This window comes from Tamandua tetradactyla, chromosome 24, assembly GCF_023851605.1.
Source record: "Tamandua tetradactyla isolate mTamTet1 chromosome 24, mTamTet1.pri, whole genome shotgun sequence".
NCBI lineage: Eukaryota > Metazoa > Chordata > Mammalia > Pilosa > Myrmecophagidae > Tamandua > Tamandua tetradactyla.
In genome coordinates this window covers 41,877,704-41,949,792 of record NC_135350.1, presented here as the reverse complement: position 1 = coordinate 41,949,792, position 72,089 = coordinate 41,877,704, and positions in this window count along the sequence as shown.

Here is a 72,089-nt window from a genome sequence, read left to right as displayed (position 1 = left end):
AAGGGTTTTGTTTAGAACTGTAAACCTTCTAAAGAAACAGTTCTAAAAAATTGTATGTAACTATGTTCATTCATCTGTATTATACTCCTGTGTCCATCTGTTATCCCAGATAAGTATAAAACAATATTTAATAAACCAAGGTGCTTTTTTTCTGGCACAATCTTGATTGTAAGCTTAAATAGTTCTGCTTGGAGAGATTAATGCTAATTATGTTTTTCTTTACAATGATATTATAAATACCTTTTCCTACTTAATAACTTGTAATTGAGCAGTTAGAATTGTGTACATCCATATACTTTGCACAAAAATTGCAAAAAAAAGATTGTTAGGCAGTTCAGTGTCTTGTTTTACACATTGTTTATGGATAATAAATGCAAATCAACTCACTTGTGTATTCAGTTTGCAAAGCATCTGTCAAAATGTCATACTAGGTATACGTCTGACTAGATATGAGTTTTTCTAGTTCCACTGAATTATCTTGTTGAAAGTTTACATGGGATGTAACGAATGCCTGATTTGTTGAACTACCAAAAGGAACAGAAAACTAGGATTATGAGGTAATGAATTTGCTTCTATTGTTCTCTTGCTTTTGAAACACTGAAAATAAATGAGAAGTAATAGAAGCAAAACCCTGCTACTTTGTGAAACTTTGAAGTTACACACTTTTTAAGAAATTATTTCTTGTTCAAGGCAAAACTTATAAAAATAAAAAATGCCAATTTCTTTTGAGGTTATTGGTCTTTTTACTTTAATATATTTGTGCCTTTATATTTATAATGGTTTTTTGTAAGCAACATATATTTGGGTCTCTGACTATTAATTAGAATGTTTAAATCATTTATAAGTAAAGTTTTGATTTAACATCATATTATTTATTTTCTATTTGTCCCATCTCTTTAATATTTCCATTTTCTCTTTTTCTGCCTATTTATGACTCCATCTTATATCTCTCATTAGCTTATTGGCTATAATACTTTTGTATGTTTTTCTTTTTAGTGGTTACTTTAGGGTTTATAATATACGTATTTAACTGGCACCATCTACCTTCAGGTTATATGATTGCACTTTAAGTATATGAAACTAACAATTTTACTTCTACATATCTAATAATCCCTTCCATATGTGCTTACTACTTTTTCTTTCAGTACCTCATAGCTATTCCTCTGTCTCCTAGCTTGTTTGTATTTTTGTTGGGCATTCTGCTTTCATACTCTTCTTTATTCTTTTGTAATATGTTTTTTTTCTCTCTAGCTCCTTTTAAGATTTTTCTGTTCATCACTGGTTTTAAGTGATTTGATTACGATATACCATGTAGTTTCCTTCACATTCTTGTGCTCGGAGTTAGTTGGGTTTGTTAATCTATGGGTTTATAGTTTTCATCAAATTTGGAAACTTTCCAACCAATAATTTTTGTCCCCTCCCTCCTTTTCAGCAATTTCAATTACATGTATTGTAGGCTTCTTGAAATTGTCCCACAACCATTGATACTTTGCTTATATTTTTTCAGTTTTTTTCTCTGTTTTTGATGGTTCCTGTTGCTCTGTCTTCAAGTTTACTACCTTCTTCTTTGCAATGTCTGTTCTATTGATAATCACATTCCATGTAGCTTTCATCACATAGTAATTACAATCTCTAAATGTTTAATTTGAACATTTAGAATTTTAAAAAATAAAAATTTTTTATTTTATATCTTTATGCTTTTAATTAATATGTTCAGCTCTATTTCTTTCTTCTTGAAAATACAGAATGCAGCTATAACCATTTTATTGTCTTTGTCCACTAATTCAATTATCTTTGTTATTTTTAGGTCAATTTCAACTGATTGATTTTTTCCTCTCATGGGTAAAATTTTCTTGCTTCTTTGCATGCCTGATAATTTTTGAATGGATGTCATTATAAGTCTTATCCTGTTGAGTATTGGCAGTTTTGTGTTCCTTAAATTACTGTTGAGTTTTGTTCTGTTAAGTTTTGTACAGTTAGGTTAGTTGGAAACAGTTTGATTCTTTCGAGTCTTGTTCTTAAGCTTTGTAAGGGAGAACTTGAAGAACATTTATTCTAGGACTGATTTTTCCCCACTATTGAGGCAAAACCCTTCTGAGTATTATCTTTTATGTCTAATGAATTATGAGGTTTTTGATTTTGGCTGGTGGGACGAGGAACACGTGGCCCTGTGTGAACTCTGCCAATTTTTGGCCCTCTAATCTTTTTGATAGTTTTGTTCATCTGGCCCTGTGTAGTTTCCTCAGACTCGTACTCTGACCAGTGCTCAGCTTGAAACTCAAGGGAGAGAGAGATCCTCTCCAGATCTTGGAAATCTCTTTCTGGCTCATTATTTGTGAACTAGCCACCTTGCCCCTCTGGATTTCCAGCTTCATCTTATCTTTGAGTCTATGGCTTGGAAAACTCTCCACACACTAAGCTGGGCCAATTGTAGGGCTCACCTTCTTTGTCTTCTGTCTCTTGGGAATCACTGTTTTTCATTGTCTGATGTCCATATCTTGAAATTCATTTCATATATTTTATCTGTTTAAAGTTCTTTTTTCCAGAAGTATGGTAAATTCAGAAAAAAAAAGACTTCTTCCTGGAAGTGGAAGTCTTTTTGATGCAATTGAAAGTACTAGAATGATGGTACTTTGGATAAAGTGATTGGTATAATGAGCTCAAAGTTTGGAAACAGAAGATCTGGCTTTGAGGGCCTGGATTTTCTTGTCCCTGAAATCTTTGGAAAATATGCTTATAGTACAGTGAACATATAGAAGAGTAGTACTTCATTCAGCCTAACTGTAAACAACCTTTTAAAGTGACTTTTTTGAAACACATTTGTTTATATTATTTCTCTGTTTAAACCTCTCAAATGACTCCTATTATAAAAGAATGCAGATATGAGAGGGTGAAGAAAGGTTGAAGGTTTCTAATTCGTCATATATGACTGAGGGTAGATTATATATGTGTGTTGGAGTAATGGTGGATGAGGCTTGGAAGAGGTTAACAAGACATGGGGCAGGAGATATGTGTGAAGGATCCCCAAATTACAAATAAGGTAATTCTCACTTGAAATGGATATTCAAAGATGACTAGATGAAAACATAACTGCTGAAACTCAGAGCTCAGCAGTCAGAAGATCTAAAGCAATTTCAAAGACATTAAAATTGTACTTTAGAAAAATTGTGTATCAACATATCACGGACCTTTGGGATAATTCTCCAATGGCCTAGAACAAGACAGTTAATCCACAGATGTCCCATTCTGATGTTTATTTAATGGAGATATGAATGTCAATATCAAGTTCTGGAAGCAACTAGCTTAACTTCTGAACGACCCTTTGAGAACACTGGATTCCTGCCAAGCGTTTGACACTTCAAGTGGGTAATTATAGGTTTACTTTTAAAGTAGAAAAATTTAACCAACAGACTATTAATAATTATAAATCATTTGCTAATTGAAGAAAATTGTACCAGCTGCTGGGAATCATTATAAAGAAAAGAAAAACCGTGGTCTATTTCAACATACCTTTCTAGGGGCTTGACAAATGCATGTGAAGATATAATGAAGCAAAATAACTACTAATAAATAGCATGGATGGAAATATTTTATCTGGTTCTATCATAATCAGAAGCACAGCTTTTCTTCTCGCATAAGAAGAATTTCATTAACAGTTTGTTCCTAAACACAGAAGGGGCCAAATAATATGGTTTATAGAGACCTTTGGATGGTGAATTGAGTCCTTTTTATAGACTCAAACTAAAGTACACATGCTTATTTCTTCTTCTTTTTTTTTTAATATGTGCATACTTTTAATGTTAAGCTTATAGATAGCAATTTAGTCTGAAGACCGGTTATTTTAATCTGCCTAACCTTTCCGTAGCTTTTTTCATTTATAATATATCCTTCAACTCAGACAATTGTGAACATAAATAATATATTTATAATGCTTTGGTCTTTAATATTAAAGCATGATCTGAGGATAAATTAAGAGCAATATTGTCTTCCATGGTTAATTTTTTGTGCAAAGTGGCAATTAATGAATACTCATATTGAAGGTTAGTATATGAATTTAACATAGCAAAATATGCTCAGAATAAGCATTTTAAATTAAGCAATGCCAATTGATGTATTTATGGAATATTTTTAGGGACCATTCCTATGCTTTTTACCACTTATCCAATTCTTTTCTCTTGTGGTTCACATTTCAATAGGCTCTTCATTTCTTAGTAGTAATCTAGCAGCGGCTCAGTTCTTGTTACTGAATTCATTTGGATTCGTGCTCTTTCTTTAGTTAACACACTCCAAGCCTTCTCCTCCTGAAGTAAATCTTCTAATTTGCTTGCCTATATGGGTTATTGGTGGCTGCTTATACAGCTTGAAATATGGTACCTGACAGTTTTGAATTAATAAAGATTGAATTGCATGTGGTGACATTTTCGGTTGGTATTACAGCAGCTCATATTTACAATTTTAAGATGGTGAGGGAATAGTCTGTCAGCTCCAAAGAAATTGTCTTTCATTTTAAGGCCTTCTTGCTAGCATCAACAAAGCAGTTTTCAAATTGTTCATTAGCATCTCATCCTTCTGGATGCCAGCTCTTTATCTAGGTAGGGCCCTAGGTCATATCTGCCCAGGCAGCTCTTTCTTTGAATCCTGGCTTAGTTAACTCTTACCCATCCTTAAGGACTCAGCTCAGGCACCATATCATCCTTAAGCTCCCTCAGGCCGATGCTCAGGGCCAGGCGTTCCTCCTACTTCTCTTTCTCCTGTCTTCCTCATCACAGCATATGTTACTCTACCGTAATTAACCTGCCACATGTTTGACAGCTTCAGCCACCAGAGAATGGATTCTTTGGGGACAATGGCATGTCTTTTTAATCTGGGGTTCCAAGAGCATGCTACCTGGTACACAATGAAAGTTTGTTGGATGAAAAATGGTATGATTACAACTACTGGAGACTTGGAACAACCATACTTGTTTCTCAGTATCTAGGAAATATGACTATAATTGTTCGGTGGTTTCAGCACAGCTGTTTGGCAGAAAACCTTTTGAAAGATTTTTTCTGGCTGCCAGTTAATCACTTTGGGTCTGTTTTTTTCAACTAAGATATTAAAATCTCTGAATGATCAGTGTGCCACTTCTAAGCATTAACTTTTTAAAATTATTCTTGTAGTGTCTCAGTGAGTGCAAATATCTTGAACGGTTTTCCGAGTATTAGAAGATTTATGGTATTGGAATGATAACTTGTAACTTCAAAATCTTATAAAATCGTATCCTATAGCTAGTGTAGAACAGCAACTCTTCAGGAAATTTCTTCAGGAAATTGTATACATATTCATGAAGGTGATCTTCTGAAACTATGTTTCCAATAATAGAATGTATGAGACCCAAATGATTGAATGAAGATCTAATAATAACTTATTAAGCCAAACTAATTTGGTAAAATTGAAACATTAGCTGGAAGAGAAGTATCAACTCTTTCATTTTATAAAATATTGATTAAAGTGGGCTCTGCTGCCTATAGTGGGAAGGATTAAGGAAGAACATTAGCTGAATACCTACCACATATCAGGTGCCTTGGGTATATCGTGTGTCATCTAACTTGAAGCTTATATGGCCTGAGATGCAGGAATTACTGTCCTCATTTTAGAGATGAGAAAATTCAGCCTCACAGAGGTTCCATTACTTGCCAAATTTGCAGAGTTTGTGAGAGATAGGGAGTTTAGATTCAAAGCTAGATATGTCTAAGAATAATTAGCAGTAGATTCAGCAAGTTTCTAAAGTGTGTGGGAGATTGAAACAATGATTGCTCTTGAGACTTTAGCCATTGACCATTTCAATTTGTATAATAGGTTGATCTTGTAAAAAAGAGTAGTAAAATACCATTAAAAATGGTTTGCTCGTACTGTAAAAGAGATTATACCATTATTATAATAAATTGTGTTTTATGCAGATGTGTAAAGAATAATTTACATATATTAAGTTTTTTTTTTTTTTTTAAAGAAAATGACTAACTGAAGCACAGATCTGTTTTGCCTCTGGGTGCTTGCACAAGGAGAAACAAAAGAGTCTAATTAGCTTTTCTTCTCCAGTAGAATTTATCAGGAGATACATAAGGAACATTTATACCATTTTAAAATCAGTATATATGAATAATTGAATCTAAGAGGTATCTGATGTGACGGTGAATTCCTGTGAACATTTTAGAAGCCTTTCAAACAGGATGCAAAGTTCCTAAATGACAAAGAAAAATATCTTTCAATGACACCTTTGAGGATGGATAGCAATGTACATCTTTTTTTCTCTAGAGAAAGCAGTTAACATTGATACTCTATATAATGAATATTTTCAAAAGATGCCAAGTGAATGTAAATTAGCGAGATTGTATATAAAAGAATAGCATAATACTCAAGTTATATATGAAAGAACAATGTATGGAATTAACCTATATCTCCACGAGCTATTATAGTCTGGGGAGATCACATTAGCATCATTAATTTATTTCTTACCCCATTTATTATTATAAAATCAGCACCATTCCCCAATTATCTCTGCAAGTTATGTACCAATTTAGTATGTCAAATAGAACTTGTAGAAGCACTCAGTAAAGAAACAAAACTATTTTGATCTAAAGAGATGAGTATTAGTATCACATCCATTCCTCAGAACTGACTATGGACAAGCCATCCCAGTGGAAGAGCTGGATTTTATTTTTAAATTTTGATTATTTAATTTTCTCTTAAAAATATAGTTTGTGTGCGTGACAAAAATTTCCAATAGTGTAAGAAGCCATACCTGAAAGTAAGCCCCCACCTCTTCCCTTGTCCCCAGTCCTATTCTTCAGAAGCAACACATTTACAGATTTTTGAATCTCTTCCAGATCATGCAGTTATTTTTAAACAAGAGAATTTCCTGACTGTTCTCTAATGTATATTTCCCCATGGAACATATTAAACGCACTTTCCTTTCTTACTCTGCAACTTTGGAGTATACATGGAATGAAAACTTAAAGTTGCCGGGCAATTCTGTCATCACATGCTTAATATGATATGTAAATTGTTGACATCTTTGCCCTCTGTGGCCTCAGCTGCCTGAAAGCTCCCTTAATAGCAACAGAATGAATGACAGGCAAGATCCAGTAGCATGTGTTTAATTTTCAGTGAGCTAACCTGAGAAGAAAGAATAGTTCTTTGTACTTAAATGAAGGCTCACTATGCTTCTCCCAGCATTATATTACCTTTCTAGCAGCTAGTTGATTCAAAAAGAAATTTTTTATATTTGTGTGTCTACTTATCTAGTGTCCATGTAAGGAGAATAATTGAGGAACACTGTCTGGGGAATGGGGAAGAATTCTTGTATTTAGCAGTCCTGTGAAGCAGAAGTCTGTCTCTACCATGCCATTCTATTGCCATTACGATGTTGCTACATAGTTTGACAAGAATGATGTTAGTCTGTGTTCTAGTTTGCTGGCTGCCGGAATGTAGTATAATAGAAATGGAATGGCTTTTTAAAAAGGGAGATTTTATAAGTTACAAGTTTACAGTTCTAAGGCCATGAAAATGTCCTAATTAAAGCAAGTTTATAGAAATGTCCTATCTAAGGCATCCAGGTAAAATTACCTTAATTCAAAAGGCCGATGAAGTTCAGGGCTTCTCTCTCATCTGGAATGGCACATGGCAAACACAGCATCTGCTGATTTCCTCTCTAGACCTCTTGTTTCGTGAAGCTCTCCCAGGGGTGTTCTCCTTCATCTCCAAAGGTCTCTGGTTGGTGGACTCTGTGGTTCTCTCATCCTTCTGTCGTAGTTCCGTGGCTCTCTCCTTGTTCTGAAAAGGTCACTGGCTAGTAGATTCTCTGCTTTGTGGTTCTGTGGTGTTCTGAAGCTTTCTTCAAAAACTTCCTTTTTTATAGGACTTTGGTAAACTAATCAAGACCCACATAGAATGGGTGGAGACACATCTCAACTTAATCAAGTTTAATATCCACACTTGAATGACTTACATCTCCATGGACACAATCTAAAGTTTCCAGCATATAGCACTGAATAGGAATGAGAAGAAATGACTGTCTTTACAAAATGGGATTAGGATTAAAACATGGCTTTTCTAGAGTACATAAATCCTTTCAAACAAGCACAGTATGCTATGAATTTTGTTTGCCTTTTAAATAGCTTTACTGATGTATAATTGACATGCAATAAATTTCAGATAAAGCACCCAATTTAAGTTTTGACATATATATACTGTGAAACCAGTCAAGATAATGAGCATATCATCACCTCCCAAAGGTTTCTCATCATGCTTGTAATTCTTCCCTGTTGCTTTCCCAGCCTATAACCATTCACTAATCTATTTTATGTCACTATGAATTGATTTCCATTTTTTAGAATGTTACATAAATGGAATCATCCAATATATATTCTTTTGTAGCTGGCTTCTTTCACTCAGAATAATTATGTTAAGGTTCATGTTGTTTTGTGTATCAATAGTCCATTTCTTTTTATTGCTGACTAGCAATCCATTGCATAATTATATTTGTTTATGCATTCACTTGTTTATGGACATTTGGATTGGTTTTAGCTTTTCAATCCTTTCATGTAAGTAAAGCTTACAAGAACACAAGTTTTTGTATTGACATATGCTTTCATTTCTCTTGGGTAAATAGCAAAGAGCAGGATGGCTGAATCATATGGTAGGTGTATCTTTGATTTTCTGAGAGACTGCCAAATGGATTTCCCGAGAGGTTGTACCACTTTACATTCCTGCCAGCAGTTGTGAGAGCTCCAGTTGCACCATATCTTGTCAAATTTGGTATGGTCAGTCTTTTTCATTTTAACCATTTTAATAGATGTGTACTAATATCTTGTGTTTTTAAATTTCTATTTCTGTAATGAATAACGATGTTGAGTATCTTTTCATGTGCCAATTTGCCATAACTCTTCTTTGGTGGTGTCTACTAGCATTGCTCTTTTCCCATATATATTCTTATATTTCTTGATTAGAGAAGCTGTGGGTTTATAGAACAATCATGCATAAAATACAGAAATCTCGTATACCAACCAAGTGCCGACACCCTGTTTTGGTGTGGTTCCATTTTACAATTGATGACAGCACACTTTTACAACTCTACTATTAATTAAAGTCCTTCCTTTAACATAAGGCTCACTGTTTGTATAGAATAATTCTACAGAATTATTTTTAAAATTTTTATTCTCTTACCATATATACAATCTAACATTTCCCCTTTTAATCATAGTCAGATGTATATTTCAGTCCTAACTGCCTTCATATTGTTGTGCTAGTATCACCACATCTATTGCCAAAACATTTTCATCATTTCAAATAGGAACACTATATATGCTAAGCCTTAATTTCCCATTCCCTATCCCTACCCCATCCCCTGGTAACCTATATTCTAGATTCTGACTCTATGAGTTTGCTTATTTTAATTGTATCAAATGTAAAGAGCATACAATATTTGTTCTTTTGTGTCTAGCTTATGTAGCTCAACATGATGTCTTCAAGGTTCACTCATGTTGTCACATGTATCAGGACTTAATTCCTTTTTTATAGCTGAATAATATTCCATTGTATGTATATACCACGTTTATCCATTCATCATTTGAGGGACACTTGGGTTCCTTCCATCTTTTGACAATTGTGAATAATTCTGCTAAGAAAACCAATGTGCAAATATGTGGTCAAGCCCCTGCTTTCAATTTTTTTGGGGGATATATCTAATAGCAGGATTGCCAGTCACATGATAGTTCCATACTTAACTTTTTTTTTATTAATTAAAAAAATTAACTAACACAACATCTAGAAATCATTCCATTCGGCATATACAATCAGTAATTCTTAATATCATCACATAGATGCATATTGATCATTTCTTAGTACATTTGCATCGATTCAGAAAAAGAAATAGAAAGACAACAGAAAAAAGAAATAAAACGATAATAGAGAGAAAAAAATAAAAATAAAAAATAAAATAATAAAATAAAATAAAAAAACTATACCTCAGATGCAGCTTCATTCAGTGTTTTAACATAATTATATTACAGTTAGGTATTATTGTGCTGTCTATTTCTGAGTTTTTGTATCCAGTCCTGTTGCACAGTCTGTATCCCTTCAGTTCCAATTACCCATTATCTTACCCTATTTCTAACTCCTGATGGTCTCTGTTACCAATGACATATTCCAAGATTATTCTCTAATGTCAGTTCACATCATTGGGACCATACAGTATTTGTTTGCATCCTTTCTCTTCTTCTTTTTGTCAATCTTGCTAAGGGCCCATCAATCTTCTTGATTTTCTCATAGAACGAACTTCTGGTCTTACTGATTTTCTCTATTGTTTTCATGTTTTCAATTTCATTTATTTCTGCTCTAATCTTTGTTATTTCTTTCCTTTTGTTTGCTTTGGGATTAGTTTGCTGTTCTTTCTCCAGTTCTTCCAAATGGATAGTTAATTTCTGAATTTTTGCCTTTTCTTCTTTTCTGATATAGGCATTTAGGGCAATAAATTTCCCTCTTAGCACTGCCTTTGCTGCGTCCCATAAGTTTTGATATGTTGTGTTTTCATTTTCCTTCGCCTCGAGTTATTTGCTAATTTCTCTTGCAATTTCTTCTTTGACCCTCTCGTTGTTTTGGAGTGCGTTGTTGAGCCTCTACGTATTTGTGAATTTTCTGGCACTCCACCTATTATTGATTTCCAACTTCATTCCTTTATGATCCGAGAAAGTGTTGTATATGGTTTCAATCTTTTTAAATTTGTTAAGACTTGCTTTGTGACCCAGCATATGGTCTATCTTTGAGAATGATCCATGAGCACTTGAGAAAAAGGTGTATCCTGCTGTTGTGGGATGTAATGTCCTATAAATGTCTGTTAAGTCTAGCTCATTTAAAGTAATATTCAGATTCTCTATTTCTTTATTGATCCTCTGTCTAGATGTTCTGTCCATTGATGAGAGTGGGGAATTGAAGTCTCCAACTATTGTGGTAGATGTGTCTATTTTCCTTTTCAGTGTTTGCAGTGTATTCCTCACGTATTTTGGGGCATTCTGGTTCGGTGCGTAAATATTTATGATTGTTATGTCTTCTTGTTTAATTGTTCCTTTTATTAATATATAGTGTCCTTCTTTGTCTCTTTTAACTGTTTTACATTTGAAGTCTAATTTGTTGGATATTAATATAGCTACTCCTGCTCTTTTCTGGTTGTTATTTGCATGAAATATCTTTTCCCAACCTTTCACTTTCAACCTATGTTTATCTTTGGGTCTAAGATGTGTTTCCTGTAGACAGCATATAGAAGGATCCTGTTTTTTAATCCATTCTGCCAATCTATGTCTTTTGATTGGTGAATTCAGTCCATTGACATTTAGTGTTATTACGGTTTGGATAATATTTTCCTCTACCATTTTGCCTTTTGTATTATATATATCATATCTGATTTTCCTTCTTTCTACACTCTTCTCCATACCTCTCTCTTCTGTCTTTTCGGTTCTGACTCTAGTGCTCCCTTTAGTATTTCTTGCAGAGCTGGTCTCTTGGTCACAAATTCTCTCAGTGACTTTTTGTCTGAGAATGTTTTAATTTCTCCCTCATTTTTGAAGTTTAGTTTTGCTGGATATAGGAGTCTTGGTTGGCAGTTTTTCTCTTTTAGTAATTTAAATATATCATCCCACTGTCTTCTAGCTTCCATGGTTTCTGCTGAGAAATCTACACATAGTCTTATTGGGTTTCCCTTGTATGTGATGGATTGTTTTTCTCTTGCTGCTTTCAGGATCCTCTCTTTCTCTTTGACCTCTGACATTCTAACTACTAAGTGTCTTGGAGAACGCCTATTTGGGTCTAATCTCTTTGGGGTGCGCTGCACTTCTTGGATCTGTAATTTTAGGTCTTTCGTAAGAGTTGGGAAATTTTCAGTGATAATTTCTTCCATTAGTTTTTCTCCTCCTTTTCCCTTCTCTTCTCCTTCTGGGACACCCACAACACGTATATTTGTGCGGTTCATATTGTCCTTGAGTTCCCTGATACCCTGTTCAAATTTTTCCATTCTTTTCCCGATAGTTTCTCTTTCTTTTTGGAATTCAGATGTTCCATCCTCCGAATCACTAATTCTATCATCTGTCTCTTTAAATCTATCATTGTAGGTATCCATTGTTTTTTCCATCTTTTCTACTTTATCCTTCACTTCCATAAGTTCTGTGATTTGTTTTTTCAGTTTTTCTATTTCTTCTTTATGTTAAGCCCATGTCCTCTTCATGTCCTCCCTCAGTTTATTGATTTCATTTTTGAAGAGGTTTTCCATTTCTGTTCGTATATTCAGCATTAGTTGTCTCAGCTCCTGTATCTCATTTGAACTATTTGTTTGTTCCTTTGACTGGGCCATATTCTCAATCTTCTGAGCTTGGACCGTTATCTTCTGCTGCTGGCGTCTGGGCATTTAGTCAGATTTCCCTGGGTGTTGGACCCAACAAGGTTGTAAGATTTTTCTGTGAAATCTCTGGGTTCTGTTTTTCTTATCCTGCCCAGTAGGTGGTGCTCGTGGCACACGTTTGTCTGTGGGTCCCACCAGTAAAAGGTGCTGTGGGTCCTTTAACTTTGCAAAACTCTCGCCGTCCGGGAGGTTCGCGAGCCGAAGCGGCTTGGAAGAGTGCCAGCCGGCCCGGAGTCCGATCGCGGGGAGGGTCGCTGGCCACCGCAGCCCGGGAAAGTGCCCGTCCGAATTTCCTAGTCGGCCCGGGGCGCCAAGCGTGGCGGAAGGGCGCCAGCCGCAGCGGCCCGCCCGGGAGAGTGCACGTTCCCGGGGAGTCACGGGTTTGGAAGGGCTCCCCCCCCGTCACCATTCTCCGCGGCCTGGGGATTTCCGATCCAATTCTCTCAGTTGGTCCGGGGGGCCGCGCGTGATGTGGGCACCAGCCGCCGCAGTTTGAGGGGACCGCCTGTCCAATTCTCCCAGCTGGCCCGGGAAGGGGGAAGGGAGTGACTCCGGCCACTTGCCGCCCCGCCCAGTGAAGCCCGCGCCCCTCGGCGATCTCACGAGAACAGGTTCTCTCAGCCAGCCAGCCGTTCCAGGATGGGGTACGCTGTCTTTTGTATCTCTGTTGTGGGTTTGGGAGCTGTTCTGTATCGTTTCTACTCCCCTAGTAGCTGTCCTGGAGGAGAAACTAAGATCCGTGCGTCTTACTAAGCCGCCATCTTCTCCGGAAGTCCCTTTCTTCTTTTTTGGTATAGGCATTTAGGGCAATAAATTTCCCTCTTAGCACTGCCTTTGCTGCGTCCCATAGGTTTTGATATGTTGCATTTTCATTTTCATTCGCCTCGAGATATTTACTAATTTCTCTTGTAATTTCTTCCTTGCCCCACTGGTTGTTTAAGAGTATGTTGTTGAGCCTCCACATATTTGTGAATTTTCTGGCTCTCTGCCTATTGTTGATTTCCAGCTTCATTCCTTTGTGATCTGAGAAAGTGTTGTGTATGATTTCAATTTTTTAAAATTTGTTGAGATTTGCTTTGTGACCCAGCATATGGTCTATCTTTGAGAATGATCCATGAGCACTTGAGAAAAAGGTGTATCCTGGTGTTGTGGGCTGTAATGTCCTATAAACCTCTGTTAAGTCTAGCTCATTTACTGTAATATTCAAATTCTCTGTTTCTTTATTGATCCTCTGTCTAGATGTTCTGCCCATTGATGAGAGTGGGGAATTGAAGTCTCCAACTATTGTGGTAGATGTGTCTATTTACCTTTTCAGTAATTGCAGTGTATTCCTCACGTATTTTGGGCCATTCTTGTTCGGTGTGTAAATATTTATGATTGTTATGTCTTCTTGTTTAATTGTTCCTTTTATTAGTAGATAGTATCCTTCTTTGTCTCTTTTAACTGTTTTACATTTGAAGTCTAATTTGTTGGATATTAATATAGCTACTCCTGCTCTTTTCTGGTTGTTATTTGCATGAAATATCTTTTCCCAACCTTTCACTTTCAACCTATGTTTATCTTTGGGTCTAAGATGTGTTTCCTGTAGACAGCATATAGAAGGATCCTGTTTTTTAATCCATTCTGCCAGTCTATGTCTTTTGATTGGGGAATTCAGTCCATTAACATTTAGTGTTATTACTGTTTGGGTAATACTTCCTCTACCGTTTAGCCTTTTGTATTATATATATCATATCTGACTTTCCTTCTTTCTACACTCTTCTCCACACCTCTCTCTTCTGTCTTTTCATATCTGACTCTGGTGCTCCCTTTAGTATTTCTTACAGAGCTGGTCTCTTGGTCACAAATTCTCTCAGTGACTTTTTGTCTGAAAATGTTTTAATTTCTCCCTCATTTTTGAAGTTTAATTTTGCTGGATATAGAAGTCTTGGTTGGCAGTTTTTCTCTTTTAGTAGTTTAAATATATCATCCCACTGTCTTCTTGCCTCCATGGTTTCTGCTGAGAAATCTACACATAGTCTTATTGGGTTTACCTTGTATGTGATGGATTGTTTTTCTCTTGCTGCTTTCAAGATCCACTCTTTCTCTTTCACTTCTGACATCTAACTACTAAGTGTCTTGGAGAACACCTGTTTGGATCTATTCTATTTGGGGTGTGCTGCACTTCTTGGATCTGTAATTTTAGGTCTTTCATAAGAGTTGGGAAATTTTCAGTGATAATTTCTTCCATTAGTTTTTCTCCTCCTTTTCCCTTCTCTTCTACTTCTGGGACACCCACAACACGGATATTTGTGCGCTTCATATTGTCCTTCAGTTCCCTAATCCCCTATTCAAATTTTTCCATTCTTTTCCCTTTAGTTTCTGTTTCTTTTAGGATTTCAGATGTTCCATCCTCCAGTTCACTCATTCTAACCTCTGTCTCTTGAAATCTACCATTGTAGGTTTCCATTGTTTTTTTCATCTCTTCCACTGTATCTTTCATTCCCATAAGTTCTGTGATTTGTTTTTTCAGACTTTCCATTTCCTCTTTTTGTTCATCCCTTGCCTTCTTCATGTCCTCCCTCAATTTATTGATTTGGTTTTTGAAGAAGTTCTCCATTTCTATTCGTATATTCAGAATTAGTTTTCTCAGCTCCTGTATCTCATTTGAGCTATTGGTTTGTTCCTTTGACTGGGCCATATCTTCAATTTTCCTGGTGTGATTTGTTATTTTTTGCTGGTGTCTGGACATTTAATCTGATTTCCCTGAGTGTGAGGCCCAGCAGGTTGAAAGACTTTCCTGTGAAGTCTCTGGGGTCTGTTTTTCTTATCCTGCCCAGTATGTAGCACTTGTCTGTCTGCGGGTCCCACCAGCAAAAGATGTTGTGGCTTCTTTAACTTTGGAAGGTTCTCCCTGCTGCGTGCATGGTGGAGACAGAGAAAAGGTTGTAGGCTGGTTTTAATGGCTTCAAATTGTGAAGTCCTGGGATCTGAATTCCTTGAGAGAGGGATTCCACCTGAGATGCGTTTCACCCCTCCTGCAGGGAAGGTTCATGTGGTAGAGAGCCCTGAAAGCAGCCTGTTTCTGCGTTTGGGGCAGTTGCAACCTGTGTAATCCCGGTGCTGAGCCCAGAGGCAGCAAGCTTCTGTAGAAACAGCCGCAGAAGGCTCTGTTTTGCCCCCTTTCCTCTTTTTCAGTTAGCCCAATAGGCGACTTCCGCCTTGATCAGTTTCGCCTGAGCTGGGGGCCTATTTTTAGTAGTCAGAATTTGTTTATTAATGCCACTATTGGTGTTTGGTTGGACTCAGTCCCTGCTACTGTTGGAGACTCTTTCCTTTCCCTCCGGGTAGCTGCCTGTGGGGGAGGGGCACCAGCCACTGCAGCTTGGGGATCTCGCTGATCCAAGACTCGCCCCCGGACCGGGAAGCCACCTGTGGGGGAGGGGCGCTGGTCGCCAGCCGCCATGGCTTGGGGATCTCGCTGATCCGAGACTCGTAGCCAGTCCGGGAAGCCACCCACGAGGGAGGGGTGCCAGCCACCGCGGCTTGGGGAACTTGCCTCTCCGAGACTCTCAGCCGGCCCGGGAAGGAGGGAGGGAGGGGCTCCAGCTGCCAGCTGCCACAGCCCGGGGAAGCACGCGCCACTCAGGGATCTCACTGCAGTGGAGTCTCGCAGTCGGTCCAGCCAGTCCAGACTGGGGTACGCTGTATGTCTGGTCTCTGTCATGGCTCCGGGAGCTGTTCTGTACTGTTTCTGGTTATTTAGAATTGTTCTGGAGGAGGAACTAAGACGTGCGCACCTTACTAAGCTGCTATCTTGGCTCCCCCCATACTTAACTTTCTGAGGAACTATCAAACTGCCTTTCACAGTGGCTGCACCATTTTACATTGCCATGAGTAGAGGATGCTATTCCTCCACATCCTTTCCAACACTTGTTATTTTTATGTTTTTTATAACAGTCATTCTAAAGGACATGAAATGACATCCTATTGTGGTTTTGATTTTCATTTCCCTAATGGCTAATGATGTTGAGAATCTTTTATGTGCTCTGTGGCCATTAGTATATTTTCTTTGAAGGAATGTCTCTTCAAGTGTTTTGCTTATTTTTAAATTGGATTGTCTTTTTGATAAGTTGAAAGATCTTTATAGATACTGGATATTAATCCTTTATCAGATATATGGTTTCCAAATATGTCCTCCCATTGTGTAGGTTGTCTTTCTATTTTCATGATAAAGTCCTTTGAGGAACCAAAGTGTTTTATTTTGATGAGTCCCATTTACTTATTTTTTTCTTTTGTTGTTTGTACTTTGGGTGTAATGCGTAAGAAACCATTATATAACACAAGGTCCTGAAGATGCTTGCCTACTTTTCTTATAGGAATTTGATATTTTTAACTCTTGTATTTAGGTCTTTGATCCATTTTGAGTTGTTTTTTGTATATAATGTGTTTTTTTTTTTTTTTCAAATGGAGTTCCAGCTATCATGGCATCATTTGTTGAAGAGACTGTTCGTTCCCAATTGAGTGGTTTTTGCTACCTTATCAAATCAGTGGTCAAATTGCTACCTGGCCATAAATGTGATGGTTGATTTCTGAGCTCTCAAATCTATTACATTGGTCTATGTCTGTCCTTGTGCCAGTACCATGATGTTTTGCTTACTGTGGTCTGTAATAAGTTATAAGACTGGAAAATGTGAGTCCTCCAACTTTATCTTTTTTCAGTATGGCTTTAGCTATTTAGGCCCCCTTAGCATTCTGTATAAATTTGATAATTGGATTTTTCCATTTCTACAAAGAAGGTTGTTGGAATTTTGATTGCGACTACACTGAATCTATAAATTGCTTTGCATAGTATTGATATCTTAATGATATTTTGTCTTGTAATCCATGAATACACAGTGTGCTGGTTTGAAAGGAAGTATGCCCCCTAAGAAAAGCCATGTTTTAATATAAATTCCATTTCTTAAGGGTAGAATAATCCCTATTCAATATTGTATATTTGAAACTGTAATGAGATCATCTCCCTGGTTGATGTGATTTAGTTAAGAATGGTTGTTAAACTGGATTAGGGGATGACATGTCTCCACCCATTTGAGTGGGTCTTGATTAGTTTCTGAAGTCCTATAAAAGGAGAATGAGAGATTCAGAGAGAGCAGAGAATGCTGCAGCACCACGAAGCAGAGAGTCCATTGGAGATGAAGAAGGAAAACGCCTCCCAGGGAGCTTCATGAAACCAGAAGCCAGGAGAGTAAGCTAGCAGATGATGCCATATTCACCATGTGCCCTTCCAGCTGAGAGAGAAGCCCTGACTGTGTTTGCCATGTGCCTTTCCAGATGAGAGAGAAACCCTGAACTTCATCGGCCTTCTTGAACCAAGGTATCTTTCCCTGGATGCCTTTGATTGGACTTTTCTATAGACTTGTTTTAATTCTCGGCCTTAGAACTGCAAACTAGCAACTCATTAAATTCCCCCTGTTAAAAGCCATTCCGTTTCTGGTATATTGCATTCCAGCAGCTAGGAAACTAGAACACACAGTATCTTTTTATTTATTTAGGTCTCCTATAATTTCTTTTAGCAGTGTTTTACAGTTTTTTGTGTACAAGTCCTTTACATCGTGGTTAGATTTATCCCAAGATATTTGATCCTTTTAGTTGCTATTGTGAATGAAATTGTTTTCTTGAATTCTTCTAACTGTTCATTGCTTGTGTATAGAAGCACTGTTGATTTTTGGGTGTTGATGTTGTACCTTTCCACTTTGCTGAATTCATTTATTAGCCATAGGAGTTTTGTTGTGGGATTTTTCAGGATTTTCTGTATATAGAATCATATCATCTGCAAATAGGGAAAGTTTTATTTCTTCCTTTCCAATTTAGATACTTTTTATTTCTTTTTCTTGACTAACCACTCTGGCAAGAATTTCTAGTACACAGTGAAAACACTGGGCATCCTTGTTTCTGATCTTAAAGGGAATGCTTTTACCATTAGATAAGATATTAGCTGTGGGTTTTTATATATGCCCTTCATTATTTTGAGGATTTTTACTTCTGTTTCTAGTATTTGGAGTGTTTTTATCAAGAAGGGATGCTGGATTTTAATAGATATGTTTTGTGCATTAATTTTGATGATCATTTGTTTTTTTCCTTTTCATTCTGTTAGTATTTATTACATTAATTTATTTTCCTCTGTTGAACTACCCTTCATACCTGGGATAAATCCCAATTGATTATGATGTATACTTCTTTTAATGTGCTGTTGTATTCAATTTGTTAGTATCTTTTGAGGATTTTTCCTCTATATTCATGATATATTTGTCTATAGTTTTCTTTTCTTCTGGGGTTTTTATCCAGTTTTAGTATGAAGGCAACATTTACCTCATAGAATGAGTTAGGGAGTGTTCCCTCCCCTTCATTTTTTTTGGAAGAATTTGAGCAGAATTGGAGCTAAGTCTTCTTGGAGTGTTTGGTAGAATTTCCCTGTGAAGCCATCTCATCCTGGGCTTTTCTCTGTTGGGAGGTTTTTGATTACTCATTCAATCTCTTTACTAGTAATTGGTTTGTTGAGATCTTCCATTTCTTCTTGAGTCAATGTAGGTAGTTTGTATGTTTCTAAGAATTTGCCCAATTCATCTAGGTTATCTAATTTATTGGCATACAATTGATCATAGTATTCACTTATGTTCTTTTTATTTCAGTGGGATTGCTAGTAATGACCCTTTTTCGTATCTGATTTTTGTTATTTGTATCCTCACTCTTTTTTTTTTCTTTCTTTCTTCAGTCTTTCTAAAGGTTTTTTGGTTTTGTTGATCTTTTCAAGGAACCATCTTTTGGTTTTGTTGTTTCTCTCTGTTGTTTTTATGTTTTCTATTTCATTAGTCTCCATGGTAATCTTTGTTATTTCCTTGGTTCTGCTCACTTTGTTTAGTTTGCTCTTCTTTTTCTAGTTTTGAAGTTAGTTCTCTGACTTAAAATCTTCTTTTTTAATGTAAATATTTAGAGGTATAATTTTCCTCTCAGCATTGCCTTTGCTGCATTCCACAAGTTTTGGTATGTTGTATTTTCATTTTCATTCACCCAAGATATTTCTCAATTTTACTTCTGATTTCCAATTTAACCCATTGGTTGTTTAGTAGTATGTTTCATTTCCATACATTTGTGAGTTTTCCCTTTCTCTCCATGTTACAGATTTTTAGTTTTATTCCATTGTAGTTGGATAATATACATTGTGTGTATCAATATTTTTTAATTTATTGAGACTTGTTGTGTGACCCAGCATATGGTTTATCCTGGAGCTTGATCCATTTGCATTCAAGAACAGTATGTGTTCTGTTTTCATTGGATGCAGTGTTATGTATATGTCTGTTAGATCTAGTTGGTTTAGTATATCATTCAAATCCTATACTTATTGATCCTCTGATTACATGTTCTGTCCATTTTTGAGAGAGTGTGTTAAAGTCTCTTGCTACTAATGTAGAACTATCAATTCTGCCTTCAAATCTGTCTGTATTTGCTTCATTTTTTTTTGGCTTTGCTGTTGGGATGTATATATATATTTATAGTTTTCACATCTTCATGTTGAATTGTCCCCTTTATCAGTATGTTATGATAATCTTTTTCCCTCCTAAGTGTTTCTCACTTAAGCACTATTTTATCTAATATTAGTATAGCCGTCGCGGCTCTCTTTTGGCTTCCACTTTCATAGTATATAGTTTTCCCATCCATTCACTGTCATCCCATTTGTATCTTTGATTTTAAGGTGAGTCTCTTGCAAGCAGCTTATAGTCAGTCATGCTTTTTTATCCTACTGCCAATCTCTGCCATTTCACTGGAGAGTTTAGTCCATTTACATTTAGAGTCACTACTCATAATACATGTCTGCCATTTTGCTATTTAGCCTTTGTCAGTTTTGTCCCTTTTTTTGTCCATCAGTTCTGTTGAAATCCTACTTCTATATTTATTTGCTTTCTGTGTTATACCATATTAAGTGCCTTCTCATTTCTATCTGGATATATTTTTCATGTATGTTTTCCTTGTGTTACCATAGGGTTAAAATTTAACTTCCTAAATATTTAACAATTATACTTGGTTTGATATCAACTTAACTTCAATAGCATATACATATACTTCCCCTATACCCCTTTGTATTCCCACCATTTTTTTCTTCTACTTGTTACCACTTGTACCTTTGTACATTGTATGTATACATGGTATTTACATTTTACCACCTGTAGGAAGTAAGAAGTGATGTTACATACCAAACATTAAAATAAAATAATACTCACATTTATAATTACCCAAGTGGTTACCTTAACCCAGGTGTTTTTTCTTTATGCTGCTTTAAACCATTGTCTAGTGTCCTTTCCTTTCAGTTTGAAGAACTTCCTTTAGCATTGCTTGTAGGGAAAGTGTAGTGTTGAAGAACATCCAGAGCTTTTATTTATCTGTGAATGTCATAATCTTACCTTCATTTTTGGAAGAACATCCTGCCAGATATAAAACTCTTGCCTGGCAGATTTTTTTCAGCACTTTAAATATCTCAACCCACTGTCTTCTTGCCTCCATGGTTTCTGATGAGAAATTGGCACTCGATCATATCAAGACTCCCCTGCACTCAACATGTCTCTTTTCTCTTGCAGCATTCAGACCTTTCCTTGTCCTTTGCATTTGATAGGGTAATCAGTATAAGATGGGGTGTATTTTTCCTCATATTTATACTGTTTGGTGATATCTGTGTTTCTTGGATGTGCATATTCATCTTTTTTGCTAAGTTTAGGAAGTTCTCTTTCATTATTTCTTTGACTAATCCTTCTGCTCCTTTCTCTTTCTTCTTCTTCTTCTGGGACTCCCATAACACATATATTGATGTCCTTGATAGTATTCCATAACTATCTTAAGCTATTTTTGCTTTTAATTTTTTTCTTTTACTATTTCCTTAGTCTGACTCTTTTCAAGAGTCTTGTTTTTTTTTTAATTTTATTAATATATATTATATATTCACATACCATGTAATCATCCAAAGTATACAGTCAGTGGATCACAATATCATAACATAGCTATTCATTTATCATCACAATTGACTTTTTTGTCTATTTTTGTGAAAAATAACACATATAAAAAAGCAATAAATTTCAAAGCTCATCACAACAATTAGTTGTAAAGCAGATTTCAGAGTTGGTATAGGTTCCAATTTCACAATTTAGGTCTTTACTTCTAGCTGTTCTAAGATACTGGAGACTAAAAGGAAGATCAATATAATGATTCAGCAATCATACTCATTTGTTAAACCCTAACTTCTCTGTATAACTCCATCATCACCTTTTATCTTTCTCTCACTCTTTAGGGGTATTTGGGCTATGGTCATTCTAACTTGTCCCCATGTTTGAAAGGGGCTGTCAATAAAATGAAATAGGGGGATGGAACTATTTGATGTTCTGGAGATGCTGGCCTCTTTGCATTTCAGAACTTATCTGATCGAGGGACCCATATGGAAGTTGTAGGTTTCTGGAAAGTTATCCCAGTGCATGGACCCTTTGTAGATTCTTTTATAATGCTCTAGGTGTTCTTTAAGATTGACAGGAATGGTATTGGTTGGGATTTGGCAGGCTATGATAGGTAGCAATGCCTAACCGAAGCATGAAAAAGAGTGACCACCAGAGTACCCTCTCCACTCTATTTGAACTTTCTCAGCCACTGATACCTTATTTGTTACATTTCTTTCCCCCCTTTTGGTAAGGATGGCTTTGTTGATCCCACAGTGCCAGGTTCATCCCTGGGAGTAGTCTTCCATGCTGTCAGGGAGACTTTTACTCCTGGATGTCATGTCCCATATAGGGAGAAGGGCAATGATTTCACTTGCAGTGTTGTGCTTAGGGAGAACGGCAACTTTTGAGCAACAGAAGAGGTCCTCTTAAGCATATCTATTGGTAGGCTAAGCTTCTCTGCTACATACAAAAACTTCACAAAAGCAAGTCTCAAGATCAAGGACTTGGCCTATTGATTTGGGTATCCATAGTGTTTGACACAGTATTACAGGTTTCCTTGGTGGTAAAGTTTAATATTTCCATATTTTCCCTCCTATCCCTCAAGGGACTTTGCCAGTACTTTCTGATTATCTGCTTAATATACTCTGGGATGTATCCCAGCATATACAGAATTAAAGACACTCCTTCTTATCCTGGGCTCCCTGTATTTGGATTTTTAAAATGATCTACACAGATGAGATACATAGATTGAGCTAGATTATGTGCTACAGAAAATTTAGGTTTTGGACAAAATAAATCTTTCTTCCTTTGTCTCAAAGAGCAGTTCAAACATACAATGTCTTCCTTACCCCTGTTTTCCAAATTACCTTAATCCCAACCTGATTGACTTCATTCTTATCTCTAAATACTGTGTTACACATATATAAACAGCCTCTTAAAGTCCTGAAATAACAATTACCACTCTGGATTAAATGTGACTGCTATAAGAGCTTACACTCTAGGCCCCTATTTTTTATGAATACTTTCTAAATGCTCTTTTGTTTCTGGCTTCTTTTGCCTCACCAAAAATCCCACAGGTTTATGCCTCACAACTTTACTCTTTTTTTGTAGCAGCACAATATTCAGTAATATGTACACACCATCATTTGCTAATCTACTTCTCAGTCAGTGCATCCTTCAGCTACCTCCATTCATTGGGCATCATATATAATGCCCAAAGCCAACAGTCCATCAATACTCTCACTTTTAGATAATTTCATTGTCCCCAAGAAAAAGATACCAATAACACACCCTCACCAGATAGAAAATCCAAACCACCCCTTATCTCTTGTCCCTCCCCCTCTATTATTTACCCCTGATATTGCTGTGGTAGTGTTGATCTTTTCCTGTTAAACATAGCCAATAGCACGCAATAGCTGTTTCTGTCTATACCCAGAACTTATACACTCTTTGTACAAGATTCATACCTTTGCAGTAGTTATGCAAGAGCTTTTTTATATTTGTAATGTTAATTGGTGGGACACATGGGTCTATACAACCCCTTTTAGTCATGTTCATCTTCAATATGGTAGTATTATTTAGAGACCCACTAGTGAACCACCTTCACTTCTATCTATTCCCTTGTATTTAAGTTCAACCTCATAAGTAACCATTCACTTAAACATTCCTAGCATCTTTGTATCTCTAGGTCCCATACATTCTATAGTATAAGCCTCTGATTTCACCTTTACCATGGTCATAAAAATGGAATGCTACAGTATCTATCCTTTTGTGTCTGGTTTATTTCATTCAGCATTATGTCCTCAAGGCTCATCCATCTTGTCATGTGCTTCAGGATTTCATTTTGTCTTACTGCTGCATAATATTCCGTTGTTTATATATGCCACATTTTGTTAACCCACTCATCTGTTGATGGGCACTTGGATTGTTTCTATCTTTTGGCAATTGTGAATAATGCTGCTATGAACATCAGTGTTCAAATGTCTGTTTGTGTCATTGCTTTCAGCTCTTCTAGATTTATAACAAGTAGTGGTATTGCCGGGTTGTAGGGCAACTCAGTACTTAGTTTTCTGACGAACTGCCAGACTGTCTTCCATAGCGGCTGTACCATTATACGTTCTCACCAGCAGTGCATAAGTGTCCCAATTTCTCCACATCCTTTGCAACATTTGTAATTTCCTTTTTGTTTAGTAGCAGTCATTCTTATAAGTGTGAGGTGGTATCTCATTGTAGTTTTGATGTGTGTTTCCCTTATAGCTAATGAGAATGAGCATCTCTTCATGTGCTTTTTAGCCATTTATATTTGCTCTTCAGAAAAATACCTATTCATATCTTTAGCCCATTTTATAATTGGGTTGTTTGTTCTTTTGTTGTTGAGCTGTATGATTTCTTTATGTATGCAGGCTATCAAACCTTTATCCTGTGTGTCATTTCCAAATATTTTTTCCATTGAGTTGGCTGCCTCTTCACCTTTTTGACAAGTCTTTTGAAGCACAAAAGTATTTGATTTTGAAGAACTCCCATTTATCTATTTTTTCTTTTGTTGCTTGTGCTTTGGGTATAAAGTTTAGAAACTACTTCCTATTACTAGATCTTGAAGATGTTTCCCTACATTTTCTTCTAGGAGCTTTATGGTACTGGTTCTTATAGTTAGGTGTTTGATCCAGTTTGAGTTAATTTTTGTATAGTGTGTAAAGTAAGGGTCTTCTTTCATTCTTTTGGCTATTGACATTCAGTTCTCCCATGCCCATTTATTGAAAAGACTATTTTGCTCTAGTTCAGTGGATTTGAGGGCCTTGTTGAAAGCCAGTTGACCATAGATTTGGTGGTCTATTTCTGTGCTCTGGATTTGATTCCATTGGTCAATATTTCATTTTTGTGCCAGTATCATGCTCTTTTGACCATTGTGGCTTTATAATAAGTTTTAAAATCAGGCAGTATTAATCCTCCCACTTCGTTATTCTTTTTTTTAGGATGCTTTTTGGCTATTTAGGGTCTCTTTCCCTTCCAGATGAATTTGGTAACTAGCTTTTCTAAGTCTTCAAAGTATATTGTTGGAATTTTACTGTGTGAATCTGTAGATGAATTTGAGTAGAATTAACATCTTCACTACATTTAACAAGAATCTTGTTTTTAATTAACTGATTCTTTCTTGTGCCAGCTCCAATCTGTTTTTGAAATTCTCTTGTACATTTTTCATTTCATTTGTTGTGATCTTCAACTTCAATGGTTCTGTTTGGTTCCTTTTCAAAATTTCTATCTTTTTACTCAAACTCACAATGTTTATTCATTGCTTTCCTGATATCCTTTAATTCTTTTTCTGTACTTTCCTTCATCTTCTTAAGTATATTTAGGATCATTTTCTTAAAGCCTTTGCTTAGTATATCCACATTCTCATCTTCATTGGTGTTTTCTGTATTTCTGTTCTCTTTCTTTGGATGTGCCATATTTTCCTGTTTCTTTATTTGTCTTGTACTCTTTTGCTTTACACTTTGTTTTATATTTTAAAATATTAAATCTGGGATTTACTCTAGGGGGTGTCTGTTTCTTGGTTTTATAACAAGCTGTTGATAAGACAGACAGAGACTTTTTGAACTTCAGCTCTCCTGTCAGGAAGGTCTGCCCAAGGTAATTTCACTGTGCAGGGTTTTCCCTGTTTTACTGGGCCTCTGTTTTGTCCTGAGCTTTTATTTGTTGTCAGTTGTTTTGGATTTCCTCTGTTTATGGGAGTTTGGTGGTTCCCTCTGTTTCCTAGGGACATATCTCTTTTCCCTCATATCTGAAGCTGGTAAGCCTTTGTCCTTGACTGTCAGCCCTTATAGTTTTTTATTAATTTATTTTCAATTTTTAAAAATATTTATTTGTTTATTTTTATATGCTGTTTGGCAGGGTCACATTTCATTCTTTTTCCATGTGAGTATTCCATTATGGAAGCACCATTTGATGTATTTTTTGTTTTTATTGTTTTTTTTGTTTGTTTGGGAAGTGCAGGGGCCAGGAATCAAACCCAGGTCTCCTGCATGGCAGGTGAGAATTCTACCACTGGACTACCATTACACACCCTCCCCCCCCACCACACACACATGCCATAGGTTTTTATATTCCTTTAGTTGTATAAACACTACTTTTACGGCACTACTTTTGACAGGAGGTCAAATTCTGGGAGGAGAGTTACCATGGAGAGGGCTTTCCCATGTCATTCTTTCTCAGCCAAAACAGGGCCAGGGATCCGGGCAGGGGCTGCAGATTAGCTCCAGAGTACCCTGGAGAGAGGGTGTCAGGAAGGGGACCAACAACTTCTTTGATGGCGCCCCATATCTGAATTTTCCTGGCCTGTCTAGTAAATGCAGTCCTTCAGCTAAATTTGCCTGCAGTCCTGGGGAAATACTGTTGGTTTTCAAATCTCCACTTCCTCTGCCCCTGTCCAGGGAGAGTTGAAACAATTGCTGCCAAAGCCTTTGTCTGGAGGTATGTTGAAATACTAACTGCCTTCAGCCAGACCCAGCAATCCAAATTCGCTAATCAAAAGTGATTTCAGTGACTTTTCCTGGGGAAGAGGATTATTATGTCCCTTTCTCTCAGCAACAGGTGGCCAGTGATTGGATCCTGTGGTAGCCTACTGTGAGAGTGGAGGATGGGTGCTGGTAGCTGCCATGCAGAGAGTGCAATTTCTAGTTCTTTGCCCTAATTTAGCAGCCACTTCCTACTCGTTTCTAGATATTGTACAGTGGCCTCTGATGTTTCAAAATAGTTGTTTCAGACAGTTCTTCCCTGTGTAATAGTGGTTTGGTGGAAGGACTGAGTGCTGGAGCTCCCTACTCTGTCATCTTCCCAGGAAGTCTCCTTTCTTTTTGTTTTCAAATAGATGGGTATCTTATTGAGTTCACAGTGTTTTTGTATATATACATGAATTAATACATATGAATTATATAATTTATATGAATTTAATTTTATCATACAATCTATGAATTAGTCCTTAATCAGATATGTGATTTGCAAATATTTCTCCCAATTGGTAGTTGTCCTTTCTCTTTTTAATGCCTTTTGAAGAGCAAATGATCTTAATTTTGATGAAGTCCATTTATTAATTTTTTTCTTTTATGGATTGTGCTACTGCTGTCATATCTAAGAATTCTTTGCCTAATTCAAGGTCACAAATATTACCTCCAATGTTTTCTTCTAAAAGTTTTATTGCTGTAGGTTTCACATTTAAGTCTATGATATATTTTGAATCATTTTTGCATATGGGTATAGTATTGATCAAAGTTTTCGCTCCAGTGCCACACTGTCTTGATTACTTTGCATTTTTAATAATTATTGAAATACTAAAATGTAACTCTTCCAACTTTGTTCTTCCTTTTCAAAGTTCTAGGACCTTTGCGTTTGTACATGAACTTTAGAATCAATTTGTCAATTTCTACAAAAGCCATGCTATGATTTTGAGTGGGATTGCATTGAACTATGGATCAATTTGAGGAGACTTGACATCTACTGTTATTGAGTCTTTCTGTTTATGAATATAGTAAATTTCTATTTGTTTAGGTCTTCTTTAATTTCTCTCAGCAATGTTTTCTAGTTTTTACTGTGAGGGTATATCTTATACATCTTGTGTCAGATTTATGCCAAAGTATTTCTGATTTTTTCATGCTATGGAAACTTTTGTTTTTTTTTAAATTTTAGTATTTGAATGTTCTTTGCTTGAATATAGAAATATAATTGACTTTAGTATATTTTTCTTGTATCCTTCAAAATACTAAACTCACTAATTGGTTCTATTGACTTTCTTTAAATTTCATATATTTTTGCGTAGTAAATTATTTCACTTGCAATAAGGATACTTTTACTTCTTCTTTTTTTGTCTGGATTAATTTTTTGCTCTTTAAAATTTTTCCTGTTTTACTGTACAATATAGAACCTCTAATATAATTTGAACGGAAATAGTGAGTAAGCCTTGTTCCTGACCTTAGGGGGAAATAATTCTTTTTATTTTACCTTCAGTTTTTAAGGGTTTTTCAATCTAGTTTGACAGTTTTTTTTCTCTTCCAGCACTTTAAAGATGTTTCCCTGTCTTTGTACTTTCATTACTTCTGACAAGAAATGTACAGTAATTCTTATCTTTGTTCCTCTATAAATATTTTGTCTTTAATTTCTGATTGCTTTTAAGATTTTGTCTTTATCAGAGTTAAGCGATTTGATTTTAATGTGCCACTGTGTACTTTTCTCTATGCTTCTTGTGCTTGGCATTAACGGAGCTCCTTGAATCTGTGGGCATATAATTTTCATCAAATTTGGAAAATTTTCAGCCATTATTTCTTCAAATATGTTTTCTCCTCCCAATTACAATTCTCCTTCAAAGGGTATGATTACATACATATGAGGCTGGTTGAATTATCCCACAATTCACTGATGCTACTTTCATTTGTTTTAAGTCTTATTTTTCTCTCTATGCTTCATTTTTGATAGTTTCTATAGCTATGTCTTAAAGTTCACTGATCTTTTCTACTGCGATCTCCAATTCAGCATAACCCCATCCACTGCATTTTTTCACCTCTGATATAGTGGTTTTCATGAGTAGAAGTTTTTTATGTGTCTTTTCCTACATCTCGCATATCCTTACATTTTACCAATGAGAAAACTGAGGCACACAGAGACTACGAAACTTGCCCAAGATCCCATTAAGAAGTGGATGACAGTATATAAATCCATGCAGTCTGACTCAAGAGACTTCAGTTTTGCACTCTTAGCTTTAATAATGGTGTTTAATAATAGTATTTTATAATAATAAAATAATCCCATACTTTTTTTTCTGATGTTTTTAGAACAGTTCCTGGTACATTAAAAGGACATAATGACCATTAATTTTTATTGTTGTAGTAAAATCTTGACAAGTTGGAAAACTTCCTCAAGATTGCAAACTCAATTCAGAAGAGAATTATTTTATAAACATTCCCTGTGGTCTCCTCACCAACACAAGATAGAGGTCCCCCTGTTATTTCCGTCCATCTTGTTCTTAGTTCTATAACGGCATCGCAGAATCTTTTGATTGTATGTGTCCTTGACCACTGATGGGAAGGTAGGTCAGATGGTGGTTTTAGGGAACAGGTGGTCCACAGGATGGTCAAGGGGTGAGGTGTTGCCAGCTGCTGTCAAAGAAGAAACTCAATTGGAAGGATAAATGACATGGCTTCTCAGCAGAGGTAAGGTACCATAAATAGAGACCAGGCAGTCTTCAAGGGCTGTCTTGGCTCCTGTGAGATTTTTAGGGTTATTGCATATGGTGGCATAGCACCAGGGGATGCTGTTAATATTGTAATCTATGTGAGTAATAACTCCCTAGAATTGTGGACTCCACAGTCATCATGATGACAAGCAGCTTCCTATGAGACTGCCAGGTAGGTTGCAGCCAAGGTGATTTAAATTGGAACTCAGCCTCAGCTGGGGGTAGGTTGGCCTCCAAGTACTACTCTTTTACTTGAAGGAGAATCTCCAGGTCTGGTTATTCCCTCATATTCATCTCTGCCAGCCATTCCCACCCTCTTTATTTTCTTACTTTTTCCTCCCACTCTGGAGAATTTTAATCCTTTCTCATGGGCATAAAATTTAGTTTTAATACATCCAGTTTCTTCTTTGCTCTGAGTCTCCTTAGAGACAAGTCTTTTGAAACTTGAAAATATTTATATTCTCTACAGTAATAAATTTTCCTTGAGGCAATGTATGCTACAAGGTCAGATTATTGCAGAAGCAGAGGGGATAGTTGGAAACAATGGAAAAAGGGGAAAGTATCAGTTACTATGGCAAACATATTTGTCTCCCCAACTAGACTATGAACTTCTGAAGGGTATGGTCCATGTTTTGATAAATGAAGGAAATGTGTTCTAGCACCATGCGCATTTGCTCAAGCTACATTTTTAGTTCATTCCTTTACTAATCTCCAGGAAATTCTATTCTGTTATTATATTCTACACAGATTTAAATCCTAAACATGTGTTGCATACTGACCAATATTTCACTTTTCTGTTACAGAGGTGATTTATTTTATGACCAGTATTAGTTTTCCCTTTTTTCTCTTAGGAATAGCTATAATGAATTTCCCCTTTAACCCCGATTATAGCTTTTAGCTTTTTTAACCCTGAACTGAACTCCTTGTGCCAACCTTGTAGAATCATATCTCTGCTTGAATTGTGAGAAGTAGGTAACTTACCCTCCCTCTTTAATATTAAATACCAGGATTGTCATACTTTTCTTGTGTTAAAATAATATATTCAATATTTTCAGAAGCATTTAGGCAATTATATTTAGAACACTAATGGAGAAGATTGAATGAATGCATTCATTTTATTTTGTATACTTAGCTTTATAGTTCATATCTAAAAATGTAATTTAATGTAACTAATGTTCAAATTAGAATATGTAAAAATATAATTAATAGCCATCACCTGTAGGCTACTGCTGTAAAGCAATACTAAAATAAAATCGAATCTTGTTTAACCTTATATATTTTTTGTATGCTGTATGGCATGGGTCACATTTTATTTTTTTTCCATTTGAGTACCCTGTTATTGCAGCACCATTTGTTGAATTTTTGTTTTTTTGTTTGCTTGTTTGTTTGTTTTCTGGGGAAGTGCATGGACTGGGAATCATACCTGGGTCTCCTGCATGGCAGGCGAGAATTCTACCACTGAGCTACTCTTGCACTCCCAACCTTATACCTTTTAGTAGCAAGAAATACATGTTCAAGATTTGGAGATCTATACTTTAGTTTGGTAGTATTACTTCATTTTATTGCTTTGAGGAAATATTTAACTTCTCCAGATAACTATTTTTTTTATTTTATGAAGAAGAGAGTGGATTAGATCAGTTGTGAGCTGGCTCTTTTGCATGAAAATCAATTTAGGAAAATTATCCTTCAAAAGAAATAAAACAAAATTTTATTTTGTCAGGAAGTGCATTATTTGCAAGTATATGTAAGATTTCTTTTTATTATTCTCTGTTGAATAAAGCTTCTTTTTAAAATTAAATTTCAGGCACTTTAATAAAATGCTATCATGATGGAATGTTGAGATTGAATAAAATTTGTTTTTGAAGTGGATGTATTGTCTCTTTATTAACTTTCTAAACCACTTAATGAAAATGTGGTTGTCACAGAGGGCCTCAATATTGCATTCTTCCAAACAAGATTTTTCCCTTTGCCAATGGGAAGAAAATCAGTGATGTTTTCAATCTAAAAAATATTATTCCCTAGGCCCCTTACATTGGAATATGATTTTCCTCCTCTTGGCAGTGCCTGTAGAAGTGTTTTATATATTATTTAGCAAACAACCTGTCCTGCAAACTGTGCCATCTGCTGATCCTCTCACGCCCCAAATCTCACACTGAGCCAACCAGTTATATTGCTTACCTGGCAATCACGATCAACTTGTTCCCTAGTAACAACACCTAACTAGGAGAGCAGCAAAGCTCTAAGGAGAAAGTGGTTTCAAGGGGCTGGAAAAGTGTAAGTGGAATCTGGCCCTCCTTAGGCTTCCCTCCTGAAGTTCGAATGTGAGCCCCACCAGAGTCAGAAGGGCCTAATGTGGTCTGTAGTTTCCAGAATGAGCATCAACCACATTTTGTTTGTTGGATTCCTTCCAGCTGGAAAATGTCTTCTTTCATCATGGAATGTCAAAAGCAGAGTTTTTCACTTAGATGACACCATTAGTATCCACTAGAACTCTGTGAAATAACTCTGTGGAATTATCTTACCCTGGAATTTACTCTTATCAGGTACCATCTTAGTGGTTCTGAAAAATTCTGTGATTTTTAAAATAAATTTGAGTAACAGAATATTTTGGGGCCTTCAAGAAGTGTGTTTACTGGTTGATAAACCTAACTAGACCTAGAAATAACGTATTGAACAATCTTTGTCTTAATTGAATTTGAAGACCTAACTTGACCTAGAGACTTGAATTTTTGTTTGTTTGTTTGTTTTCTGGGGAAGTGCATGGACCGGGAATCATACCTGGGTCTCCTGGGTCTCCTGGGCCTCTTCGTTGGGCTCATCCATATCGGAACATGAAACTGGACACATACACTGACTACACTTGTTAGTAACATTTAATAAAAATGCAAACAAATTCTTTAATAGTAACTATTGGTTCAAATAATAAAGATATTTGAATGACAATAACAGTCTCACATAGATTTAGCAAGATTTAGAAGTAATGATCATCAAATTCATACCAAATTCAAAGTAGTATTAAGTGCCTGAGCACTATAAACTGAGAATTATTTATTGGTAGTAAATTAAGCTCACATTTACTAAATGCACCATCATTCCAACCCTGCTTGAGGCTGATACGATAGAGCTAAGCTGTGTATTACATCTAAGCTTATTTCATTTCTCACCTCTATGCATAGGTATACTTCATTTCCAGCCTCCCTTGCAGTTGGGGAGGGTAGACAGATGTCTGAATTTTGACTAATGGATTGTGAGTAGAAATAAAATATACCATGTTCAGACCTGACACTTAAAGTTCCCTGGCCGTCTTTCACACTCTTTCTTTCCCTATTTGTGTGGCTGTTGAGGGAAGATTTCGGTGGGAAAGTCTGGGGCCACAGGGAATGAAGATGCTAGATTGAAAAACACTGGTTTCCTGAGTAACTGTATATGGAGCAAAACACTGGTGTCTGCCACTAACCCTTTGGCAAGCTGCTTGGAAATGTGTGAAGTAAATGAACATAAATGTTCACTGTGTAAAGCCAAGGATATTTTGGAGTTGTCCTTTAAATAGATAGCTTACCTTGAGCAATACAATTGGCAAGTAGAGTTACCATTCTTCCTAGACATGCCTAACATTCACAAATCATTTGTAGGTTCATAAGTTCAAGCTCTATTGGTTTGGTAGTGAATGGCTGCAGGGTTTACTTTAGCAGACTTTTGAGGCTATGCTTAAGCTTAATTGGAAAAAGAGCCCAAATCCATTAGTGATCTTTGTCATTGGCAAAGAAGAGAAGAATGGTGGTAATAGTGCCACATATTTGAAATTCCTGGGTAGGATAATTAAGCCTTCTGAGGCTTAAATAGCAGAGAATTGTGAGGTAAGTCCAAGGTTGCGCTCAAAGCTTATTTTTTATAATAACAATGTAATTTATTACTGCAACTGTGCAATTATAGACTAAGCTCTAAATCTCAATACCATGCCTGAATCGCAAAAGGAACTGAGTAAATTTTCATTGCAGATATAAATAAAAAGAGTCTACTGACATTTGCCCATTATAAGTAATAGCAAAGTCTTTTAAAATAAATTATAAAGAGAGATTACACCTTCATATATGGGTGTCAATTTTCTGATTATCTTTGGAGATTGAATCATGTTCTCCTCAAAAGACATATTCAGGTCCCAATCTCTGGTACGGTGAATGTGAACTCATTTGTAAATAGGACATTGGAAGATGCTAACTTGTGCCCATACTGAGTGAGGGTGAGCCTTAATCCAATATCGCTGATGTCCTTAAAAGCAAAGAAAATTAGACACAGTGAGAAGCTATGGGGAACAGCAAGAAGCTGAAAATTAATATAACCTAGAAGAGAAAGGAGAAGATGCCACAGTGTCTGTTTGTCATGCGATGGAAAAACCAAGGACCATGGTTTGCTGGCTGCCCGTCCCAGAATGCCACAGTCTTTAGGGAGAAAGAATCACTTTATTGATGCCTCGATTTTGCATTTCTAGCCTCAAAACCATGAGCCAATAAATTCCCAGTTTAAGCCAATCCATTATATGGTATTTGCTTTAGCAGCTAGGAAGCTATAACCGTATCTTTTGTACTATTATTTATTAGAATATGAGCTCCATGAGGACAGAAATTTCAATATTGAAGCTGTTTGGCCTCAAGCACCTGACACATCAGAGCCATCCAATGAAATATTTGTTCAGTCGAAACAAACACATTTTATGTTCACTTATTCTAATGCTGCTTTGTTTATTAGAGGGGAAGGCCGTCTCCTGCTGGGCTTCTAGTTGAAAGTGCTTTTCTACTCCACACCACAGGCCTTGTAGGTGGGCTGTTTAATTAGCACTTTATTCATATCAGAGAAAGGTGTTACTCCAAATGTGGAAGGGACCCTAGAATCCAAGTACAGAGGCTACCACTTGTGCTTCTTAAACTGAAGTATTCAGTCATGTCAGCAGAAAAATAAATTATTTGTGTAACAACATTATGAAAATATATTATCGGCCCTTCTTGGAAATGTGTTCTTCTAAATTCAAGAAAGAAAGACATGTATAAATAAACACAAATATATACTGCTTTGAAGGGCTTGGTTACCACATCCTGTTATTCCATGGGTCCTAAAACATTCTGGATGCACATTAGTCATGAGGTTTTACACAATGGGAAGAGTAAGGAAGGCTTAGTGCTAAAATCGCACACAGGACCGGTTTCATGGATGTGCAATTGTACACAGCCCTGTTTTCAGAAGCACCCTGCACTTAGCTTAATGCTGTTGAAATTCTTAATTACTGAACAAGGGATAGCACATTTTCATTTTGCATTATGCACTGCAAGCTATGTAGCCAATCTTAATTACATGGATTTTCTAAAATAGTTCTTATGTTTATCATTGGCGCATTGCCTGGCACAGAACAGATGCTCAATAAAAATAATTAGTTTTTGAGTGAATAAATTGATGAGCTAAAATGTATCAATAACATATTGTAAAAACAAATAGTTGAACACTCAAGCAGCACAGATTCCTAATCAAACTAGAAAGTGAAGGCCAAAGAGCAAAAGGTGAGAAAAAGACAATTGCATCCTTTTTTCTTACAAATCTGTAAGACTACAAAGCTCACCATAAGATCACTAGTAATGAAGTCACATGAAATAAAATAAATTTTTATTTGTAAGAGTAAAGTATTATCTCTTAACTCTTGGTATTATTTGTTTTATTACTATTTACTACAATAGTCTCAGATGCATGATTTAAGCATTTATTAGATACTCCATTGAAAATCATTTTATGTTATTAAATTTAGAGAGGCTCCTTTTAATTTCAGTGAATATGATTTCTCTTGCATAATGTTATACTGTGAGTAGTAAAACTGTTTCTTGGGATTTTTATAGATTCTTTCCACTATGAAGCTGAATGTTTGAAAAATACCATCTTCCTAACCTGCCTATTTTGGCAATATATTGCCAGAAAACAATCCTTGAAACTCAGGGATGTTGACATTAGATCAATAACAAGAACGAAATGAAACTTCAAGCTTTTCAGTCCAACCTCAGAAATTTAAATTCACCGAATCTTTTATGTTGTTCTTGGCATAATAGCGACACTGTTTTCTGTAAATTATGATTAAAACAAAATAAGTTCAAAGTTGGTGTAATCATCATCAAACACTTTTTGCACAGCCATTGGGTATAGCATTGATTTAGATGCTGTGGGTTTGCTTAGCTTGGGATGTGGGCAATTTGATGTTTGTTCAGCCACAGGGGGAGACTGATAGCTCTGCAATTGATTGCCTTGCTGCTGTAGTCCTGACTAACCACTGAATTGATTTAGGCGATGAGTTTGGCCATGTTTTAGTCCTATTATTTCTGCCTGGCATAGAAGTACATTTCTGCAAAAGCAACAGTAGTGTGTATGTTTAAACACTAAATTTTATATTTTACTTATCAGTAATTTGGCTAAGGCCAAGAATGATCTACTCATGACTTGCTAGATGCTTAATTAATAAATCATGTTCTCACTAGAGAAGTATGATATTTTCTCGAAAAAATAAATTATATTTTCAAACCATGATTTGACAGTTAACCTACCAATGGAAAATTCCTAATCCATTCTACTGCATTTATTAGACATTCTACTTTCAGAACATAGCACTTACAGATTAAGTTGAAATATTGGCATGCTTACTGGCAATCTTTAGTAATTTTATTTTTAATGGAAAAAATTTAAATGAAATGGAATATTGATTTGATTTTGAAACCATATTTCCTTGGAAGAGGTTTGTTTCATCTATTATAAATTGAAAGTTATTTGTTTGAGCACTACACCCACCAGTTTCCTCTCTGATTTGTTTTTGCAGAATGAATGAAATGAGAATGCTAAATGATTTCAAGTTTGTAACACATTTTAATAGAGTCATTAAACATAGGTCTTTTACTTGGGGCTTTTACTATTGTAAGGAATAAAATTAAAAACTCCCATAGTTATCAAATAAAATTTTTAAACATTAATATAATAATAAAAATCTAAATGTTTTACTCATAAAAATATGCATATGCAGTTTTCATCCTATTCCTCCTTTATTCGTTTATTACATTATCATTTATCAGAGTACTCAGTATTGCTTTAAAATATGAAAAATCAACAAAAACTAAATTCTTTAACTTTATCCTTACTTGAATATCTCTCTATATCATTCTACAAATATATTAATTAATGGCATTTGTTCCCCAGAGATAATAAGAGCATTTATTTGTGTCACTATTTCTATATCAGAAACAGAACAGGAAAAAAATAGGATTAAAGAATCAGAAAAGAGTGCAATATAGTGTTAATGAGGTTTTAGAGAATTTTAAGCACAGCAACTGAACCTTTAGGTACAGACCATGTAATGATGGAGTGACATTTCTTTTTATGTGAACAAAAGATAGTAATAAAACAGGACAATTATTTTTAAGTTTTCCTTCCCTATGATATGTCACCAAATATACATTGAGGAATAATAATAAGTAAATATTTTCATGAAGTTCCTTCTTTTTAGGAATCCCACTAGCTTAGTCTTTTGATATATAATTAATTTATTTAGGGAGAGAGCAAGTTCTTTGTTCACAAAAATAATCCAAAGTAACATATAATGTTACCTTACCATGGTTCAAGTTTGAACGGGATTTTACCACAGTAGAGTAGATAATTCATTTTTGCCAATGGCTTAAAATCATATAGCAGGGACAATAAGAAATTCAACATGTTCTTTTGTTCCCAAACAGAATCTCTGGATTAAAAGTTCCTAAGAGTAACTCAGCTGTAGGCAGGAACCCCTCTTGCTGTCATATAATCTTTAGACAACAAGCTAGAAATATCAGCTTCAGGGTCCAGAATGATTTGAATCATTTACATTTCTCATACTGGAGCAGAAAGTTTGAAAGAGTGTGTACTATAACTGCATGCTGTTCGGACTTCGCATTTCATAGGAAATTCAGCATATGTGAAATACTTCTATCAGTTCTCTTGGCTATCCTGAAATTTCCATCATATTTTAACCATAAAAGTATGGGATTTTCCCTACCTTTTCTAGCTCAGATGAGTCAGCCCAGAGGTTGAGGACATGAAATAATGAGGTGGACTGACTAGGGCTGAGCAACTGAGACTTTGGAGAGGTGAAGGGTTGTGATGGCATATGCTCATTAGACAATGAATTGTGCAGCAAAGTGTAATCCCTCAGTAAAGATTAGGGTCTTGAGGCAATGTCCAGTAAATAGCACCCTTCCTCCCAACCTGGTTTCTGAAAAAGTTGAGAAATAAAATAGGGCATAATATCTTTTTTAAATGATAAAGGCCAGATTGAGCATCTAGTTTTAGGTTTGGTAACCAAATGAACTAAGCAATTCTGAAGCCAAGAACTGATTAGATTTACTGGCACAATCAGAGAAGCAAAGGACCAAGACAGAGACTTGGAGCACGAGCAGAAATCGTGCAGTCTGTGGGAATTTCACTCTAAAGAACAAGAAGGATGGCGCTGACCCCTGCCTACTCCCCTTTATAGTTCCCATATTTACCAGTCAGATTTCTACCTCCCGAAGGGTGGATTGAGTAAAGGAAGAAAAGAGGCCAGGACTTGCTTAAGAGTGATTCCTCTTCATGAAAACCTGGGGCAGAGAAATGCTTGTCTTTGTTCCAGTACCTGGGAGGTAACTTGTCCATCTTTGGGATTTCCAAGACCACTTGAAATTCATGGTAAGCCCAGATCACACGTGATAGCGCTGTTTTATGCTACTGAAATGAAGGATGGGACCAACTATACCTACAGTCTTGGGGTAGGGGCTGGCCACACCTGAAAGACCAACCTTGTGATTAGGGGGTTGGGGCTTTGAGTTATGTCCTGTCAATCCACCTCTATGTGCCTCATCTTCTGGCTTCTCTATGTCTCTAACTTTTTAATATAATAAGTCTTTTTTAATATAATATTAAAATAATATTATATTATTATAAGATATAATATAAAGATATAAAATAATAACTTTTAAAATAAAATATGTCTAAATATTTGTCATTTTTAATATAATAAAAATTACTATAACAAAATTGTATAGTAAAATTTACTATAATGCAATTAAAATACTATAATAAAATTCTATATTTTTACGATTGTAGAAGGCTGTAGTCATTCTGGCAAATTATAGAACCCGAGGAGGTGGTGTGAAAACTGAATTTATAGCCATTATCTTTCAGGTGTGGCCAGCCCTGACCCCAAGACTGCAGTAAAGGTGTCCTGGGCTCCCAAAATTGTGACGGGTACCAAAAGTGCAATATGTCTTTCTTACTGTTAAAGGCCAGATTGAGCATCTGGCTTTAGGTTTTGTACCCTAATGAGCTACCTAACTCCATGTAGAGTCAGAATGGAATTGAGTTATTGCAATCTTTGCAGTGGCTTATTAAATTTTTATACCCACATATCTCTAAAATATACTTATGAAGGGAGGTGGAGGTCAGATTATAAAGGATATTCTATGGCATAGCAGTGTTTGAATTTTATATGAAAGACAGTGGGTATGTATTATGGATTTTTAAGAACAGAGAGAAATAGATTTGACGTTTAGAAAGAGCATTCTGGATTGGTGTCGCTAGAGGTTCAATGGGAATTGGGTTATGGGAAGAGAGCAGAGACTGAAACAGGAGGGACATTTAGGAGGCTATACCCCCAGTCTTAGCCAGAATAGTAAGAGTCTCAAAGTTTTTGAAATGATGCCTATCTGGGTGGACATCTACAATGTAACTATAAAGATAATGACAACCCTAAGTCATTGTGATTTTTAAACCTTGCTCTGAGGTATAGTGTAACCTATACACTAACCTTGCTATTGTATAGGTTAATGTCAAAGTGTGGCTATTTCTAAGGCAGCTTTGATTCCTTGAATAGAAACAGTAAGAAAAGAAAAATGTTCCAGTGTACCGCAGAGTACTGTATAACTGGATGACTAAAAGGGGTCATAATAAGTTTTATGTACAAATATGTTTAATCCTTGCTTTGACAGTTTTAGAAAAGTGACACTTGAACTTCTTGTGTTGTCTTTCATGTAATGTGATTATTAGAGTGATGCTCTTTGTTTAGAGTCCTTAGTTTATTTGTTGTCTGTAATTATAGTACCTGTTGGCAGACATCAATAGGACTGTCATACTGGAGATATTAAATACATGCAAGTTATTTGTTTCTCCCAGAAAAAGCATTGTCAAATGCTGTTTTAGTTATTAAAAGAGGAGAGCGAGGGATTGAGATAGAGCATCCGAACTCACATTTATTTGCTTGTTTGTTAATCTGTAATTACTATTTTTATAAAAATAGTGTACTTAAAATTCAAGCAATGCAGAAAAGCATAAAAAGAAAGTAAAAGAGAAAAACACATGCTCAAATTTCACAACTAAGAAATAACCAAAATTTCCTAAGGTCATTTCATTTATCTTTCTATCCCTATGTATGGATAGATTTTTACAAGGTAGTTTTGCAAAAATAAATGCATTAAACTATACACTGAATTTTAAGCATTAAAATTAATTTTAACTAAATTTAACAGAAGTAAAAATCCTCTGAAATTAAAGGAACCACTGAATCATCTGAAGTAAATGACTTCATATAAATGTTTCTCTATCACAAGAAAGACTGGGTTTTTAAATGTCCCTCTTTAGCTAAAGAAAACACTGATATTAGATCAATCATTTGTTCATGATTGTTTGTAAGAATTGCATGTTTCTTCTTAGAAGATACCATAAAAGATGAAGAAATTAAAAGCTAGTTCTGAACTTCTCCTACTTACTTGCTCATCCCTTGCATATATTTTGCCTTCCTTGCCTGAATCTCTTATGCTATTTTTATCCTTGTAGTTTGTAACTTTTCCTAAATGTATATTGGTATTGTTCACTTTGTTTCACATTTCTGTATCAATTTCCCATCGACTCAGGTATTTTTATAATTTTCTACCTTTTTTGGGTACATAGTGAGGTATTTCAATCTTTAGGTTCAATTTTGATTTCAGAAAAGTTTTTTTCTATATTTTTGAATTTTTTTTCTGTTCCATTTTCTCTGTTCTTTACATTTTGGACACCAATTATATAGCAGATCACTTTCTCTCGCATATCTATAATCATCTTTCTTCTTTATAATTACTATTTTACTTTGTGCATTATTTTTATGCTTATTTTTGTCCCTGTTTTTGTTTTTCAATTTTTTAAAAATAGTTCATTTTTCATCTTAGAGAGTTATTATTCTGTTTGAATTTTTAAAAATGATGAGTGATTTGTCTGAGTTTAATCTCTTCATGGATTGTTTTCATCTATCTCACTCTTTTCTTCATGTTGAAGATTTTATGCACAAGCCGTGGAATGATTCATTACTTAGGTTTGAGGAGAGCAGTTCTCTGCTGAAAAATAATAAAAGGAGGCATGAAGGAAGTGGAAGCTGGAAAGACACATTCATTAAGACACATTTTCCTCTTCTGACCAAAAGAGGAATTTGATTACCTCCCCAACTATGTGAGTTGGAACCAAAATTCATAGATCACCCCCTTGGTTCCAAATAGTATGCCCTCAAATAATTTTTGAAGTGAACACATTTTTGGAACTGTAAAGCCAAAAAAGGTGCTCTTAATCCTTAATTTCAAGCACACACACAAACATGCAACAATTGTATTGATTCATGGAAAGCTTTGATGCAAGAAATAGGGACAGTTGGGGAGAAACTTCAACATATTTCCTAATTTCTCTACTATATATAAATGCATATTTATGCAAATTACTCTATGCAGGTTTTCTGTTTCTCTCCCTTTAGCTTTCAAGATGATTGAAATGTGACTGATCTGCATACCTATGTCTCCTTTGCAAGTGTTGGTTTTTAGTTTCATGTAACATGTTAATGAAGTTACACATCTGAGACCAGTAGCGCCTAGCAACCACATTGCTCTTAATTCTCATAGAGACTAACATTCTTGCAACTAGCTTTATGTTGAGTTTTACCAAGCTTATCAGGAACTTGGTTGACATTTTGAGGGAGGTGGGGGGAAGCCAGAGATCCCAAGAGGCAAAGACCAGGATTGGCTTTCACTATTTTAGGGAGAAAGTTGCTGTTCCAAAAGCTTCAAGTTACCCCAGAGTTGTCATCACAATCAAAACTCCCTAAAAGGAAAGTTATTTGGGGGAGGTAAATTCCTCTGATTAACTTTCTTTTCACTCATATCCCCAATGAGCAATTAAACTTTGGGAAGTCATCTTTAGAGAAACAACATGCTGTGAGATAAAATGCCTGGAGAACCAGTGCTTCTCTAGCAAACAGCTGTTGACAGCTCCCAAAGAAAGACAAGTTTACTTAGTATCCCAATTGATAAAAGCAATACATGTCAATTGTGGAAAATTTAGACTCAAAATGTAAAAATAAATAACTATCATCCATTATCTCACTATTTAGAAATAAATGCTTTAACATTCTAGTATATTTTGGCCCAGCCCTATTCTATGTATATATGTTTTACACAGTTGAGATTACATTGCCTGTGCAAATTTGGACTTTCACCAAACATTATATAAGCTTCTTCCCACATTATATTCTTAGGAAACATAAATTTTTACACTGTTATTTTAAATAAATGGATATACTGTAATTTATTCAACAATTCCCCTATTGTTAGATTTTTATGTTGCATGTAATGTGTTTTTGCTATTTTAAATGAAACATTTGGAGGGATAAATATGTGTCTAAGTTTTTTATTTTTTCCTTAAGGCAGGTTTCTGACAGGCTCAAACAGTATAAATATTTTAAGCCATTCTGGCAAATACTTTTTCATAAGGCAAGTTATTATTCCAACTTTTCAACTTGCCTTATGAATTTAGCATTTGCTGTTAGAAGGATATATATGTGTTCCTAAAATGTCATTAGACCTCCATATATTAGGCAGTTCATTGATACTATTTAGAGATATGTGTGTGTGTGTATGTTTGTGCGTGTGTGTATGTTTGTATGCATGTGATGACTAAACCAGTGTTTGTCAAACTATATTTCATGAAACTTTAGTTCTGTGAGGAGTTAAGGCATGTGCTTAGGGACAAATATGGTTTATGTTCAAATACATTTAGGAAATACTGGCTCATTTATGCAAGGGTGATTCAACATAAGAAAATCAGTTAATGTAATACAACATTTAAAATGAATGGAATAAAAGACCCGCATGATCATCCCAATTGATAGGGCATTTGACAAAATCCGGCACTTTTTCCTCTTAAAAGAATTCAAGAAACTAAACGTAGAAGGGAACTTCATTAACATTATAAAGGGCATATGTGAAAAATCCACAGCAGACAAGATAACTCAGTGGTGAAATATTGAAAATTTTTCCCATAAGATCAGGATGAGACAAGGATGCAAAGAAGAAGGTCATTGGTGCATTATTTCTCCCAAATTCTTTGGTCAACTTTCTCAAGGTATAATTTACATACATAATAAAATCCATCCATTTAAAATTCATAGTTGAATGAGTTGACAAATATATTCACTTGTGTAACAATCACTAAAATCAAAATAAAAAACATTTCTATCAACCCAAAGCATTCTCTCATGTTCCTGTTGGATCACACTTCTGCTTTCAGCTCTAGGCAACCACTGATCTCTTCAATCATAATAGATTATATATGCCTTTTTCTAGAATTCCCCTTAAATAAACCATAGAATTTATACACGGTTGAGTCTAGCTTCTTTCACTCAGCATAATATTTTTGAGATTCATTCATGTGTAACTCAGTGGTTTGTTCCTGTTCATTGTTGGATAGCATTCCAGTTTATGGATATACTAAAAAGTATTAAGCCATTTACTTAGTGATGGATATTTGGATTATTTTAAGGTTTTTTAAATTATTTTTTTACTTTCATAAATAAAGCTGTTGTGAACTTGTAATTACAATTCTTTGTGTGGACATATGGTTTCTGTTTGCTTAGTTGAATACTTACTAGTGCTATTGCTGGATCATACAATTGGTGTACGTTTAATTTTTGTAAGAAACCACCAAATTGTTTTCTAAAGTAGTTGTACCCTTTTTATACTTCCCATAATGTATGAGTTCAGTTGTTCCACATACTTGACAATATTGACAATTGTCAATATTTTTATATTACTCATTCTAATATGTAGTGATATCTTGTGCTCTGAATTTGCATTTCTTTGATGGCTAATAATACTAAACATATTTGCAGGTGTTTATTGGCCATCTATATATATTATTTTGTAAAGTATCTGTTAAAATATTTTGCCTCTTTTAAACAGGGTTGTTTGTTTCTTATTGAGTTTATATGTCTATGTAAAACAAGTCGTTTTTCAGGCATATGTATTGTGAATTTTTACTTCCAATATGTGATTTATCTTTCGATTATTTTAACTGTTTACTTTAAAAAGTAAAGAATTTTATAAAATCTAGTTTATCATTTTTTCTTTAATCGTTCATGCTTTTTGTGTCCTGAGAAATTTTTCCTACCCAGGATGAAAAAGATTTTTCTGCTGAGAAATCCACACATAGTCTTATTCAGCTTTTCTTGTAATATGATGGATCACTTTTTTCTTGCTGCTTTCAGAATTCTCTTGTCTTTGACATTTGACAATCTGATTAGTAAGCATCTTGGAGTATGTCTATTTGAATCTATTCTGTTTGGGGTACACTGTACTTCTTGACCTGTAATTTTGTTTTTCATAAGAGTTGGGGAATTGTCAGTGATTATTTCCTCCATTTTTCTTTCTGCCCCTTTTCTCTTTCTGGGAAAGCCATAACATGCATATTTATGTGCTTCATGTTATCATTCAGCTCCCTCTGACCTTGTTCATGTTTTTCCATTCTTTTCCCTATCTGTTCTTCTGTGCATAGGATTTCAGATGTTCTGTCTTCTAGTTAACTAATCCTTTAGTCTGCCTCTTCAAATCTGCTGTTGTATGTCTCCATTGTTTTTTTTTTTTTCATTTCTTCTATTGTGCCTTTCATTCCCATAAACTCTGCAGGTTTTTTTGTGGGGGGACTTTTGAGTTCTTTATGGTCGCCCAATCTCTTCTTTATACCCTTTATCTCTTTTGCCATATGTTCCTCAACTTACTAATTTGATTTTTAAATTGATTTAGCATGCTTTTTTTTGAAAATCTTTAATCTGTTTTTTCAACTTCTGTATCTCAGTCGAAGTGCTAGTTTGTGCCTTTTACTGGGCAATATCTTTGTGCTTCCTAGTATGACTCATGAGTTTTTGCTGATGTCTAGACATCTGATTTTCTTGATTAGTTTATTCTGGAAGTGGTTTTCTCTCTTTTGTTAGTTGGCTTGGTTCTCTGTCTGTTCTTTGCCTCTCTTGCTGGCCAGTTGTTAGATTGGCTCTGCTGCCCCATCTCTCCCCAAAACCAGGCACCCACAGTGGCCTGTCACAGTAGCACCACAGCAGGGTCTCTATGTGTGGCTAAAACAAGTCTACTGGCTCCAGTGGTGCTCTGTTTTTTTTGCCAGCCAGCAAGACCTGGGTTTGTTTTAGGGCACTGCTTTAAAAGTTGGGATGTCCATATTTCTCAGCCAGAACAGGGCCATCTTCCCATACATGGGGTGTAGACCAGCTCCAGTGGGCCTGGGATAGGTTCTGGAGAGAGTCTGAAAAGCCCTTCAATTCCCTTGCACTTGCCAGACTGCTAGGCAGATGTTGTTGTTCAGTAACTTATCATCCTCAGAAGGTTTACCTTCTTATGCCCAGGCTATGTCTGGCCAGGGGAAACTGCAGGGTTCCTGTGCAATCACTTTGCCAGCCAAAATCTAGCATAATGTAGGGCTGTGCCCCCCACTTTACTTATGGCAGAGGACTTCCCCAGGTGCCCCAGTTTTCAGCCACTGCTCCCCTCCCTCCCCCCAGGCGGGGATTAGGCTGCTTGCTACTGTTTTCTTTAAGGGTGGGGGATGGGCTTTGGAACCAGGCTGGAAACACAGGCTCTGCCCATGTTTTTTCAGACTCTTCGTCCCTTACTGACCTGAATTTTGAAATCTCCTCCCCTGTCCCCCAGGTCTCCAAATGGTGGAGATCTGTCTCACTGCTGTGAGAGGTTTTATAGTCTGTGTCCCCAGTGGAAGGTAAGAGAATTTTGGCTACTCTTTCTGTGTCTTTCCCCTGCTATGTGAGACTGAATGAAGGGGACAGGAGAGGATCAGCCTGTCTGGGATGAAATTTTCCTACCTGATATTTTTCTTTTTCTTCAGTTTGGCATTTTGTAGGATGCTTCTCCACTCTATACCTTCCTCCGGAGTTCTGAGCAAGTCAGAATTGTCCTTTTTTTTTTTTTCTGAATCTCTGGGGAGGGATTTTCAGTAGCTGTTTATGTCACCATGTTGATGATGTCATCTTTTGATTTTTTGAGTGTAAGACTTTTGCCCTAATTTTCCAGAGTTAAGCCTTGACCAGGGACTAGATTAGGTACTTATGCTAATGAATGCAAGGGAAAAACTTAATGTTCAGCTCTGACTGCAAAATAGAATTATGTCACATATGAGATTTGCAGATTTTACCATAGTCTTGAAATAGGGTTTTCCAAATCCCTTAATCCCCACTTTTAGCATATCAAAGCTAGGTTTAAAGAGCCCTGTTTGTAGTTTTATCCAGGAGTACAGAGAAGACAATCCTTCCTTCTATGACAGGCCTTTTCTGATAAAAGAAGTATATGACATAAGGGAAATAAAAGAAAGCCCCCTCTCCCCAAGGCTAGTCCAGGATTTGTATGAAGATAGTTGGAGAGAAAAGGTATTAAAGTAGTCAAATGTGTGTCTTCTGTTTCCTTTTTGGGCCTTTCTGAGAGTTAAACTTGGGGCCTCCTTCAATTTAGTGGCTTATGAAAAGAAGGGTTCTTGACTTGGTGCTTGTTTGGGTCTATGAGAGGAGGCAGCATTGGTCAGATGGATGCTTTGAAGTTTTCACTTTCTGGGTTGAGAGTCAGGAGGCATTGCAATGGGCGGTGACCCTAGCAGCACACTCTGGGCTGGACAGCTCAGCCAGGTGCCCAAGTGGTAGAGAGTTAGAGGCTCAGGGTTCTGCAGCCAGCAAGAGTGAAAGCAGATGGGGTTGTTTTCAGTGAGATGGCTGATGTTCCCTGTGAGTGCTTCTATAGCCAAAAGATTGAAATCATGAATTTACCAGCTCTCAACTTTAGGAAACAAGATCATCAGAGCTCATAGAAGCCAAGTTAATAAAGGTCATGGTCTTTAGAAGAGCTAAGAATTTATAGTTTTGTCAGTCTTTTTCTAAATCAAAGGTTCAGAAAAATGCATTCAGACTTTTTGGTCTCTGACCCTACATGAAGTTTTGGATTTTTGTTCTTGGGCATCAGTAAGACTACAGCATTATTCCTGGGGTAACTTCAAGTTTCTAACCTACTCATGTGATTATAGTTTTAGCATTGATCCTTGGAACAGTGGTTCTGAAATACTGGCCTAAAGATCAGTGCCTGTCAATAATAAACGTTCTACTCTCCCAAGGTAAAATGGAGAAAAATGTTATTCTCCCACATTTTGGGTGCTGAAATTTTAGGGTACTATGAAATATCAAAATCTGGAAGTTATTGCCCTATACTAAACTGGGGCAAATGAGTATAGAGAAAAAAGGATCCAACAACATTTTAATTCACCTGCTACAGTACTGAGAAAGACAACAGGAGCAAATTCTAGAATCAACAACTACATCTATTGTTAGCATAGAGCAAGCAAGATATTCTTCATGTATTATGATTTCAAATATTGATCAGCAGCATTGGTCACCATCAGCTAGAAAATATGATGGAACATGTTAGATCATATTTTAGACTTTGTTTATATAACATTAAAGATAGTTCATAACTAGCTATATTTTGAGAAATTGTTTGGGAAGTATACCTTGGGAAGGTGAAAACTGGGGAGAGTTTTATAACAGTAATGAATTGATAGACTGAGGTAACATCTCTGACATTATGGGATCATGACTCAATAAGTATGTATTGAGGGCCTAACATCTACTCAGAATTCAGTTTCTATATTGCTTTTGATTCACTTACTCCATTACACATCAAACTGCTTATTACTATTATTTCCTCCATGTGACAGACCTGAGCATATCTGCAAGACACTAGCTTCAGCCAGAGAATCTGTTTTTTTACTTGGCACAAGCCTATGACTCTGAACCTCACATTCCCATGTGACAGTTCTTTTACTTGTTTTTGTTTATGTATTTTAGATTACTACACATGTCTAGGCAAGAACTACTCAGTGTCTAGTTTCAAGGACATCTCACATGATGCATCTCATGATTGGTAAATCACTCATCAATATATTATTGAGTAAAATCTCCTGATTGGGTGACTTTAATAATGGTATTATATTAGACCAAGTGACATCCTGGGAAGGAAATATTCCCCAGAGTGATCTCCTCAATCATTATTTGCCTTTATATTTTCTTTTATTGCAATGGCTAACATAAATCAATATTTTTAGGTTCCAGTTGCAGGGTTCAAGTGCAGACCTAAGTGTGTTTGCTAGGAGAAAAAACATGTAGAAACAAACTTCTTTATTACAGAAATGAGTTTCTGACCAGGCACCTGTGTAGATTTTCCTCTAAATAACAACTACCACCACACCACCACACCACCACAGCAGCAATAAATCCATGGTTTTGATGACCAAACAGAAAATTTTCTCCCCAGGGTAAACATTTAGTTATTCATTAAATACTACTTCTATCTTCTCACATATTCAGTTCCATCAAATTTTCTTTTGTATGGAAACATGTTGCTAAGTGTGGTGGTTTGAAGCTCTATGTATCCAGAAAAACAGCTCTTAGGTGAATCCATTCATGTGGGTGTGAGCCCATTCTAAAGAAGACCTTTGATGAGGTAACTTCAGTTAAGGTGTGTCCCATCTCAATCAGGATGGGTCTTCTTATTGGAGACCTTATAAGAGAATGAAATTCAGAGAGAGAGAAATTCACACATGGAGCAGACAGAAGCTGGACATCAATGGAATCCAGAAGATAAGAGAGAGACCAGAAGACACCACCATGTGCCTGAGGAGCCAAGGATAGCTGGCAGCCAGCCCTAGAACACCAGTCTTCCAGAAGAAAGCATTGCCTAGATTTGGAATTTCTTTTAGCCTCGAAACGTTAAGCAAATAAATTTCTATTGTTTAATCTGACCCATTTTATGGTATTTGCTTAAGCAGCCTAGGAAACTAAAACACTTGGCATAGATGAAAAATAGTATATCCCTTGAACTCATGATTAAAAGCTGAAAAAACAAAACAATTCTCCTCCTACTAAAGTGTTCTGTTTATTTAAAATGTTTTTCTTTCTCTGTGGCATTTAGCTGGAGAGTGGTCTTTGGAGTCCAGCAATTATTTTGCTTTAGGTCATCTTTATTGAACACGGTGCTTCATGGTCCATGGATTTTTTTCCCCCTTGATTTTGGGATAGTGGCCTGGTTGATATGTAGTTATTGAATTTTTTTAGATTGATCAGTGATCTCTTACTGATGGAATAGCTCAATGTAATACAAACAGGAAAAAAATCAAATTTTATTTCATAACATACACATTGTGAAATATAAAATAATATAAATAAGCTTTGCTTTCCTAATAGAAGATATTTTAAAAATAGTTCAGTACTGTTTCCATTATTGTACTCCATTTCCCATAACTTCATCTCCTTGAGGAACAAAATGTTTTAATTATAGGACCATAACTACTTATTTTATTGTATAGGGTAAAAATTCCCACCAACCTGAAAGAAAATAACCTATTTTAGCAGTTTGATAGACACAGTGATCTCAAAACCTTAATTCTACTGCATAAGACAAACAATTTGTTTCACTTTCACTAGTATCTGTGTAAAAAACAACTTGAGAGTTTTTACTTCACTAACTCAGTAAGACTAAAGCATTGTTAGACATTATGCCATAAATTATATGGCTTGTCCCAGAATCTAGTTCTCCTTTAAGTCTTTATTTGACTCTGTAATATTTCTTCTTAATCTCTTCTGACAATACTTTGTCAGGCTAAAGTCTTCTCTCATAGACTACTGTAAAAACAGAACAAAACAACAAAAACCTCCTAACTTATTTCAGAGATGATTAATCATCCAGTAAAAACTATGCTTTCCATTTTACCATGGTTGTCTCAGAATGTCTAGTTAGGGTGATCCATTTCCCAGAAACTCTTGCATATGTAAGTGGATTGATTCAGTTTATTTATTGTTTTTCAATGGAATGGGATGGGGAATGAAATCTGTCACTTTCCCATTTCAGTAGTTGGGTGTTCTAGTAAATTGGAAGCCAGATGTTGAAGATGGAAGAGCCATAAGATAAAAAGAATCTGAATTCCTGACCTAATAATGGGAGGAGAAAAATTGACCAGGAATACAGATTTTGAACTCTTGTCACAAAGGATAAGCAAACTTCTGTTGTGTTCGAACATAATGTATTTTGAGGTTTGTTTATTTCAGCAGCTAGCATATAACCTAATCTAAAATATTAGTATTCTTGTCCTTTCCAATCCATTCTTTACAATACGGAATTATTAATTTTTATCAATACCTTAATACCCACTTTTCTTCTCCCAAATACTATAATGGCTCCTCATATACTTTATGAATAACACTAAATCCTTAGTATGACATGAAAGCGCATATGTATCCAGCACTGGCTAGCTTCATTGACTTCATCTTGCTTCATGAGCCATCTCACTCTCTATACTCTGAACTTTTTTTTTCAGTGTCTTAAAAACACATCGTTTCTTGGCGGGCCGCGGTGGCTCAGCGGGCAAAGTGCTTGCCTGCTATGCCGGAGGACCTCGGTTCGATTCCCGGCCCCAGCCCATGTAACAAAAACAAAGAAACGGAATACAATAAAACAAGAAAATGTTTAAAGATGTTTCCCTTTCTTCCTTCCTTCCTTCCTTCTATCCTTCCTTCCTTCTCTCTGTCTTTCCTTTAAAAAAAAAAAAAAAAAAAAAAAAAAAAAAAAAAACACATCGTTTCTTCTTTCTAAAGAGTTAATGCATAAATTGAAAAACTTTTGAGAAATCTCTGTTTTTTTTCCCCTTTATGAATTCATTACCTATATTATTTTCAAATAATTAAAAAATAGCAAACTAACTTGATCTGAGAAGGTCCAGGATTTCATTGCTGTTACAGTGTATTTGGGAAAATGGTTGGGTTTATTCATCAATAGAATGACTGTTTTAATAAAGGTATTACAAAATCAGCTCATATCTAGGCTTGTTGCCAATATTTGTTTCAAAAGAGTATCTTCTCCCCCCAATGTTAATAATTCTTAGCTCTCTGTCAGGACTATGTTATAATGTACTGCATCTAAAGAAAGCTGTCTGTATGTAACAAAAGACAATTTTGGGATAAAAATGATGACATCATTAAATAAGTACAATTTTTGAAACTGTAAGGGAAAATTTTTTTAAATAACATTTTTAGGTAAAAATTTAAAATATGCAATACTTGATTGAGTCCTTTTAACTGTAATAATATGATTTTTTTTATCTTAGTATAAGAAATACCTTGTGTATAGGTTGTTTTGCTTATAAAGTTATGCTTGCTATGTTAAATTGAAATGAAAGTCTCTTTTAGACAACAATTGAAAATATATTAATTGAATTTATTTGGAAATATTTATAATTTTGTTACAAATGTGTTAAAAATTGTTGCATTTGAATGAACCTAGTACTTCTTGGCTTTTTTCCCCCAAGTAAATGAAAATAAGCCAAAAAAAAAATCCTCACAAAACTTTAAATGAAGCTCTTTAATATTGTATGCAAAGCCTACTAATATCTTGTATGAATTTTATTTTTTCCACCATATCAACTAGTTATGGAAGGCTATTAAATTCATGAAAAAAATGCTACAAAGCAATGTTCTTCAAGTCTTTGATTACAACTTTTGTCCCATGAAATTTTTTCTAATTAGTCTTATTTTCTAAACTGTTATTATTAGAAACTATTATATGTATCTCTCATTTTATTTTTATCTCCTGTATTTTGTATATAGGTTCTATATTTTACATATTCTATATATATATGTTATATATCCAATATATGTCATTTAGCCTATACTAGAAATGTATACTATATTTTTTACCATTGAAATAAATTCTGAAACCAGGAAATATGCCCAGTTTAGGAGGAAATTATTTTCCCTTAATTTCTATCAGGATCCTCTCTAGTCTCAAGATTTTGAAATCTTGTCTAGATCAAAAGTCAGAAAGGGTAAGTGTAGTAGTTAGGTTCAGGTGTCAACTTGGCCAAGAGATGCCCAGTTGTTCTGTTGCTGTGGACTTAAATCCTCAGCATGTGAAACTCATCTATGGCTGATGACGTCTGTGGTGGGTTAAGGGGAGTGCTTTCTGTCATGAGTGAGGCTTAAAAGGAAGAGTCAGGCAAGAAACAATTCAGTACAGCCCAGCAGAGCTCAGCACAGCCCAGAACAACTCAGCTTAAAGCTTACAGTTGACTTAGACTCAGATGTTTGGAGATGTAGAAAGAAACTGCCCCAGGGGAAGCCGTTTGAATCCAGAAGCTGGGAGAGAAGTCCAACAGACATCACTGTGTGCCTTCCCAAATTGGTGAATTTGTAACTAGATAAAACCCCTTTATAAAAGCAATTCAATTTCTAGTGTATTGCATTCCAGAAGCCTCAGCAAAATAAAACAGGGAGCATATGAACAGCATAAAACATGTAAGAAAAAAATGGTGGTATTTCCTTGAGGAAGAATTCTCTTTCTTTCTCTGTCTCAGGACCATTTTGCTTGTGCTTGGTATTCAAGAAATGGAGTTAGATTACCCAAACCATTTCTTTCATCTTGGTAAATGTTAAGTCAAACCAGAAGTGTAAACCTTATTATTGATTCTTCTCTTTATTATTCTAACACCTAATACATCATCAAATTCATCTACTTATTTCTTCTGTTGTCCTTTTATTTCTTTTTCTAAATCGATGCAAATGTACTAAGAAATGATGAGTATGCAACTATGTGATGATATTAAGAATTACTGATTGTATATGTAGAATGGAATGATATCTAAATGTTTTGTTTATTTTTTAATTAATAAAAAAAGTTAAAAAAAAAAGCTCTGTGGAATTCATCAATAATTTCTATCTTCATGCTTTTGCTGTAGTTCGAATCAACATCATTTCTGCCCTTCATGACTGCTAGTCACTTAGCTGAGCTTTTAACTGCCACTCTCACATTTCTCTATACACATTAGGAGTAATCTCTTTGGAACATAACGAAACAATGTCACTCCCTTGCTTAAAACTCCCCAATGTTTTCATATTGGACTTAAAATGAAATCAAAGATATTTTCTACATGAAATGGCACTAGCCTCCTTTCCCAACACCATCTTCTTCCCTTTTGTTCTTTCACTACAATCAGAAAAAGGACTTTTATTGAGTTCCCTCAGAGACATTTTCTGCCATAGGCTTTTGAACTTGTTGCTTCCTCATTTCCCCACTCTTCACATGGAAGAGCGATTTCTTGATTTCACTCTTAAATTTCTTGATTTCTGCTTAAATGTCATTTTCCCAGAAAGAAAATTGGCCTTCCCTGTTATTTTCAATCCCAGATTCATATTTGTTCTATTTATTTCTTACAGCTTACCAATGTTTTATTTAATTTTACTGTTACTTGGTCTTATTTATTTGTCTGTTATTTGCCTCACACCTCATCTATAATTTAAGTTCCATTAAAATGGGAGTAATATTTGCCTTGATTATCATTGTTTCTTTAGTGTCTAGGAGGCCTGGCATATAGTAGATGTTGAATAAATATTTTTGGAAAGAATGGTGAATGAAAATAACTTCATATAAATATATCTGTATTGCACAGGCTTTAGAAATCATTTGGGGAAGTTAATACTAAGCAAAAACATTTAAACTACAAATCATTTAAAATAATTTAAAAGATTAATAATAAATATATGGGATTTAGGGTAATCTTATAAAATAAAGAATTCAAAACAGGGGTCTCCCTGAAAATGTTTTAATTTCTTGACATATGCATTTCCAACTTCCACACCTAACTTACCTTTACCCACCTGGCATAATTTAATAGTAGAAAGTTGCCCATCCTTTTCTTTTTGAATGCAGGAAAAAGAAAGGAAAAGGAAACATCATAAAAAAAAGAAAAATATAAAAATAAAACTTTTAAAAGTAGTAACCATAAAATATAGCATTTGAAAGTGCCTGGCAAACTCAGTGTATTACTTTCCCTTCAGGTAAAATGATGCTTATATAATGAAGAATCTTGTTTTTGACTACTTCTAATGCTAGCTAAATAAGAAGCTACTACCCACACATATAACTAATGTTTTCATTAAAATTAAATTAAATTACGAATTCAGTTCCTAAGTCTTACTACCCACATCTCAATTAGTCAATACCATGCAACTAGTGTATTGGACAGTGTAGATATTGAACATTTCTATCTTCATGGAGAGTTATATTGGACATTGCTGTCCTAAAGGATAGCTACAGTCTTTACAGTAAATTGCACAACTTTTATTGATAAAAGTATCTTGTGTTTTTTTTATTAATTAAAAAAAAGAACTTAACACAACATTTAGAAATCATTCCATTCTACATACGCAATCAGTAATTCTTAATATCATCACATAGACGTATGATCATCATTTCTTAGTACATTTGCATCGATTTAGGAAAAGAATTAGCAAAACAACAGAAAAAGATATAGAATGTTAATATAGAGAAAAAATAAAAATAATAGTAATAATAAAAAATAAAAATATATATATATATATAAAAAGGAAAAAGAAAAAAACAAAAGACACACAAAAACAAACAAAAAACTATAGCTCAGATGCAGCTTCATTCAGTGTTTTAACATAATTACATTACAATTAGGTATTATTGTGCTGTCCATTTTTGAGTTTTTGTATCTAGTCCTGTTGCACAGTCTGTATCCCTTCAGCTCCAATTACCCATTATCTTACCCTGATTCTAACTCCTGCTGGTCTCTGTTAGCAATGACATATTCCAAGTTTATTCTCGAATGTCGGTTCACATCAGTGGGACCATACAGTATTTGTCCTTTAGTTTTTGGCTAGTCCCACTCAGCATAATGTTCTCTAGGTCCATTCATGTTATTACATGCTTCATAAGTTTATTCTGTCTTAAAGCTGCATAATATTCAATTGTATGTATATACCACAGTTTGTTTAGCCACTCGTCTGTTGATGGACATTTTGGCTGTTTCCATCTCTTTGCAATTGTAAATAATGCTGCTAAAAACATTGGTGTGCAAATGTCCGTTTGTGTCTTTGCCCTTAAGTCCTTTGAGTAGATACCTAGCAATGGTATTGCTGGGTTGTATGGCAATTCTATATTCAGTTTTTTGAGGAACCGCCAAACTGCCTTCCACAGTGTTGCACCATTAGACATTCCCACCAACAGTGGATAAGTGTGCCTCTTTCTCCACATCCTCTCCAGCACTTGTCATTTTCTGTTTTGTTGATAATGGCCATTCTGGTGGGTGTGAGATGATATCTCATTGTGGTTTCGATTTGCATTTCTCTAATGGCCAGGGACATTGAGCATCTCTTCATGTGCCTTTTGGCCATTTGTATTTCCTCTTCTGGTAGGTGTCTGTTCAAGTCTTTTTCCCATTTTGTAATTGGGTTGGTTGTCTTTTTGTTGTTGAGTTGGACAATCTCTTTATAAATTCTGGATACTAGACCTTTATCTGATATGTCGTTTCCAAATATTGTCTCCCATTGTGTAGGCTGTCTTTCTACTTTCTTGATGAAGTTCTTTGATGCACAAAAGTGTTTAATTTTGAGGAGCTCCCATTTATTTCTCTCTTTCTTCAGTGCTCTTGCTTTAGGTTTAAGGTCCATAAAACCGCCTCCAATTGTAAGATTCATAAGATATCTCCCTACATTTTCGTCTAACTGTTTTATGGTCTTAGACCTAATGTTTAGATCTTTGATCCATTTTGAGTTAACTTTTGTATAGGGTGTAAGATACGGGTCCTCTTTCATTCTTTTGCATATGGAGATCCAGTTCTCTAGGCACCATTTATTGAAGAGACTGTTCTATCCCAGGTGAATTGGCTTGAGTGCCTTATCAAAGATCAAATGTCCATTGATGAGAGGGTCTATATCTGAGCACTCTTTTCGATTCCATTGTTCGATATATCTATCTTTATGCCAATACCATGCTGTCTTGACCACTGTGACTTTATAATATGCCTTAAAGTCCGGCAGCGTGAGACCTCCAGCTTCGTTTTTTTTCCTCAAGATACTTTTAGCAATTTGGGGCACCCTGCCCTTCCAGATAAATTTGCTTATTGGTTTTTCTATTTCCGAAAAATAAGTTGTTGGGAATTTGATTGGTATTGCATTGAATCTGTAAATCAATTTAGGTAGGATTGACATCTTAACTGTATTTAGTCTTCCAATCCATGAACACAGTATGCCCTTCCATCTATTTAGGTCTTCTGTGATTTCTTTTAACAGTTTTTTGTAGTTTTCTTTGTATAGGTTTTTTTGTCTCTTTAGTTAAATTTATTCCTAGGTATTTTATTCTTTTAGTTGCAATTGTAAATGGAATTCGTTTCTTGATTTCCCCCTCAACTTGTTCATTGCTCGTGTATAGAAATGCTACAGATTTTTGAATGTTGATCTTGTAACCTGCTACTTTGCTGTACTCATTTATTAGCTCTAGTAGTTTTGTTGTGGATTTTTCTGGGTTTTCGACGTATAGTATCATATCATCTGCAAACAGTGATAGTTTTACTTCTTCCTTTCCTATTTTGATGCCTTGTATTTCTTTTTCTTGTCTAATTGCTCTGGCTAGCACCTCCAACACGATGTTGAGTAATACTGGTGATAATGGACATCCTTGTCTTGTTCCTGATCTTAGGGGGAAAGTTTTCAATTTTTCCCCATTGAGGATGATATTAGCTGTGGGTTTTTCATATATTCCCTCTATCATTTTAAGGAAGTTCCCTTGTATTCCTATCTTTTGAAGTGTTTTCAACAGGAAGGAATGTTGAATCTTGTCAAATGCCTTCTCTGCATCAATTGAGATGATCATGTGATTTTTCTGCTTTGATTTGTTGATATGGTGTATTACATTAATTGATTTTCTTATGTTGAACCATCCTTGCATACCTGGGATGAATCCTACTTGGTCATGATGTATAATTCTTTTAATGTGTTGTTGGATTCGATTTTCTAGAATTTTGTTGAGGATTTTTGCATCTATATTCATTAGAGAGATTGGTCTGTAGTTTTCTTTTTTTGTAATATCTTTGCCTGGTTTTGGTATGAGGGTGATGTTGGCTTCATAGAATGAATTAGGTAGCTTTCCCTCCACTTCGATTTTTTTGAAGAGTTTGAGGAGAGTTGATACTAATTCTTTCTGGAATGTTTGGTATAATTCACATGTGAAGCCGTCTGGTCCTGGAGTTTTCTTTTTAGGAAGCTTTTGAATGACTGATTCAATTTCTTTACTTGTGATTGGTTTGTTGAGGTCATCTATGTCTTCTTGAGTCAAAGTTGGTTGTTCATGCCTTTCCAGGAACCTGTCCATTTTATCTAAATTGTTGTATTTATTAGTGTAAAGTTGTTCATAGTATCCTGTTATTACCTCCTTTATTTCTGTGAGGTCAGTGGTTATGTCTCCTCTTCCATTTCTGATCATATTTATTTGCGCCCTCTCTCTTCTTCTTTTTGTCAATCTTGCTAAGGGCCCATCAGTCTTATTGATTTTCTCATAGAACCAACTTCTGATCTTATTGATTTTCTCTATTGTTTTCAATTTCATTTATTTCTGCTCTAATCTTTGTTATTTCTTTCCTTTTGCTTGCTTTGGGATTAGTTTGGTGTTCTGTCTCCAGTTTTTCCAAGTGAACAGTTAATTCCTGAATTTTTGCCTTTTCTTCTTTTCTGATATAGGCATTTAGGGCAATAAATTTCCCTCTTAGCACTGCCTTTGCTGCATCCCATAGGTTTTGTTATGTTGTGTTTTTGTTTTCATTTGCCTCGAGATATTTACTAATTTCTCTTGCAATTTCTTCCTTGCCCCACTGGTTGTTTAAGAGTGTGTTGTTGAGCCTCCACATATTTGTGAATTTTCTGGCACTACGCCTATTATTGATTTCCAACTTCATACCTTTAAGATCCGAGAAAGTGTTGTGTATGATTTCAATCTTTTTAAATTTGTTGAGATTTGCTTTGTGACCCAGCATATGGTCTATCTTTGAGAATGATCCATGAACACTTGAGAAAAAGGTGTATCCTGCTGTTGTGGGGTGTAATGTCTTATAAATGTCTGTTAAGTCTAGCTCATTTATAGTAATATTCAAATTCTCTATTTCTTTATTGATCCTCTGTCTAGATATTCTGTCCATTGATGGGAGTAGTGAATTGAAGTCTCCAACTATTATGGTATATGTGTCTATTTCCCTTTTCAGTGTTTGCAGTGTATTCCTCACGTATTTTGGGGCATTCTGGTTCGGTGCATAAATATTTATGATTGTTATGTCTTCTTGTTTAATTATTCCTTTTATTAGTAGATAGTCTCCTTTTTCTCTTTTAACTGTTTTACATTTGAAGTCTCATTTGTTGGATATTAGTATAGCTATTCCTGCTCTTTTCTGGTTGTTATTTGCATGAAATATCTTTTCCCAAGCTTTCACTTTCAACCTATGTTTATGTGTTTCCTGTAGACAGCATATAGAAGGATCCTGTTTTTTAATCCATTCTGCCAGTCTATGTCTTTTGATTGGGGAATTCAGTCCATTAACTTTTAGTGTTATTACTGTTTGGATAATATTTTCCTCTACCATTTTGCCTTTTGTATTATATATATCATATCTGATTTTCCTTATTTCTACACTCTTCTCCATACCTCTCTCTTCTGTCTTTTCGTATCTGACTCTAGTGCTCCCTTTAGTATTTCTTGCAGAGCTGGTCTCTTGGTCACAAATTCTCTCAGTGACTTTTTGTCTGAAAATGTTTTAATTTCTCCCTCATTTTTGAAGGACAATTTTGCTGAATATAGAAGTCTTGATTGGCAGTTTTCCTCTTTTAGTAATTTAAATATATCATCCCACTGTCTTCTTGCTTCCATGGTTTCTGCTGAGAAATCTACACATAGTCTTATTGGGTTTCCCTTGTATGTGATGGATTGTTTTTCTCTTGCTGCTTTCAAGATCCTCTCTTTCTCTTTGACCTCTGACATTCTAACTAGTATGTGTCTTGGAGAACACCTATTTGGGTCTATTCTCTTTGGGGTGCGCTGCACTTCTTGGATCTGTAATTTTAGGTCTTTCATAAGAGTTGGGAAATTTTCAGTGATAATTTCTTCCATTAGTTTTTCTCCTCCTTTTCCCTTCTCATCTCCTTCTGGGACACCCACAACACGTATATTTGTGCGCTTCATATTGTCATTCAGTTCCCTGATCTCCTGCTCAAATTTTTCCATTCTTTTCCCTATAGTTTCTGTTTCTTTTTGGATTTCAGATGTTCCATCCTCCAGTTCACTAATTCTAGCTTCTGTCTCTTTAAATCTACCATTGTAGGTATCCATTGTTTTTTCCATCTTTTCTACTTTGTCCTTCACTCCCATAATTTCTGTGATTTGTTTTTTCAGATTTTCTATTTCTTCTTTTTGTTCAGCCCATGTCTTCTTCATGTCCTCCCTCAATTTGTTGATTTGGTTTTTGAAGAGTTTTTCCATTTCTGTTCGTATATTCAGCATTAGTTGTCTCAGCTCCTGTATCTCATTTGAACTATTGGTTTGTTCCTTTGACTGGGCCATATCTTCAATTTTCCTGGTGTGATCCGTCATTTTCTGCTGGCATTTAATCAGATTTCCCTGGGTGTGGGACCCAGCAGGTTGAAAGATTTTTCTGTGAAATCTCTGGTCTCTGTTTTTCTTATCCTGCCCAGTAGGTGGCACTCGTGGCGCTCATCTTTCTGCGGGTCCCACCAGTAAAAGATACTGTGGCTCCTTTAACTTTGGAAAACTCTCGCTGTGGGGGAGGGTCGCCAGCCGAAGCGGCTTGGGGGAGTGCCGATCCGAATCTCCTAGCTGGCCTGGGAATCTGCGCGTGGGGGGGTGGGCGCCGGCTGCCGCGGTTTGGGGGAGTGCCACTCCAAATCTCCCAGCCCGGGAAGGACAGAGGGAGGGACTCCGGCCGCCAGCCGCCCCGACCCAGGGAAGCGCGCGCCCTTCAGTGATCTCACCACAGCGGATTCTCCCTGCCGGTTCAGCCATTCCAGAATGGGGTACACTGTCTTTTTGGTCTCTGTTGTGGCTCCGGGAGCTGTTCTGTACTGTTTCTATTTCATTAGTACCTGTTCTTGAGGAGGAACTAAGACCTGTGTGTCTTACTAATCCGCCATCTTCTCCGGAAGTCTATCTTGTGTTTTTTGACATGATAACTTTAATTGTGGCTTATGACATTTCCTCTGGAAAATATTCCTCTGCTATCCCCTTTACCCTGAGTATTTCTCAGTTATATTTTAGATTTGGATATTTCTTTCTCCAGAAAATCTTCTTTCTGGAAAATGTTATATGTATGTGTTTTAAAATAATATATGTGTGTGCATGTGTGTGTAGAGGTATATGTAATTGTGTATGTGTATTTGTATGTATAGCCATAATAAGTTCAACTGAAGTAGAACTGGTATATAAATTGTCACAGGTTAGGTTCCCTGGAAAACAGACTTTGAGCACAAATTAGATGGAAACAAAATTTGGCAGTGAGAGAAGCTGAGATGTGATTCAGTCTCAATGGAGACCTCACTTGCTGACCTTATAGGAGTTATGAAGCCTGGATGAACCTTCATAGTTGTTCTGAATTGTGTAGGTTCCAGGCCCATGGCAGCCTGTAGGGGACTGAAAGTTAATTACCAGGCAGCACTCCCAGAAGTTTGGAGAGTATAGTCTTTAATCCTGAAGGGGATATCGCAATGTCCATCACAGCTGGCCCCTGGAACCATTCAGACACACTTTTTCATATCAGTTCTAAGAGTAGCTTCTCTAAGTGGGTCTCTCTTCTTGGTAAAACTTGGAAAAGGCAGGTTAGTAGGATGAACTCCCATCCCTTTTACATCAGTTACTTCCAGGGCCACAGTGCGTACTTATTACCACCCTACTCTATTATCTATTCTAGACTCTGCTCACACTTTGCCTCTGCTGGTCTTGGGCTTTCCAAGTGGTGTGACTCAGACCCTCATTCCTGTGAGGTATGAGTCCTAACCATGCCCTTCTTATGTCGTTGTTCTGAACTTGTCCATTTACCATTAAAGTAAAACAGAAATACCAAGATGTGCTCAATCGTATCACTTTGGGGCCAAACATATTCCTCTCTGTCCAGATCATGATACAGAAGTTCTACTCTTTGTTTTTTTTTTAATATTTTTAAGAAAACATAATACACTTAGAACCATCAAATATGAATCTCTTAGTTAGCTTAGCCATATGCAAATTTAAATAAAGTATCCAAATAATTATTATAAAACCTGTGTTTGCACAGTGTTTCATAAACCAATTTAAAATTAAGGCAATAAGGAAAAAATCTATGAATTCAGATATCAGAGTTTCTTAAATTCTAAATATTAAACACTAACTTAAATACCATTTGATCAGCTGTCAAAACTGTGAAATGTTCTCAAAATATCAAGTAGAAAGATATTGCAAATATCAATGTTGTTGTAGTAATGATCTGGACATTTTCCTGATTTCAGGAAAATATAAAGATACAAATATTTATACAATTAATATATGAAAATCTTAACCACCACAAATGGATATCTTAGCTTATCCAATAGACATATTTAAATAAAATATCTAAATAATCATTGTAGGGCCTGTTTCTACAATATGTTTCATAAACCAATTTAAAATTAAAGAAAGTAAAGAAAAAAAATCTACAGATGTGGATATCAGAGTTTCTCAAATTCTGAATATTAAACACTATTTTAAATGCAATTTGATTAGCTATCAAAATTGTGTACATTCTCAAAATATCTAGCAGAAAGTTAATAAAAATATTAACTCTGCTATAGTAACGACCTATGTCACTAAACATTTTCAAAATTTTATTTCAGGAATCTATTTTATCTAATATTATTATAGCTGCCCATAGGTTTTTTTTTTTTTTTTTTTTACTTTTTCATTATGAAATATAACATATATACAAAAAAAAAGAAAGAAAAAATCAATCATTTTCAAAACATACTTCAACAAGCAGCTATAGAACAGGTCCCAGGGTTTGCCATGGACTACCATCCCCTAATTTTCAGATCTTTCCTTCTAGTTCCTCCAAACACTGGAGGCTAGGAAGAATATTAATACAGTGATCCAGCAGTCATACGCATTGGTTAAATCCCATTTTCTCTGTTCTAGCTTCTCTCTTACCTTTAATCCCTCTTCCACTCTATAGGGATCCTTGCAGAATGCCTGTTCCAAGACTTTCATGCTACTCTTGATAATCAAATAGTACTCTCAAGATGGGTGACTCCTCTTCTTGCCTGCTGGCCTTGGACACGAGTTACCTTAAGTGACTGTAAGGCACTCATAGCTTATAGTTCAATGGGACTCTTACTCTGCCCCCTGGATGAAGCATTTCTTCTTTGAAATTAAAGTCAGAAACTCGCAGAGTTCAGAATTGCATTGTTGGGAAGAATAAATCTCCAGCAAAAATGATGGTAAGCAATGCTTGCTTCCACCCTTTGGTTATCAGACACATGTATTCTACCTACCAGTGACACAATATCATAGAAGCATCATTGATTAAGCTGTACTCTGTGTTCTAGAGGATGGCAGCCCATCCAAGCAAGCTATCATCTCTGAACTGGTCTGAACTGGTATTTCAGTGGTTTAGTAGGCAATTTCATCATTTTATCAGGCCAACAAGTTCTGGGTTCTTATGGTATGAAATATCAACAATAGATCACATTTCTTATGTCCACTTTTGCACTATGTTTGCTGGAAAGTGAGCCTCTTGGTCTGATGTGAAGTTATGTTGGATTTCATGTCAGTGGATCAGACATTCTGTAAACCTTCAGATACTGGTATGGGCTGAGGCCTGTATCCAGGAAAGGCAAATAATACCTTAAATATGTGTGGATTTCTATGGAAATTAATCACTGTTCTTTCCAGGGTGGAAGAGGTCTAATGCAGTCAGCTCTATCAAGAGCCTGATTAGTCTCATTGAGGGACGGTACTTTTTTAGGACTTAGCATTGGTTTCTGCTGCTGGCAGTTTGAACTTTAGTAGCAGAAGTATCCAGTTCAGCCTTGGTGATTGCTGTTGGGCTCATACATAGTCTACATCTTTGCCACCATAGCAACTATATTATTGTGCCATTGTGCAAGCACTTGTGGTGACCAATAGCAGGCAAGCTGATATCACATGGCCAAGTCATTTTTTCCCACCTGGTTCTTTAGTGACTCTTCTGTGGTGAGTACTCTAATGTATGTATGACAAGCAGGTCTTCATTTATTCATTCAAACATATTTATTGAGTGTCTTTTATATAGCATACTTACTTCTTGAACTGGGTTTGGATGATACGTTCTCAACTTCTATACTCTCAGAGCTAAGAATCGTATAAGATTTCGCTAAAGAAATCTTCAAATATCCTTTCCTAATCTCTAAATCAAGGGCCATGAGAGTCAACCACACAGTTCTCAACATTTTAACTTACTTTTTGACTTCACTTAGCACCTAAATTTGGAGTGTACTTTAGCTGAAATATCTGACTCAACATTCTGAAACTTATTCATTCATCAGATATTTACAGGGAACTTACTATAAGGCAGAAACTGTACCAGAAACTGGGGTTACATGGAAAATAAGACAAATACCTTTAAACCTTGATGTAAGTGTACTGCTCTCAAGAAATGTTCTTCATGATGAATTTTATTTCCCTGGGTATTTCATTCTTTTTTTCACCTGTTAACAGCAATCTTCTCCAACACCCTGTCGTTGTTCTCTGGCATTAAGTCTTTTGCTCAAATATTGCCTCTGTGAAAGACTTCTAAATCCATATATCTGGTCATGGCCTCTTGACTGTATTCTAGTTTTTTTTATTCCAGTTATTTACAGAACATCTTCACTAGAATGTCCACCATCACCTTAAGCTCATCTTTGAGGCAATATAGAATTATAATTAACAGCATAACAAAAAGTTTAAATTATGATTAAAATGAAATTTTCTGCAGCAAGACAACTATTACTTGAAAAATCACCAAACACATTGTCTTGTCACTAGCCTATATTGTTTCTACTAATAATGGTTTCTTTTTTTGACCTAAAAGGAAATGCAAAATGCCTGCCAACTGAATTTTCATCAGAATGTATTTGATTGTGTGTCTGCTTCATCTAAATCATCTTACAGTGAGCTCCTGCGTACTGTCAGAGAGTTGTAGCCGTGACAGTTTGAAGGTTTTAAACCTTTACCTTTTATTCTGGTAAGAAACTTTCAAGCACCTCCTTGCCAAAGAGACCTTTATAAAAGTGTTTACCACTTCAGTCTCTTTCCGAGTTCTTTATAGAATGACGACACAAGAGTAAGGGTCTGAGCATAAAAACAAGCATGATCTAGCTTGTTGGAAGTTCTGATGATTCAGGTATCAGGAATCCTATTTGTGTGTCAGCTCCAGAAGGTTTAAAAGAAAACAACTGGGCACACTGGAGGCTGACAGTTGTTGCCTTTACTGAACCTATGCTAAGACCCCTAAGATCAGAGAGCAAGAGCCGCCCCTTAATATTTCTAGCTGAGTCAGCGCTGTACTGATAGAAAAGGGCATCAAGTCACACAGACCTTTGGGGGTATTCTACGTGAGGGTCAATGAGAAGAGATAATTGTAGGTTTTAAAAGGAATGCCACTCAAGTTAACTTCTGATTCAGTGTAAGGAAACTCATACCAGATTCTTAAGAAGGGTTGGATGAGGTAAACTAAAAAAAAAAATCAAACAAAAATGTTATATAACTGCAGGTATGTTAAAAACAGAAAATATAAGACTTCTAGGTTTTATGTTTTTATGTATTTCATCTACATACACATCTTTCAGCATATTGTTCTCTGGAGCATAATAAAGAATGATATGACAGGAATAGCATGCATGGATAGGAGTGTTGGCAGCAGTGTTTGGGATAGGCTTTAAAAAGGGGCACGCAAATCTTTCTTCTGAGCATATTTCTAACTGCCTTCATATTGTATGACTTCCATCTTTCCCCCCTTGCTCCTTCTAGCCTCTCATCATTTTCTAGTATTTATTGAGTATTTATGTGCCAGACACTATGCTAAATATTAGTAATAAAATTACTGCCTTTAAATGGCTTACATTCCATTATGGAAGTCAGAAATGTAAATAATTAATTATAGAACAAGAGGGAACACGTTGTGACAAATTTTTCATAGTTTGCCATTGGAATCCAGAGGCAAGACACCTAATCCAGGTGGAGAAGTCAAAGAAAACTTCTGGGAAGCTGGGCAATTGAACTGGGTCCTAGGGGGAGAGGTGAGAAAACTAGATGAAAATTGCATTTGTAAGAGGAATCCAGGCAGAGATATAAAATAGACCTAATAATGATTAGAGTTAGCTGTTAGATGGGGATGCCAAAAGTTAATAAAAAAAACAAAAAAAAAAAGCATCTAAAGCAAAACAGTAGTGTCAGAGGATAATTGCCATTCACTCATTGATTCAGAGTTATGGTCTCACTCATGCTTGGATATGAAGTGGAGAAGTTGAATGTATTGATTTTCCCAGAGCTGGGGTTTTGCAAGGGAAAGCACAATGGAAAGGGAATGGGTATAGAGAAACTCAGGAGTAATGATAGAATCAGAAGGTTTAGACTAGAAAGAGAAGGAAACAAAGTCAGAATCCTGTGAATTCATGAGTCCTCCTTTTCATTATTTTCCCTCATAAAATGGAAAAAAAAATAAGCCATGCTTTCATTTATTCTTTCATTAAACGTCAGTTAAGTGCTGATTATGTGTCAGGATAGTAACCTAGGACCAGGAGATGCAAAAATGAATAAGAAATTTTCCTTTCCTCAAGAAGCTTACAGTTCAGTGAAAGGAGGCATATATTTAAGCAAAGTAAATTAGGAACTGAGATGCTTACTTCTCTTGGTTCTGGAGCAGAGCAGCCATGTCATGTGGCTGGGCTGGGGAGAGACAGGCTTGTGGCGAGGACACTGAGCAGGTAGAGCCCCTATCCTGACCTTTTACTCTTTTAGCAGGGGCCATCCAGCTTCCTACTTGTCTATCTCCCCAATAGTGACGTTGCTGCTCTTAGCTGCACTTTACCTATTAATCTGTTAACCTGCTTCCAGTAATTGAAAGTTGACTGTGGTTGTGTATTTTCAAAACTTTTAACTTTTTTGAATAATTATAGGTTTACAGAAAGTTTTCAAAGATAGTGCAGAGAGTTCCCGGACCCCATTCTCCAGCTTCCCCAGTGTTAACACATTATGTAACCATGATACATTTGTGAGAAATAAGACATTGACAGTGGTTCCATACTATTAACTAAACTATTCACTTTATTAAAATGTTACCAGTTTCTCATAAATGTCCCTTTCTGTTCCAACATCCAGGCCAGGTCACTGCGTTGCACTAGTTAAGTCTCCTTAGTTTCTACCAAAATGTGGTAGTTTCTTGTTCTTATCTTGTCTTCCATGTGTTGGGTGCTTTTGAAGAGTTTAGTTGTGTTTAACCCACCATTTATGGTTTTCCATACCTTTCTTCTCTGCTATTATCTTGGTATCTGTTATGATTAGGTTTAAATGTATATAACAAAAAATCCATAATAATGGTGGTATAAAAATACATAAAAGACTAAAGTTTAGCAATTGGGAACTGATATGGTCCCATAGTCTTCAGAAATGCAGGCTTTTACTCTGTGTCTACCTTTTCACCCTTAACTATGTCTTCTATCCACAAGGTCACTGATCGTTCAGGATTGCTACTGGAGCTACAAGAAGCAGGAAAGAGGATGTAGCTGCCTGTCTATCTTAAAGACCTTCCCTGGAAGTCCTACCCAACAACTTTTGATTATATCTCATTCACCATAACCTAGTCACAGGGTCATATTGATTGCGAGGGAGGCTGGAAAATGTGATCTTTTAGCCACACCAAACACAATTAGGATTCTCTTTCGAAGGGAGAAGTGAAAAATAAGTTGTGGATAGGCAATTTGCAACATCTGCTTCACTCAAATAAGAATAAATGAATAGATAAAAGATACTTTGGTGAGTGTCTGAGTGAAGAAACAGAAAACTGACTGCCATTTGGGAGTTGTGGGTAAGAAGGGAGAAATATAGATACTTATTGTGTTTCTGGAGGCTGAGAACTGTTTTGTTAACACCCCCAAAATCTTGGCTTGAAGCCCTAAACTCCTGCTTTCTTCTTTTTCTGATTAGTAAATATATTTGTCTCTGGCCATTTACAAATGAGTAAATAGACTGAGAGAGGCCAAGGAAATAAAGGACTTCGTGATTTCTGTTTTCCTTTACATTTTTTAGAAGGTGCTGAGAGTTTTAGTTAAATTAGAAGAGATGTGTCCCCCTGTATTTGCTATACAGGGGGACACAGTGGTGAGGCTAGAAGGGAGAGGCAGGCTGAGAGTTACAATGCCAGTTGTTAGGGGTTACTGTATATGGCTGTATTTCAGGCAGAGAGCAGCTGGAGGAGCTTAAGGAATGCGTGTATCTGTTGGTGGTTGCTAGGGCTTTGCCTTGTTAAATAATAGGAAGTATGTGCTTTAAGGCAGCTCCTATTTTCTTGTTTGTTGACTATAGAAGGGACTTGATAAAAATTTAAAAATGTAGTTTGATTGGCCATGTATAAAAATATCTGGGTTTCTACTTACAGCACTGAATGAAACACGTATTAAAATATGAAGGTGTCTTTTAAGGAACATGTAATTGTTATTATCCCTAAAATAGGCTTGAATTTAATTTTAAAGTTAATAATCATTATTTTTTCAAGAGTTGGTTACCTTACCCTAATTAAGAAGTATTTTCCATACCTTCATAATTCTGAAATAATATTTGACTTTTTCAAATTCTTTATAGGAAATACCTAGCTTTTCAATGACAAGTAAATGGCCTATACCTAATTAGGTGAAACTGACTAATTGTTCTTGAGAATAAAATGAGAACTGAAAGGTCAGTGTTTTAGGAAGAAATAAATGCAGCCTATGTGCTGGAAAATTAGTTGATCTGTGTAACTGGTTGATTTCAGTGACTCAACTCATAATATATAAACATGAAATTAGTTTATTTTCTCCAAAATGATTATAAACAGTGTTCTGTCAAAACTCACTTTTCCTCTGGGTGGCAGATTCCCCAATGACATATTAATCTAACTGTACCCGTTTGAGTTATGTTTAACTAAAGACTCGTTTCCTACTATTGTTTATTCACTTGTTGTTTGTTTGTTTTCTAGTGGAGACAATAGAAGACTAGGTATTAAATAAGTGCTACTTTGGGAGTTTGGTCAAAGTATTTGGCCTCTTTGAGCTCAGATTTCTAGTTTTGAAAGAGTCCAGTTTATTTAAAAATTCCTCATTTAACTCAAAATGCTCTCTGGTTCAAGCACAGGTATACTTGTGGTTTTAGTTTCTTGGAAGGGGTTGCCCTTCTCACATCCCTCTCATTGTCTCCTGTAAATATAACCTTTAGTCTGGAAACAGGAAGGAAATAGAATATAATTCCTTATAAGACTGTGTGTGGTGAGGTTGTTATCCCATTTTTGTCTGTTATCGAGACACTTTCAGATAGTTCAATGGTGGGGGGTGGGAAATGCTGCTCATAATTCTTTCCATTTTCCACTATACTCCTTTCATTTAGTCCCCATTTTTCCTGGTCAATTGACTCTAGAGCCTATTGCTACAGGAGTCTTAAAGTTTAATTGGTGGCTCACATATGAGGCAATGGTACTTGAAACTGACTTTGCCAGGGAGAACATTGGATCCATGGTGCTATCCAAGCCAAATGGAGGTGGTGTTGACATCCCCCTGGAATTCCCATTTCTCCACCCTCTGTCTCTTTCCTGATGCTTTGACAGTGTTCCATCAGCATTCTAGCCCAATGCTGCCTTTAATGGAATTGGAAGAAAGATCTGCTTCCTTAAAGGATGTAACATTGTTCCAGGTTTCACAGGTTGATTTTGGAGCATGAGTTGTATTTCAGTCCTTGTTTGCAACTTCAGCTAGAGCTTAATGCAGGGCACAGCCTCTGTAATTATACTTGGCAACCCTGAGTATTGGCACTCAGCCTGTTAGACCAGTGGCACAGTGCTCTCAGATATAAAATGATTCCTCTCACCAGCAGGATCACATTGTGTGAGGACTGTTTGGGTAGCAATAATTTTATAATAAGGGCTGTTAAATTCCTTGCTCCTGACATGAGGGGGAAAGGTTGAAAGAAAGATTGTTGCTTCAGAAACCCTGCATTGTGCCAAAAGGCAATCTCTTGTAGACCTTTTCTTATAACTCTAGATGATAAAAGTTTCCAAGCTATTTTGGCCTCTCTGGCTTTTGAGAGCAGAGGAGTCATGTGGCTTCTTTGCAATTGTCTCTAGAGCAGTGGTTCTTAACAGGGGAAACTTTTGCCCCCCCCTCCCCCCCAGAGAATATTTGGTAGAGTCTGAAAACATTTCTGGTTGTTATAATTGGGGAATGGCTGAGGGGGGTGGGGTACTACTAGTGTCTAGTGAGTAGAGGCCAGGGATGCTGCTAAACATTTTACAGTGAAGGAGAAGATACTCCTACAACAAAGAATTATCTAATACCAAATGTCAGTAGTTTTGAGGCTGAAAAACTCTGCCTGACAGAATTGAGTAGATTTTTTTCTCACATTGCTAGGGGTCAGGAAATTATTTTACCCTAATCTCTCACATCAAGGAGACAGAAGAGCTATATTTTCACTTTCGAATTTTCATTAGCCATGGCTCTTAACAAATCTGTGCCACAATTTCTTCTGTCAAATGAGATGAAAGTATCTGTTGAACTTTATAAGGTGGTTGTGCTGGTTTGAAAGGATACATGCCCCCTAAGAAAAGCCATGTTTTAATATAAATCCCATTTCATAAAGGTAGAATAATCTCTATTCAATACTGCATGTTTGAAACTGTAATGAGATCATCTCCCTGGTTGATGTGATTTAGTTAAGAATGGTTGTTAAACTGGATTAGGGGATGGCATGTCTCCACCCATTTGAGTGGGTCTTGATTAGTTTCTGAAGTCCTATAAAAGAGGAAACATTTTGGAGAATGAGAGATTCAGAGAGAGCAGAGAATGCTGTAGCACCACAAAGCAGAGAGTTCATGAGCCAGCAACCTTTGGAGATGAAGAAGGGAAACGCCTCCCGGGGAGCTTCATGAAACCAGAAGCCAGGAGAGTAAGCTAGCAGATGACGCCGTGTCTGCCATGTGCCCTTCCAGCTGAGAGAGAAGCCCTGACTGCGTTCGTCATGTGCCTTTCCAGATGAGAGAGAAACCCTGAACTTCATCGGCCTTCTTGAACCAAGGTATCTTTCCCCGGATGCCTTTGATTGGACATTTCTATAGACTTGTTTTGATTGGGACATTTTCTCGGCCTTAGATCTGTAAACGAGCAACTTATTAAATTCCCCTTTTGAAAAGCCATTTCATTTCTGGTATATTGCATTCTGGCAGCTAGCAAACTAGAACAGTGATCATGAGGATTAAATGAGATAATAGATATGAATATACTTTGAAAAAATTTCAAAACTCATTATTTCTGTTACATTGAGAACTTTCTAGACACAAAAGCATTCTGGCAGACTATAGCTGACTTACTCCTACTTTATTCCCTTGCTTAACTGTAACATCAAGCCATCCATTTTACAAGTACATCATTTGTTTAGACATAGGATACATTATTTAGATGAGAGAATTTGTTTGAAGTGATTGTCTTTTCTATTTATCTCTTCTTTAGCTTTATTTCTTCTCTTGTCATCACAATTTTTTTCGTCTGTGTTGACGTAGTATATTATCTACATCTCTGAAAAAATTTAATTTAAACTGGGGCTAGTTTGTGAATTAGTAGATGACTTCACAATCACATGGAAATGACACATTTGACTTTCTCTGCATTTCATCTCCATTTCACTGGAATTCTAGAGAGCAATCTTAAGCAGATACCATTAATCCTTTTTCCTTGGTTCAAAAGGTTATGCATACTAGCTATATTTATGTTTAAATGTGTTATTTATTTTATGATTTTAATATTCTGTCATTTGACCTTCTCTATGCTAAGTTTTCTAAATTGCACTTTAGTTTCTTCCATTTGCTGAGGTGGTTGCACAGAAATGAAGAGTACAGCAGACCTTATAATGCTGTTCTTTATTTTGCCAGGGAAAGAAGATCCAACACTTGACATATCTGGGGTATAGATGAATATGTAAGAAATGGGAATTTAATAAAGTGAACATTCTTTGATTTCGTCTACAAACTTTATCTATCTTCTTCCTTTTCTCCCATATCTTTTAATAAGAGAAAAAGCATTCTTATACACCTTTTGGGAGGACGGGTGGTGGTGGGAAACACTGGCTTATAAATTTGTAAATTCTGAGCTCTCCTTCCAGTACACAGAATACATGTATCATGAATCAAAGTGAAGATATCCTTAATAGGCATATAATCAATCAAGCAATTGCTGAGTTTGCTTTATGACAGCAGTGTAGTTGCCGAAATAGTATAATAAAACATCCCCAAACAATCACCAGAATTTAAATAGCTACTTAATCCAGATTGACAGATAACATTATGATGAAACATAAGGACATCAACTCACCCCAGCAGTTCCCAGGACTTTATGGCACATTACTGCCCTGTTCTGGACAATGCCTTGCCCATTTCTGGTGCTCGGTGAGTGTTAAAAATACCAAGACTGGGACGTGCTTCTTATTTTCCACCAGGAACATTTATAATTCTCTGCTTCATGTACTTTCTAATTCTTCATGCTCAACGATGAGAATGAAAATTAATTACTCCAAGAATATGAGTGTCGCCTTGACAAATCGTTCCTCTTCTGTTAAGTAGTGTTTGCATTGGTGAAGCAGGAGGTCCCTGGACTCTGTTTTGTTGTTGTCCTGGTCCCCGACTCCTTCTTTTGCTGCCCTGAGATCTTTTTCAAATGTCAGTACTGAACAAGAGTAATTGCCTTTTAAATTGGGTCTGGAATTTAGAGGTGATTTATTTTAAAACCTTCCTAAAAATTTCCCAAGTGCGGTATTTACGTTTACTAGAAATTCCCCAATTCTCTATCCTTATCATTCTGCCAAAGATGTCACTTCGATTTCTAATCTGCACATTCTTGGGATCATGGGGTCTCATCTGTCTGAAAAAGATGTAAGCTCATTTGAGTTTCAGTTGATTTATTGTTCTTTTTTGACCTTTGCTACTAATGGCTGGAAGAGAACACAACCAGACATGTCAATCACTGTCCAGAGTTTTATAGCTATTGATTGTTTCTTGAAAGATTGTAATGCCCATTTTATTTATCTATATATGTAGGAGGGGAAAGACATTTATCGTGTGTAAAAAAAGAAAGCCATGGCTAGCTAGCATCATCCAGATCTGCTGGTAATGGAGTCATGGCAATTAATTACTAGCGATTAAATATAAATGAACAGAAATCACACCAAGGAGAAATTGAAAAACATCTTAATCTCTTGAACTCTTTTGGCATTATCCTATTTAATGCTCTGTAAAGAGTTGAAGCAACTAGTTTTCCTGGTTTTTATTAAGCTGAGTACTCCCTTCTTGATGGTTTTGTTCACATTTTGTAACTTCCAAAGTAAGGCTCTACCTCTGACTAGTCTCTTGTACTATTATCCGTGGTCTACCCTTCCTTCCTCTTATTGGCCCTCACGCCTTGAAGATTTTTAGCTCTGGGGTAAAAACTGCCATTCTCTCTAAT